Genomic DNA, 60948 nt, shown 5'->3' with positions numbered 1-60948 from the left:
AAGATTACAAGAAGAAGGCCGGAAGGCCGATGTCCGATGTCCGATGCTACACTACTCCGCCCTCTCCTTTCCTTTCTCCGACCGGGCCTTCGTCGGCGCCGGTTCTCCCCCTTCCTCTTCCTCTACCTCCTCGTCTCCTTCTCCATCCTCCTCTACCCTTCCCTGTTCCTCTTCCTCGTCGCTATCCGCTAGTCTTCTTCGTTTTCTCGGTAAAACCGACGGCCCGGCCTCCGGCAATTCTGGTGGTGTCCTCCTCCTCCTTGAAGCCTCCGTGACCAGCCAGTCCAACTTCCGGTTCATGTGGCGATGGTAGGTGTTCGCCTTCACCTGGCCATCTCGAAGTTGTCGGTTATCGGCGAGCAATTGAGCCACCTGGCTCTCCAGAACCGCCAGGCGCTCGTTGGACGGATTCCCTCCTCCCTCTCGCTTCACCGTCGAGGGCCGCCCGGAATACGAGCACCGCACCTTTGCGTCGTGGCAGGGTTTGCAGATGATAGAACTCCTCTTGCCAGCCTGCATCTGACAAGAGATCTTTTTGCTCCTGCATCGTTCGCAGGGAGTCCTGTCATCGTCATCGTCGTCGTCGTCATCCCCGTCGCCGCCGTCATCGGGGTCCTCACCGACAGGCTATAAATGGAAAGGTTAGCAGATAAGCGGTAACCAGAGTTTTGCAGTACTCACCTGGGCCTTGGTCTTGGCCTTCGCCTTGTCCTTCCTCTGCCTAATTTCCACCACGGGACGCCGATTGGAGGCCGAAGTCTCACCTGGGGAGGAACCCCGCTGACTTCGAGCAGTGGCCGCCGCCGCCATTACCCTCCGACGCTCCTCTAACTCCCGCGCTGCCGCCTCCTTCTGCCTCTGCGCCTCCTCAGCAGCTTTCCTAGCTGCCTCTTCCTCGGCCTTCTTTTTCGCCGCCGCCGCCGCTTTTCTCGCCTTCATCCTGCGGACCTTCTCCTCCGCCTGCCGGATGGCCTCATCATTGTCTTCTTCCAACTCTTCCTCGTCGTTGTCTACAGTGTCGGCGGGTGGCGGATTTGTCGTTCGGGACCTCGAAGGCCCAGCGGTAGTAGCAGAAGTAACGGTGGTAGTGGTGGTGCGGCTAGCGGACATCTTTTGACTTAGAAGATTTTGGAAACTTGGGTCTTATCGGCGAAACTCGGGGCCTTTTATACGGCAAAACTGCGCACGGACCAGCGAAAATTTTCCTTCGAATTGTACTTGGTGTACGGTGAACCGAAAATTTTCACTGATGACTAACGCCAATTCCCGGTACCAACGGCTTTCGAAAATTTTCCTGCTGACTGATGGGCCAAATCCCCGATGCTGACGGCCTTTAAAATTTTTCTTTGGTGACTAACCAACTCCCGGTATTAATGGCTTTCGAGGGCTCAAGCCTAAGAGGGGGATACTGTCAAGTCCATGCCGCGGGCCTCCATTCCGCCGCTCGGTATCCCGAAGATCTGCTTTTATTGTAATCTCTTCCTATTGTTCTTTCTCACTACACATATCCTTTCGTCCTAGTCTCTCATTATTGTCTTTACTCTTTCGTTCTAGTCTCTCCTTATTGTCTTTTACTCTACCCTGCAGGTACTACTCGTATAGCTCCTAGTAGTTAGTCTGGCGCTCCGCACCGATGCGCCGCTCCGTAGATATAAATACTGCCTGTACGCTACTGTAGTTCCTCAGTTTAATTATCAACTTAGATCAACCTAGATCTCCCTTCTCAACTTAACTCTTCTCTAAGTCTTCAGGCTCAACGCCTCGAAGTACGTTCTCCTCGACCTTAGGACTTTGACGTTCTCTGGTCCGCTCCTCGTCATCGGCGATACCGCCGCTCCGACCTGGCTGCTACTTAGCTCCTCTCTCTCTACTCTCGCTCTCCGGGGACTAACGGCGTAACGGCGGTGTTGTTAATAACTTCACTACTGTCCCATTCGTCTTCCGCACTTAGACACTCTGTGGCCTTGGCACGGTTACACGGTGTACATGATCTTAACATTGACCAGCAAAATATGGTCATTGAACATATTTGCTATAAGAAGGATGCCTTGCCTGCTCAGGTATTGCAAGAAAATATGAGAGATTGTTTGCTACTAAGTAGTATCCGAACAGTGCATTTTCAGAGCATACAAGAAATTGCAACAACATTGCATAATGGTAACAAAAAATCCCCAACCAAAAAGAGCTGGGGGAAAACAAGATACCTATTAGAGTTTGGGGTGCACAATATTGTCTACACATGATGTAGAGTAGTGAGGTGAATAGTGCCAATCATGAACATTGTTGGTGACAGGTGGTACTCAGATATGGATGAAAATCTGGAGCCAGAACTTGCTTGTTGTAGTTCTCTATAGAGAGGAGTGAAGTTTGAATCAGCGAAAATGTGAGTATCAATTATGATGCATTTACCTGAAATTCCATCATCTATTTCATTCACAGTTTAGATTGGCTTGCTTGTGGTAAAATTGTATAACTTAAGACTGACAAGAAAAGGGCCTTTTTCGATGCCGAGATTTTTGCAAAAACACACATGGCACAATTGGACATTAGAAGTAACAATTGCAGGAGGAAGTAGGGATGAGACACCATTGTCCTAATTTTTAGATGCATACCCACCAATAGAGCCTGTCAAGTCTTTGAAATTGTGTGTGGTTGTCATGATATGTTGCTTGAAAGGAATAGCATGAGAGGGGGCAGATAAGCAAGCAAGGAGGAAGAGGGGAAAGAGAAAGGGAGAAGTAACAGAGGCCATAATAATGTAAAAAGAGTCAGCACTGTCAAGAAAAATGAAGTATTTAGACATAAGATTGCTCCTCAGGTGCCACTAGAATTGGTGGACTGTACTGGCAAACAAAGTTGGTGATCACCTCAGGCTGTTGTTAGTTGAGGGCTCAGGCAAGTGAACAAGCTAAATGAATGTGATCTAGTGAATAGTGGATATTTTCAGTGACCGGAGTGGTTGCTGGTACTCACCATGTGGAAGCAGTGTTTCGGACGGCGTCGTATACTGGGATGGGATCAGCCACACACAAGAGCCGCAGGAAGCATTGAAAAAAGGGATATGCTACTGTGATCTATTAGCTCAAAGACCATACCTGCAACACAAGATAAAAAGAACATCAGAACCCGTAAAGTGTCAAGTGGTTACCGTTTTAATTCCACCCGGAAGTACCCAGTCTTCCATTTCAAATCGATGCTCATCTTAGTTTTGGGCCCAGTGCTCTTGAAAGCTCTTTTGGTGTCTGTCTTCAGCGTTGAGGTAGCTGATAGTGGAAATGAAAGACTCAATAACTCACCTTTGAAATCAACACACTCCTAATGCTACTAAACCATATCTTTGTATTGCAACTCAAATCGGAAACGTCTGGACGTCGTAGGATGTGCTCGTCATTATTGTGGTTCGATCCAGGGATGTCGACGATGCAGACAGAGATTCGGTGTTGGCGTCGAGCCGGTGGGATCATAGCCGGTGGGATCATAGAAGCGAGGGAGGTGGGAGATAATGGAAGAAGCGGTATAGTATGCAATTGGAGGTGAGAGCAGAGTAGTGAGAGTCCACTGGAGAATGTGGAGTGATGATAAATACCGAGAGGTTCGGAGGGCTGATAAGATGAGACAACGGAAAATTAGTGGTAAATACAATGGTTCAAAGCAGAGAATTACTGCAAAGGAAAGCGTACATGTGTATCTGACTTTGATAGACCCTCATCCTGTCCTCTAAACGCACCGTCAAACCTTCATACCCACACCTCATCTGTACGCGGTCATGTCTGCCAAGCCGTGTTGGTAGAGTAGAATCTGGTAGAGCGTCGATAGGTCGCAAGCCTTCGAGCTTGAGGCGTTGAGGAGTGAGCTGGGCCAAGGAGATCGTTGTACTCATGAAGGTTCGGAACTGACGTTGCTGTTTGGAGAGTGCGAAGAAGAACTGATTATGAAAACGAATAGATCAAAACGTGACGACATTGAACACGGACACGTGGTGAGTGCTCAGAATGTTGAATCCTGCTCGAAGCTCTCCGACTTGCTCTTGGAGAACAAGGAACTAGGGGATGAAGATCATGTTTGCAACTCAGAGTTTTGGATGCCAAGGGTAGAGATTTTGTAAATAATACAAGTTGACTTCAACAGCAATAAAAATCTTCACAAACACCCTATAGTGTAGACGCAAACTGCTGCATTGCTGTTTCATATGCACCTTGACATACTTAATTGATTGGAGGAAAATCCTCCGTGGTCCATTACAAAACAAGAATGAGCGGAAAACTACAGCCAATGTAACAAATCAAAGCTGTATGTAGTACCTGTCACATGAATTCACAAAGATTTGCAGTAAATCCATGAAATGTCATGACTCATGGTTACAAGGAAGGAAATATTGCTTAACGACCTTGTTCTTGCTTCGAAGATCTAGGGAGATCCAATAATCTAGGTATTTTCTTCAGAAACTTCAAAAATTGATTGAACACGAACTGGGCAACATGAAATTTCCGGTAACATAGAATTTGTATTCTCGAAGCAGGAAATTCGGTGGGGTAAGGTATTATTGATGCTGAGGATAGTCGAGCAACAGGAGAGCTGAAGAATTTGAAATTAAACTTGGGAAGAAGTGTAGAAATAGTTGAATCATCACAAAAAATGAAAACACGAGCCTCGAGGCTTTCATTGGCCCAAATTTCTAATTCAAAAAAATACAAGGGACTATTCTGACTCTGACAGATCCCGCATTTTTGGGCTGACTCGTTGCGCCTTGTGCAGACAATGCTGTTTTGGGATTCTCGGTCGGTATAAAAATGGAGTTGTGTGGATTTCAGTTCTTTACTTCAGAATAATCATTGAGTTTTCATCAAATGTCGAGCACAAACAGAAACTCATCGAACAACTACCAAACCAACCAAACTACTCAAGGACGAGTGAGATTCGAAGAAGAATCCACCGTCTATTCGCATGAAGCTACGAGAAATCCCCGATCGACTACTAGTAGCAGGGGAGCGCCACATCCTGAAGATACACGTAGTCTCTATGCAAGGCAATACTCAGAATGGAATACGATCAAGCTAGCCAAGTTTACTCACATTGCTAACAGCCCGCAATCCCAACCTGCCCCTAACACGACGGGCAATAGGGGCTACATCGAGGCGCCACAACTTCAACCTCCGGAACAATCCTATGGAAGGTGACCATCCCAATGCCCATCGTGGACCTCAGTGAATTTACCTGGCTGGCGCGTCGAGCAACAGTGCTCACCAAGGAAATCCGGCAGCGTCGTGGCAACGTCCAGTGTGAGACTCTCATTCGCCTCAAATAATGTGTGCATAACACTAACTCGAGGTTTTGGGTAGCTATGCTGGTCAGTTCGTCAAAAACAGCGTCGTACACTTTACCCCATCCACTCCACAAGGAGTCAACACCATCCCTCTTCCAAACATTGGAGAGAACAACAACCAAGAGGCGTGGCGACGTCAAGCGTCACCCTACCAGTACAGCCCAGTGGCAAACTCTAACCAGTAAGTTTAGCAGCTTACAATTTAATCATTACAGCAGCCTACCTCTGGATCGAGACCACCTTTGACTACCGTTTGGATGTCAACGAGTGCCACAGCGTTGCCTCCCGCCCCAGAAGGGGTGAACATTATCGCCCTCCAAAGCATTGGGGGGAATGAAAGTGCAGAGACACGGCGAGGTCGAGGCCGAGTCTCTGCTTACCCGTCAAGCTCGATGCGTTATCCTATGACTGTCAACGAGTAAGTCACAGAGCTTTGAACTATTTGATTACGACTCACCCTTTGCATTCAGACCTGCTCCGCAGCAGAGCTTTCCAATGAATACCTTTCCTGTTAACAACGGGGCGACGCAGGAGGAAGGGGAAGAGGACCGCAGATGCTGCAGGTTCTGTTGAACATCCGAGTCGATGGTTGATTGAGAAGCGATGCGTCGGCCGTTGTATCTTTTCGTCGTTCTTAGCATGATTCCCGTAGCATAGGCTCACAGGGACGTGCCGTTGTACTAGTAGAATTGTCGCCCATGATGGGTTGAGAACCACTTGATTTCGCGTTTAGTGTATGATTGAATTGTTGAGACAGGGTGAGCGCGCTAGATAAACTAAGCGCCAGTGATTATCAGTGATTAGTACTGTTATCGTGCTTAAGTACATACCCGTGGTTATGTATGAGAAGAGGGAATGGTATGGTAGGATGCCAATTCAGCCGTGAGATCTGAAAGGGAGGGGAGAACGAAAACGTTCGCAAGGACGGTTGAGGGGTGAGGGAGAGAGGATATCAAAGTGATTGATCATGAAGGGAGGAAGTAAGTCGAAAGGTCAGACGTTTTGCACGGCAGTGGTATTATATCCTATATGCAAAGAGTCATTTGTTTTTTCCCTAGACAGCGAAAAATACCTTTTAGGAAGGTCTTGATCAACCATACATACTGTGCAATGTATTGTAATGTATGCCGAAGGTATCCTGGGAATGAAAATGAATGTGGGTCGATAGGTCAGCAGGGGATTTCCGATTAGAAAGAACAAATAGTGCTTGGTGTACCCTGATGGTAGCGAGTTGAATGGGAAGAAAACAAAAAGATTCCTCTTGAGGTTGTTACGTGGTTGGACTAGGCCGAGATAGATAACAAAAGCAATGTATACACAGCAAAAAGCAGAGATTAACACGATGGAAAGCAGACATGGATGCGATACCGGAATAAAATGAGAGCCGTGATAAGCTTCGGGGAAATTGTGACATTGCCCGACATTGATTATTTGATGTGTCGTCCCCACAGATACCAAATAGTGGGATGTTGTCAAGCGTCACTTAGATTCAGCGTTCTGAGCACAGTATGTATTCGGTATCCTGTGGACTATGTTTATCACATATAAACTAGAATGGGCTGAAAATTGATGTATAATGACTTGACCAGTGGTAAACCCACTCACGAATACTAAATTCCGTTCCAATTCATATATAGATCCTCGAAACGTCCGTAGCATCTTCTTTGTTCCTCGTCCTGGTGTGCCCACTTTCACCGTTCTCCGAGAACCTCCCGCCCAATCTTTTCCCTTTTGCTTTCTTCGTGTGAGTGTTCTTCACGTTTTCGATAACACTTTGGACGCGATTCCGAGCCATGAACATTGTCATGGTGGTAACCCAGTGCGGGAGGGTATTTTTGTCTGAATCTAGTTGCAGCGGTTTAACAAGACCGAAGTGATGAAGCAGCTCAGAAGTGGGACTAGTCTAAGAGATGGACATCGATGCAGGCTCTAGAGCCAGTACTAGTCATTCCAGGGTGACCGCATTTGTTGTTCAAAACTACGTGATGTATCCAGGTGATGTTGAATCCGAAGGCTTCTTGTGCGAGCTACGAGCGGCTAGTGCAGTAAGAGAGTGAAAGATTGGTGAAAGAACTGAGGCCAACTCACCTGAACCAATCACACTCTAGCTCGTCCAGGCTTCTCGGACACTTATCGTCTGCCTGCTTTCAAGCATCCTCTAACATCAAATTGCCAGGACAGGCCAGGACATTTCGTTGCGGCGCTCAAAACTCAGAACATTTTTGACCGTACGCAGATCAGACAAGAAGGTTTTACTCCTCCGATTATTTTAGTAGTTTTACTGAGGTTGCAGCGACAAAAGGAAAGAGAGACAGGATTTGATGTCGCTCGTATTGAGCTAAGACAGTTATCGAAGATAAGATAAGAGGCCGGGAAACTCTTAACATCACATGATACATAGATGACCGAAAAGGGAAAATTGCCGGATTTCACTTCTTCGCGTACTCCAGCAGACTCCAGCCTCTTTCGTGCCAATGTCCCGCCCTGTTCAGGTTCCGACACCTCAGGAATCTGGTATGTCGCTGTCAAGAAGCCTGTTCAAGATGCTTACGAGGCCAGCCCTTCGGATGTGTTTGGTTGATCCAAATATGGCAGTACCAGACGCTGGTTCTGGTTATTAAGACATTGTTGTTACTGCAGTTATAAAAGTATTGTTAATCATTCTGAAAAAGATGTAGTACATTGTCGAGCTCCATGCATGGAACTTGACAAGTCCTGTGCACACGTCGGTGCACCGGACTGGTTAGTGGTGCCTGGACTCACAGGCCTGGATCCAGCATTATTCCTGCAATATTTAGCTTTTAGGGTTTCCTTTCATTTGTCTTTTATCTAATACTTATCCCAAATTTTCTCTGCATAGTTTCTTTGTTTTGAAGGTGCATACTTGAGTTTCAGATCTTGGGTAGATACATATATTCTCCTAGTTAGAGACCTCACACCTCCCGTCATACTCGAGGCAGTTCTTAGTCCCCGTTTCATACTTGGAGCCCACCGTGAGGGGGGTTTCTAGTGTTAGATTTTGTTTTGAACCATAAACATTTCACAAAAGAAACTTTATAAGTTATAGATCATCACAACAAGTGGTTGTCCCGGTTTGTGCAAACATAAAACACAACGCTCCTTGCCCAGTTTATTGAGGTCAGATGGACTTTGACTTTTTGGAACTTCTGCTCCCAGTCAACAGAGTTGCTTGATCTTCTCCCACTCAAGCTCCCTTTCCTCATTGGAGTCAGTACAGGCCAGTGCTAAAGGAGTTTCCATGAGCCGGGTAGGAGCAGTGGCAGTGGTAGTGGTGGTACAGCAAGTAGACATTTGGAGGATGTACACTCTCTGTTCAGGGGACTTGCGATGTGACATCAGTGTTGTTGATAACTTCACTACTGTCCCTTTCATTCTTGCCTTTAGTACCAACCAGTCCAGTATTTCCACTGTATGTAGATGATGGAGATGTATAGATTCATTCAAATCTATGGTGGAATCAGGCTATCTTGTATCATTACTCTCCAGATTATTTCTAGATCACACATAGGATGACCCTTTTACCAATGTTTGGTGGCTGATATTTGGTTAGGCTGTAATCTAGTTGCTATACTAATCCTGTAACCTAAAAATCATGCAGCATGGGTAGATTTCATTGTTGAACCCACATTAGCACTCAGGATGATACCTGACCTATGCAAACTGCACAGTAATCAGAATGCCCGTATCTCATTTGGTGTTTTGAGAACAGTTTATTAAAATTATGATGATACAGAATCCACATATTACCAAAAATACACAAAAGAGAGAGAATGCATACCAAATTGAACACAAAATTGCAGAAGAGGGTTGGAGGCAAAACCACCTATTTCTGCAACACTCTTGAGAATCAATCATAATATAGTATATACCTGGTTCAGAATCAGGAGCTACAACACCTGCATCTGGATGGTCATTGTTGATAAACATTTGAGCTGACATGAATTGAAAAGACCCTCAAAATATCTCAATAGTCAAAAAGCAATCTTTGAATCTGCTAGCTTTGCCACAAGTACAATAATAATGATCCTCACTCACTCCTCAAATATATATCTAATATCTAAACCATCAATCTCTTAATCTCTTGATTTATCAGTTTCAGGATGAGCTATGACCTTGGGTAACTACGGTGTCAAACTTGGTATCACATTTAAGAGTAGTCAAGTAGGCCCCTCCTATAAAGGTGCAATGAGATTCACTCAAATGTTTAGGCTCACCACAATTCCCTTACACATTTGCACCTCTAATGGAGGTGGATTTTACTTTGGGTGAGTGAATCATCTATGTTCTCCAATGTCATTCATCTATAATATATTTAGGGTTCATAGATATTGGTGTCTTGGTTTCTGGCATTTTATTTGGGATATTCACAATGCAGGTCTACATCTATCACAGAAGTTTTTCTGAGGATCCAGGCTGGATTAAATATGGCTTGGTGAGTAGGTCACTCAAAATTATAACAGATCATTTCCATATTGCTTGTTGTACAGGTTAATGGCATGTGGTGTGTGATTGCATCTGTCTGTTAATGCAACCTCATAACATGAAAGTCATTGTATGCCCCTATAGGTTGTTAGAGCTGGCTCATACTATCTGTGAATTTGATGCACTTTATAATTTCAGTGTATCCCATTATGGGGACCCCACAGTGTTTCTTGTTTATCCCATTCCATTTGTGGCTGTGACATTGTTTGATGCATTGATTGCAACACTTGGTGAGGGATATTTCATCTAGCTAGTGAGCTGTAACACTATTAACCTTCTAACTAACAGCACAAGGAAATTTCACCTACCGGATTGCCAAATTGACGGGTCCCCCTATGTTGTTCCCATCCTCTGTTGCATCCTCATGGTTTGCCATTCCGTGAATGACATTGGAATGACAGTGGAATGCTCAGTCACTGCAACAAAAAACCTTGAATCATACCTTCATCAATTCAAGTGGATGATTATCACTTCAGTAGTGATTCGGGTTGCTACAGACATTGTTATCTCTACAGTTCTTGTATACTATCTGCAAAAAAGCCGGCGCAATGCCCTTAATAGGTGAGAGGGAATTATCATATCATCCAAAGATATCAACAACTCAATCAATTCCTCAACCCACAAGTTCAATAATCATTGTTGACAAATTGATGCAATGGGCAATTGGTAAAGCTCTTCCTTGATTCATGCACATCTATTCTCTACTAAATACTGCTTAAATCATCTTCAGAAACAGGAATTGTGACTAGGTATGTAGTATTTCTTGCAAATCATAGTTGGAAATTGACTATTACAAAAAAGCATGGTCAACATTCTTCTAATGATATGTGTAAGCATTGGGCTGTTTTGATTTTCTCAAAATTCAGCTGTAATTTCAAATATTGATTAGCTCTTGATAAACGTGAACAACTGTAAGCTGGTTTTCATTATCATAGACTCTATGGCTTGCCTAAACTCTGAAAATAGACCTATGGGTTGCATTTTATGTCATTCTCCCCAAAGGTAAACTACTTCACAAATCATATCCCAGTATAAATGAATTAAAATTCTCCATAGTTTTTTCCAATGCAATGTTGGCAAAGTACATTAATCAGAATAATGTCTCATGTTGGAGATCTAATGAGGATTGCATTCAGCTTAAATTCAAGGATGAAGTTCCGTAACATGCAGACAATTGTGGTTGGTGAGATGGTAACAGCTCTAGTGAGTGCTGACCTGTTTTGATCTATATAATTAATCCTACATTTGCTGGGATTCAAGTCTTCCGCCACAATTACACAAGGATCCTCAGAACTACAAATTAATTTGCCCAAGCCTGTTTCTATGCATGGTGAACCAATGACGGAGGAAGGCCATCATTTTACAGTATAAGCATTGAGTCAATCAATGATTACTACTTATGATTATTTTTTGTTGTGGTCGCACTTTCCATTCTTATGGTGGATGATATTAACCACTTTTATATTCTTTCCATCTTCACTTCACTTTTGTTCATTTATGAACATTTATACCCTACATCAACCATAAAGCAGAATGTTTGTTCTCATTCCTCTTCAACTAGTCAGAACAACGTGCCAAGGCATGGTCCTGACAAGCTCTACTTCTCTGTGGCCTCGAACAGAGATGGACAGTGTAGGACAAAAATTCACTCTGGCTCTAGTGATTTGTGGTGGCTTGAGGTCTGTAGGAGGGGGGGTTAATGTATTGATAGTAGTTGCAAGAATGTAAGATTTCAAGTTGTGACTTTAGTTATATGTATGTAAGTACTTGATCCAGAATGTATGGTTTCATTGGTGGCCAAAATGTACATGTACCACAAGTTGCACTTTCCACATCTGTAAAACCTGTATTTTTGGCTAAGAGCTCGAAAGCAGTTGACAGCACTGTCCAGCTGAGAAAGCACTCCCAGCAGTACTTAAAAACTGCTGGGAGTGCTTTCAGCACTGGACAGCGCTCTCCAGCTAGTAACCTTGCTCTCGCAAACATTCAGGTTTTGCAGATGCACAGATGATCATCATCTTGAATACTTGACACATCCTGCTGTGCAACATCTGTAAAACCTGTATTTTCGGGTAAGAGCTCGAAAGCAGCTGACACTGTCCAGTTAGTATCCTTGCTCTCGTGAACATCCAGATTTTGCATATGAACTTTTCTGGCTATCTGGAATGTGTGGGCGAGCTGCAGATGATTCATCACATATACAATGTCAAACAATATCAACCATTTTTGGCAAGCTTATCATGTTTTATTTTGCTATCATTGTGTGAATCGGAGTCATATAATTCTCTGATTTCCTTTGTGTTCCCATCTCTCTTACTTGTCTTGCTAATATTAGTCCAAGTCAGCTCCGATTTCCATGACAGCCTCAAGACTCAAGAGGATACTATCTTGGTATCTTATCATCGTGTCCTGGATTACTGTCAACTGATCAACTCGAATCATGAATCTCTTTGTTCCTGCTAATTGGAGAACCCCATGCTCCACACTGATATATTAATTTCAGCCCTCAGGAAGACTTCGGCTCACATTGTTGATTCATTGAAATACATTGCATGACATGTATGATTAACAAGTTGAAGAAAATCTTCCTGATGTATGGATAGTATTTTTGCCCCGGGACTTTCAAGTCAACGCCCAATTGGTGGTGCGAGTGGGCATTCAAAAAGTTCAGACTTGAGCCTAAAATTGGGATCAACTTATACTAAGACACTCCTCCTGATGCATTGAATATCGTGGAAGACATGGGAATAGAATGACATTATATGCAACTAATTGATTCATCATACATAATTTTACTCAACCAAGTAACTTTATCTCAGGTCAGGACAAAAATTATTTCCGTTATTTCAATTTATATGCTGAATATCTGCAGGGTCTCCGCGAGATCTTGCGTCCTGTGCATGACCTGCTGAGAAGAGACTATGATGAATACTGAAACTCTTCTCTTTACGTTAATTGATTTATTCTTTCATCCGATCACGAACTTAATGATATTCCTAACACACTACCTACAAGTCTACTTCAGTATAGTTTCTCCTTCTCCAGCACAGGTAGTGCATCACACAATATACCGTATATGGAGATTCAGCTTTCGGCTTCTTGATCATGGTGCCCTCATCTATCTCACTGTTCAATGGACAGTTCATCAAGATCATGATGATGATAATACCACCGCATGCACTGCAAAAAACTCGCACCATACCTCAGACAAACAAAAGAGGGAAAGTATGTGAGAAACAGAACAAAACAACTATGAACTGGGTCGTAAGGATGTATCCTCATTTTCTACAACACATTGGGAATCAATCATAATATATTGCAATCCAGAACTATCACTTCTGTAGTAACTGGAACGCTCATTGCCAATTGGTGTTGTTGAATATTGACAGTCAACAAAACAAGAACAGAAATAGAGAAAGTAAGATGGAATTGATAGATGGAAACATGTCAAAATCTAGGGCTTCCAAAGAGCCCCAGAATATTTGAGGGGTGGAATTGGCTGTACAGGGGTCTTTCTTGAAATCTCCGGACAGTTTTGGGAAATTTATTGCTCTGCGAAAACCCAATGTAAGTTTGGTCTCTCCTGATGGTCTCCTGATCTGTCAAATTTGTGATAGGGACAACCCAAAATAAACATTGTATCAATAATTATTATTCTCTGGACTTCCAAACGCAGTAAAAGGGACCTCTCATATAAAGGATACTGGAATCCTCTGTGAGCTGACTACAACCCCTTCTGACTTCACACCCTGTATGATCAAGAAAGTAGATTCCACCTTGGGTATGTAAACTGTTATTGTTGGCTCAAGTGTTATTCAGCTTTGATGCTGGTGTAGGCTTCCCGGAGATTGGTGTCTTACTCTCCGGTGTTTTGTTTGGGATATTCACAATGCAGGTGTATATCTATCACAGAAATTTTCCAAAAGATCCACGCTGGATGAAATTTGGCCTGGTGAGTAATTTCCTGTGAAATGTGGACAAAAATGTTGCCTACCCTAACTCTTACGCAGGTTGATGGCATGTGGTATGTATCATTTCATGCTGAGATCTGTTGTGTCTCATGCCCACCTAGGTTATTGGAATTGGCTCATACCATTTGTGAATTTTATGGGCTTTACTATCTCACTGTATCTCGTTATGGGGATCCCACAGTCTTCCTTGCTTTTACACCCGAAGTTGCCGCATTACCATTCTTTGATGGGTTGATTGCAATGCTTGGTGAGTGTCATTCTACCTGGACAGTTACTCCCTAACCTCCTAGCTGATAGCACAAGGATTTTTTACACACCGAATTGCAAAATTTGCTGGTCCTCCATACATTGTTCCCATTGTCTGCAGTATACTCATGATTTGCCAAATGGTGGCATCCATTGGATTGACAACTGCAGCCACACTTGTTGCAGAAAAAAACACTGAACAATTCTTGCATCAATGGAAATGGTTGATTGTTACTGCAACAGTTCTCCATGTGACTATAGATGTCATTGTATCCACAGCACTTGTATACTATCTAGTCAAAAACAGGAGCAATACCACTTACCGCAGGTAGGAGATCATATCATTACTAAAAGATTTGAAGTTGATCATATCCCTGACAATAAAGTACCCTTGCTATTGCGGACAAATTAATTCAGTGGGCTATTGGTAATGTTCTTGCTTATTTCCTCAAGCTGAATACTGAAATCACTTCAGAGACAGGAGTTGTGACTAGGTTTGTAATTATTTCTCCAATTTGTATTTAACACTAAATTCACCATAACAATATGCAGTTTTGTCAGTATTCTTCTGATGATAAGTGTAGGCATATCCTGTTTCCAATGTCAGTATGTATTTGCCAAGTGTGGTCTGATTACTAAACCTTAGTTTCTACTCAATGTGAACAACTGTGAGTTATTTACCCATGATAATTATCACTTTTTCTAAACCCTAGATATAGATCTATGGCTTGCATTTTATGCAATTCTTCCAAAATGTGAGGATTATGTCTAATAGTCCAAACCGCCATAAGCAAATTCACAATTACTCAATAGTCTTTTCCAATGCAATGCTGGCAAAGTATAGACAAAAATTCAATGTCATTTTGTTGATCTAATAAGATGGGCTGTGTTTAGCTTGAATTCACGTATGAGGTTCCGTGATATGCAGACAACTGTGGTCACAGAAATGGCCACAATTCAGGTGAGTGAACTAAACATTGATGTTCATGTTCTCTGCATTGATTATTTCAATATATCATGGATACAAGTTCCCTGGTACCACTGCACAACCTTCAGAACTACAGATGGATTTGCCTGCAATTACTTCTGCTCCTAGTGAATCCATGATTGAGGAAGGTCCTCAGTTTGAGGTCAAAGCTTTGCCCTTAAGTCTGGCTTGAGCAGGGTTAAGCAGAATCAAGAAGTCTGCCTAGGTGTCACTACTATACGCATTGCTTGTTCGTGTCACCAGTGATATATCATCGCATTTTAACTAGTAATCAGTACGCTGTAGTTTACAGATATGTACGTCCTGCTCTTCCATGGAGCTTATTCGGCGGTAGTTTCTCTTTATTTGATATGCGATAGTGGGCCGTCGCGCTCCGCGTGTGGCATGTATGAGTCTTCAAGTCTGTACTAAGTTTTGTAGAAACAGATTAGTCAGAAAAACATAAATTCTCAAATTAGCTCAAATTCGATAAGATTCGGAGACGATCGGTACAACATGTGTCTCTCACGGTGAAAGATCCCCGGGAGAACAACCCTTTTCATCGACGACCACCACCAAGTCAACGACCAACTACCTCACGGTCACTTTGTGTCTAAGTCCGTCCAGTAGTTGCCCCACCGCCATGTCTCGGGATCTCGCCACACCTTCCAGTGATCTCCAAGATTATTATGACCATATTCCGGTAGTTACTACATGCTCCACTCAACTATGTATCCACCTTCCCACAAGTTCACTATTGTTTGTAGCCCGCACACAGAATATCAGATTACAACACCCTTTCCAGCCAAAATCAACAAAATATCCCTCTCTCAGCCGTCGACCTAACTGATCCCGAGCCATACTCGGATATACCTGGCGCCTCGACTCCTCGGACAAGACCGCATTTCGGGGATAGGAGAGGGGAGTATGCGGGGTATGTGGAGGAGAAGAGTCGAGATGGGAGGAGGAAGTTATGGGTGTGTGTTGTTTCACTCTAATAATAATAACAATATTAAGGGTGGTGGTGGTGTTGTTTGTAGGTCCTCGGCGCACTCTCAGCGCTCGTAATCGCCATCGTACTCGCTATAATTCTCGGTGTCGTTCTTTCCCGCAAATCCTCTTCTTCCTCCTCCTCAAGTTCGTCGTCGTCCGGAAACGACACAATCTCCGGAGACCCGAGTCAGTTCACGAAAGACGCGAGGCTGAAACAGAGTTTTTGGGGGATAGCGTATACACCTGAGGGGACTTTGTATCCGGATTGTGGGGCGAAACTATGTGCGTGTTTAATAGTACTGATACTTGTTTATTAATCTATAGTTTTCTAGCTGATGTGGTCACGGATATGCAGCTGCTCTCCCAACTAACCACCCGAATCCGAGTATACGGAGCTGATTGTAACACCACCGCACTAGTGCTCACCGCTATCGAATTGACCAAAACCAACCTTACCGTGTACATTGCCAACTTCCCCGAGGCAGACGACAACGGCGAAGCTTATGACCGTCAAAAGACTGCGATTCAGAGTGCTATTCAGACTTATGGTACGAGTCATATCGCGGGTGTTACGGTGGGGAATGAGTTTATATTGGAGTGAGTGACGAGTCCCTGTATTATCCTTGGTGATTACATACTGAACGTGTTATACGTGCTTGTATAGTTATCTCGACGACAACGGCGGAACAGACCCCAACAGCGCCATCGGTGACGCCGGTGCGGCGATTCTTCTTGGGTTCATCAACGACACGAAGACTATGCTCTCTGACCTAAACGTCGATCTCAAAATCGGAAACGCAGATGCTGGGTCGTATTTCAATGATCTTGTGTTGGAGAGCGTTGATTATGGGATGGCCAACGTCCACCCATGGTTCGCGAACCAAAGCATCAACGACGCAGCTGGATGGACTTGGAGTTTCTTCGAAACCACAGACGTAGCACTCGCACAGACTTTGGCGAATCAACCGGATATGTCGATTGCGGAAACTGGATGGCCGACGGTGAGTAATATACTATGGGGATTCGATGAGTTGAACGGCTTATGTGTGGCGTAGAACTCGACAAATGTAGGTAATGAATCGGATGGGCCTTCGGTGGCTTCGGAGGCGAATCTTCAGGTGTGTGGGGTTTACTTACATTGTTGTCAACGTCCACCTCATTCTCTATTCCCTTACATCCTCGCTCCTTGCTCTTTCCATATTCGGCCCGTTCATCACTCACCCTTCCTTCCCGCTTCCACCTTGCCACTCCTCCTTCTTTTGACCCCTACCCCTACCTCCCTCTCTAATTCCTCTCCCTTCCCTCCATCCCTTCTTTCCGTCCTTCGTTTTTTGTCTCATCACCAAACCTCCAACACCCTGCCCTCCCTCCCGCGTAGATCTTCCTCGACACCTTCGTCTGCCAAGCAAACGCCAACGGGACCGAGTATTTCTTCTTCGAGGTATGAACGAATCTGCTTTGTAGTCTTGTGGCTCTGATTCAATGATTCATTTAGTACTTTGACGAGACGTGGAAGACGGAGGTGTATGGTGGAGTTGAGGTGAGTTACTGTTGTCATTGGAGTCAGATGGAAGTTTAATTGGTGGATGTTTATAGGGATATTGGGGGTTGTTTTATTCAAAGTGAGTTGTTCACTTAATGATGGGGGTTTCCGTTCTATTTCGTTACTACCCACTCTATACTCTGATATCCTCTCTTCCTGACCCATCTATCTTTTTTCTCTCTCCAGCCGAACGTTGAAAAATGTCGAAATACCCGATTGTTCGTGATCACGGCTGGCTAGGACGACTACTATTACAACTATGACAACTATAACACACTAGCCAACGAATGAATGAAGAATGGAATAAAGATTATATATATCTACCTCCCACAAAACCCTGCACGTCACTGCCCCACAGAACTCAGGAACATTTTTCTCGGACCTGGATAAACGAACGCTTCCCTTCCCTTCCCCACTTATTCTCTTGTACATCCCCCTCATCCTTGATAACTCACATTTTCATCAGATTACACCACGAACTACCCCCTAATTCTCTTATTTTCGCTATTTTACCCCCTCGGTGCGTCGAACTATCTCACTTAACGTCCTCTGTGACTTTTTTGACTCCGCATCATTCCGTTTGTTATGTTTCGTTCTGTTTTGTTGTGTCTCGCGAGCTGTCTAGTGCTTTGCTTTGCTTCTCGAAACGATGGACATTATGTATGGACTATGTACGATAGATGGAACAAATATTCTATTATCCCCTTACTTGCTGGATGGAGTGCCACTTTTCCAGCTTGAATCAGAATGAGCCGCGCGCCACATCAAGTATCTCTTTCCACCTGTTGGTGAAAACATCGTGTTCGTCATTGTCACAGCATCACTGGGTGGGTCAAACAACCCATCCTCAAAATATCCGCATTGTATTTGATTATTGAGGGGTCGAAATGAAGGGAGAATGGCGCGGAAGGAATAGAGCGCGTTAATTGCTTATGTCGGAGGGCCGTCCTGCATTGGCCAGAGTTCATATACATACTGGATGATCTTGGGGTGTATTTTAGCGTGTTGAACCTGCAGAAGATAGTAATACTGCTTGGCATGGATGGAAGCTGAATGAATAAAGCACCTTCCGGCACGAAGATCCTTCATGCGTCGCGGCTTGTGTTGCCTTCTCCATCCCTTTAACCCTCCCTCCCCCCTACAGAGCTTAGTGGAAGAACACCGCGTGATTCTGCGATCATACTACCCTCCGGGGTTCCAGGGTGCGGGAGGCTGTAAAAAGAACACCCGGTAAAATAAGCCAGAGCCCAAGGATAACTTGAGAATATGCTGACCAATTGCTGCTCGCTTCCATGACCCGGTTAGAGAGAGAGAGAGTCAAAAGTAACGGAGTACGAAGGGAGAGACCCTCGCGAAAAGAGAGGCGGTGCAAAAAGAGGGAACGGGTCTGGGGATGGAGAAGCCTCCCTGAATCTCCTCGCTGGTAAGTCCTTCTTCTGTCCTTGTGCTCGCTTCCCTCGTCCACTAAGCTATACCCCAGCTTTAACACGTCGCCTCCATCCTGTCATTGTCGTCCCTATCCAGGGCACGCGTTGAGACCGAGGTTGTCGTATCTGAAGTACTTCGGTAAGAGAAGGGAACCGGAAAAAAGGAGAAGAACTATATATGTAAGTAATATATATTTGACACTTTGCATCACGCGTCTGGCCTCTGGAGTGGCTAGAGCCCTTCAAGAACGAGAACGAGAGGACAGAGGGAGGAGGGGAGTAGAACCAAAACCAAATACAAACACCAGGCAGGCCTGAGATCTACAATGTTTGAGGAGGGGAATGTCGAAAACAACCCCCACTTCCGTCTTCCACATGTCGTTGAACGAAACCCGACACAAATAAAAAAATTCCGCAGCACCGCGTGAGCTCGTCGACCTAGGGTTTTGAGAGAAAAAAACAGTAGAAAGGGTAGGAATGGGGAGAGCCTAAAGAGGAACGGACTTTGAAGAAATATTCGGTCCCGTTGGTGTTTGCTTGATGTACTAAGGTGTTGAGGAATCAGATCTCCACGGGGGGAAGAGACGATGGATGAAGAACGAGAGGAAGGGACGGAGGGAAGTGAGGGGAGAAGGGGGAATAGTGAGAAACAGGGTGGAGGTAAGGGGGTTGAACATTGAAATTTGAAGGTAAGAGGTAATGAGGTGGAAGTAAGAGTAGTGCGGGACGAACAGGACGGGTATGGAAAGAACAAGGAGCGAGGGTATAAGGAAATAGGGAGTGAGAGAAACATCAGCCCACCATCAACAGAGTAACAAATCCCACACACACTCACACCCTCACCTAAAGAGATTCGCCTCCGAAGCCACCGAGGACCCGTCTGATTTGTTACTTGCGTTTGTCGAGTTCTAGATATAGAGGGGGAACACGGGGATTCCGAGGAAGTAGGTTGTAGCTCAAGTAAGTAAGTAAACTCACGGTCACCGTCAGTCACCCCGCTTCCCCAATCGGGCACAGAACTTTTGCCGTAACCCGTGCGGCACCAGTCCCACGAGTTCCGCGCAACTTTATGCAGTTCCGTGCAATCTGTAAATATACAACATTGTGTACAAAATCCTGCTACATAGTCATATTGCTTTCTCAATTAGTTCCAGACAATGATATTGTACAATGGAGCTCTACAGGTCCAATTTAATTTTCCTATCCTGAAATTTTATCTAATACTTGAGTTTGTTCAGTATCACTGGATTACTAACTAAACTATCTATTCTGGTGTCTTACTGACAATGATTCAACAATTGAGAGCAAAGATATGACTGAGCAGATATTCTGAAGCTTATCTGCTTCATAATCTTCAGATGTGAGTGATGTCATGCCTTGGCTACAACCAGACCAGTTCCAGTACCAGCCACATGTTGCCACACTTCCTATCTACATCTGCACCTCCCCAAGTACCACCACACACCTCCACCACCATGCACCTCCCCAAGACAGTACCACCATTTCCCTGATATACCTACCCAAACATCCTCACGATCACCCCGACACGCATACAAAACCCTCCTAACCGCCAACCCCATGAAGTACTAATCTTGATTACCTTCCTCCCTCAATCAGCTGCCTCATGTCCTCCAGATGTTCTCTTGTTCACTTCCCGTACCTATTTAAGTAGCGCCGCAACATCCCAAGCCCCAGCTTGGTATATTTTGAACACACACCCTTTTGCATAGGTCCAGTCCCTGTCCCTTTGTACCTGCTAACCATATGGTGACACGCCTAAATTTTGGCTAGACGTCTATGCTGTGAATTGTGACATTTTCACGTATAGATTTGTATCAAGAGGACTGTAATTGAGACCCAGATTGACAGTCAAAGTCAATACTGAATCAGTCTAATAAGTTGAAGGGACCATATACCCATACTACCACAAGTTGGTTAGTTTACCCATCCCCGATACTACCTTCGGATGACAGTCTACCTGTTTGTCAAGCAGGATTATACCAGACTCGGACTACATCCGAAGGATGACCATTCACGTATGACATACCAAGGGTATTCTTATTGGACCTTACACTGGCAGGAGTTTGGAAGAACTTACTCAAGTGACCATGAACCGAGGATTGACTCGAAATGACTTTCTAGAACTCAGGAATTATCAAATACTCCTTCTAGAACGAGATCATGCATTAACCTAAAAGACTGCGATTTAGTCTAATAGACCAATCAAGTTGCATGGTTGAGGAAAATGACTAGAAGAACGATCGAAAGACTGCGAGGCTCCGAAGACATATCAAATGAATGTCAAAGAGTCCTGACGTAGAAAATATTGAAGAACGCAATTAAATGAATACTATGCGTAACTCCCTTGATAGAGTATAGGCACAATGGGTGTCTATTGAAAGAGAGAAGCAATTAGTTTAATCCAGATGAATCAGATTGATAGGATTAGAATCGAGGAGAGCTGATTTGCCTCCGGACGAGGTGACAAATGATCGAAGTAAGTGTTGAACAGCAATGACAGTTGAACACTATTCGAGTCATTCTCTAAAAAACAATTAAATTAAATGAATAGTGAAGTACCTACCTATGTTTGGAGGTATACTAGAATCTTGGAACCAATATGGACCAAATAAGGACATGTAGATTCAAATTAAATGGTATCTGACTGAGTGTAGAAGTTTCCTTGCGGTTCCGAACGTTTATTGTATTAAATTAATTGTACTGTGCGACTCTATATCCTGTATGTATAAATAGCGATCCGATGTATCTGGAATACAAGTGATTTTGGGATGACGTTGCAGTGCTAATCCGTAAAAAGGAAAGACACACTCCCGCCAGACTGAAACCTCTTCGCTAGCAGCCATTCGGGCCCGGCACTTGTGAGTATAGGAACATTGTGTTTTGCTCCTTGTGACTGCGAGAAGTATATCCAGTTGTTGGATATTCTTTGAACTTAGGATCAGTCGTTGGTCTTAAGGGCAAATCACGCTGTGTGGTTGTGCCAGCACATAGTTCTAGCCCTCCATAGGGGTCTGTGTGTTTCGGTTTTAATTTACTTTGATTCAAACCCCCAATTCTTGATATACCCAAATCAATACAAACCAAAGCACAAACCGTGCTGAATCTACCTTGATCAAAGGAATATATCGAATCCTTAGAACGATTCAAATTGATTGATCAAAGCTTCTTACTTAGCTCTCAAAGCTTTGCGGAACCTTTGCCAACGCTACCCCTTGCTATTAAATAAATTTGATAGCAGTGAACTTGCATATTGTGTATTAGATTGGTTGGTTGGAGTGCCCATTAGATTCCTTCCTTTCTCTTTCACACAAAAACGAGGCAAGCTCGTTAACGGATTTCTCTTTACTCTCTGTTTCTCTATCTCAGTCTCTCTACTCTCGTCTGTTTGTCTCTATGATTGTCTATACGGCCCAATATACGCTTCTACTTCACGTCTAAGCAATCTGAGTGAGTCCCCGAGCTCCCTCGAACAATACTAAAGCTCCCCAACGCCTACTGCCTTAGTGAGCTAACCTTCCCAAAACCTCCTCGAGCTCCCCAATTGCTCCTCAAGCTCTGGGACCTCAATCTAGGTAATGTCGAAGCTACCCCTTACGTCGAACTACATACCGCTTCTCCGTTACTACCTCCAACACTCGAGAACATTCACCTCTAAGCCCCAGTTCCCGGGACCTCCCTCCCAGGCGTATATCTTCTCAGGAGCTTACACGCTCGAGACCAACCTCAACTACGACCTATCTGATCTTACGTTGACGTCCTAGCGAGTACAACTCCTACTATGCAACGCTACTAGGTTCCCGTTACTTCTACCTCCCTGCCCTACGCCTTAGGGACCTCCCTGGACCTTATAGAAACCCCATCAAGGGTCATATCTCTCAATCCCAGCCAGTACTAGGTCATTCCTGTCCTCGGTCGCGGTTCCCGTAGCTCCCTTCGAGCTCCAGCCTGCTCCTAACACGCTACAACATAAACTCATTACACCAAAACCTACCCTAAGACCAATTCTGACCCAGGTCTTACAAGTGATTGGTATTTGTGAGATATTCTATGTACCTGAATAGCAACAATCACATTAATAGTTTGAGGGAGATTGTCTGTTTAATGAGACTCTTATTTCTCTGATTGTTAGTAAAAGCTGGGTGCAGAAGTTACATGTAGGATCTGCACAAGTTATATGCAGATCCGTGCAAGTTACATGCATGATACATGCAAGTCACCTTGCTTGCAAGGTCTATTGCGCTCCGGAAGTTAAGTTGTTTTGTGCAGGCACGTTTTGGTTGTGCTTGGCCTCATGCTTTTGCCAAATGTTTACAAACATCCTGAGCTCTGTGTTTATTTTGCGGCACACATAAGGTGCACTGCATTCTTTCCTCAATACTCAGATTAATCAAACAAATTTCCACAAGGCTTTTGAAGTGTGTATATCCTGTAGTGCACCTTATGTGCCTTGTTTTTTTCACTTGATACTTGAACTAAAATCACCTTGACAAAGACACTCAGATGATACTTAGACCACCCTACACTTTTTGCATACATAAATCCTGCATCATTCCCTAGTTCCTGCCATACCAGTTCTAGTATCAATTTAACTGGAATTTATCCTTTCCCAAGCAAGGTGCAGTCCACAACAGTGGAGCCTAGTTATATGCAGGTCCGCGCAAGTTAAGTACAGATCCGCACAAGTTAGGTGCAGATCCGCGCATGTCAGGTGCGGATCCGCCCAAGTTACATGCAAATCCATGCAGATTGAAGCACAGAACTTTCGCAGTAACAGTTTCTACAAAGTAACTACCACTCTTCACTGCAGTTCTGTCTACATTAAATGTATCTCAGTTGCCTGTCTGACTGTTCTAAGCTTAATTTTTGCTCAATTGTTTTATGCTCTCTTCCTGTGTGTCAAGTTCAGATATTAGTCCTTAGTTATGTACACAAGTAAGAAACTAAGTCCCCTTATCAATATACATGTAATACCCCCACCATGGAATGAATTTCATGTCTATAACACCTGCATGAAAATGGCATACTATACACTGAATGTACTTGATGATATTCTTAGAGGCTCATCCATTCACCATTGCTCAGCACATGTTTGCATGTATACATTGTAGCTGCATGCTTCTGCATTGTAAATGTATACATATAGTGACTGCATGTGTTGTTATCCTTACTTAAATTGTTCCTGCATTGTTACTACACTTATCTCTATACTTTGTACACTTGCCAGAGATGTTAATTTAATCTGCATAGTTGATCATGAGACCATTAAGAAGCCATTGAACTAGTGATCTAGTTCAAAACAATTGCAAGGAACTACAAGCTTACTTCTCAACAGTGTTGTAAAGCCCTTTTGAGTAGAGAAATCAAGATGTGCTCCCACCAGACTAAAAGGCTGGTATAATCTTCATCATATGAGCCAATCAATGTCATGCTACCCTCAGATACCATTGAAATTTCCAACAAGAGATTGAATAACAGTAATGTAGTGCCATTGCAGGTAAAGTAAACTTTGCCAGTGTCATAAAGTACGCAGCCCCTATCATTTTCCTTTTCTCACCGTCTCGACGCCTTTACTTGTACGATACATCATCCCATCACTGTCAAACCCCCATCGATTACTGATCCACCTGACCCATCTTCTCCTTCTACTGGCTTCCGCCACCTTCCTTGTTCCTAAACTGTACAGTATTACATCGTTGTTTCTCGCAGACCGGATTATGTATATATAGCCAACCCTCCACAGCCTGGTCCCTTATCTTGACCTCTCTGTCATTATCTGGGACCAGGTATGTGCTTACTTATTATTACCTATGACTACGATACTCAATATATCTCTGTCATTATCTGGGACCAGCTTGCCGCCGTTCTGCTTAGTCGCTCCGCCTTGTTGCCTTGTCCAGTTGCTCCGCCTCACCGTTCTGCTTAGTCACTCCGCTTTCCTGCTCCGTTAGTCACTCCGCCTCTGCCGCTTCGTGACATTAGGTCAAGATCCATTACTGCACTGACAGCCTACCGATAAGGTTGTCCTTGCAGGGTCTATAGACACCACGTCTTCCCCAGTTCCGCCCGACTCTGAAACACCTGTTGCCAGTATAGACTGCTCCGCACTCCCGCACGCACTTGACCCCAGAGACCAAGCTCACGCCCACAACAACAACGATACTTGGCGCGATTGCCAGTCTCAACCTTGCCCCAACGCCCTTTCGAACTCAATCCGAGAGCCACTCACTGTGAGCAATATAACCTTCCTGCCGATTCCCCAGCCCCGATTGCCTACTCCCATCATGTCGACTCCTATCCCGCCTGCCCCAAACACCTCTGCGGAGGATCTCATGGCTCAGCTCATCAGACAAGTAGCTAACCTTGCTACAGCTATGGAGGAACGCTCATCCTCTAAGTCAAGCATGAACAAACCCGAGGTTTTCAAGGGTAAAGATGGCGCTGAAGCCCGTCGCTTCATGGCTCAGTTCCAGAATTGGGCATCAGAACAACCGGATCTCGCCAAAAGCCAAGTAAAACTCATCAAGTCCGCCTTGGGCTTCTTCACAGAAAGTGCCGGAGATTGGGCAACTCCCCATCTGCTACATTTCAATGCGGAAAATCCCCCTTTCGGAGGAAATTGGGAGGCGTTTCTGAAGGAATTTAGCCAACGGTTTGAACCAATGGACCCAGGTATGGAAGCCCGTAGCGAGATCAAGAATCTCAGGCAAAGTAAAGGACAGACAGTTGCGGAATTCGCTCAGAAGTTCAAGGATATCGGAGATCGGACTGAAATGTCTGATATTGACTTGCGGGAACATTTCTTCACTGCATTACTCCCAGAGATCCGACAACACCTCATCACCGTAAACATTGCCCAAGGAATTGGTCCGACTCTGAAGGAGGCAATCAAACGGGCCATATCGGTGGATGTCTACCTGCACGATCCCACCATGACTGGCCGGAACTCTGGATACCCTCCCACGCATACCGCTCATACTACCCCTGCTGACCCCCACGCTATGGACATTGATGCAACCCACACCAGTAATGGGAATACTAGGGAGGCATTCCTAGCTCGCATGCGAGGACGATGCTTTGGCTGCGGTGCCCAAGGTCATGTCAAGCAAAACTGCCCACACCGAGAAACCACCTGCCACTACTGTGGACGCCGAGGACATCTGGAAGCAGTCTGCCAAGACAAATTCATGGGACTCGGACGAGACCGAGGCCGACGCCAGCAACCTCGACGCCAACAGATATCCGCTACGGGACCCGCGCCATTCTCCCTATTCCCAAACGAATCCGTCCAAATCGCGTCCTCGACCCCAACATCTGCTCCTGCACCCGTAGCTGCTACTCCGAGCCCCCCTAACCAGGACTTTTCCAATCAGATTGGTCAAATAAGGGAATTACTTGATAACAGGGTTTTTAAAGAGGGTACCCGCTTCGGCTGCACCGAGAGTACCCCGTAATCAGTTTGTTATGTTCGCTACTTCCTCGTATGACTCGCACCCATCATGTACAATATCGTCGATCCGGGAATTAAACTCTACTTCCCCACATTTCCGAATTCATGCGAGACTAAGAGGAAGGAATCACAGTATAACAACTGCAGCCATGGTAGACTGTGGAGCTACCGCCCTGTTTTTAAACCAAGATTTTGTCACCCGGAACCATGTAAGATGTGCACCCCTCCATAAACCAATCGACGTTTTTAATATCGATGGAACACCTAACCGAGCTGGACGGATAACCCATTTTGCACGTCTAGCACTCACAGTGGATAATCAAGAGCGATGGATGGACTTTCTGATCACCAACCTAGGAGGTGAAGACATCATCCTTGGACTCCCCTGGCTACGGAAGGTAAATCCGGAGATTGATTGGGAGAAAGGACGACTTTCAGTAAAGCCTCCTCGAGTAACGATAGAAGAAGTCCCAGACGAGGAGATCTTGTACTCTCATCTAGCCGCCACTCACACAGAAACCCCGATCCTCGAACTCCCGGAACTGGAACCTCCCGCAGAAAACCCCCACATTGAGGTGCCACTAGAAGCGACCCTTGAACCGAGTGAATCAGCAGCGGTGGAAGAACCACCAATACACCAAATTCGAGCCAATCATAAAACTCGCCGGGCATGGGTAAAAGCAGGAATTCTAGAGGAACAGACGGAGGAAGTCTGGTGCGCCGCAGGATTCACTTACTCCCAGCAGCTAGCAGAGGAAGCCAACCGAGACAAACCCGTTAAAACCTTCGAAGAAATGGTCCCTGAGCAGTATCATGATTTCAAGAAGGTTTTCTCAGAATCCGCCTCCGAACGATTACCTGCCCACCAACCTTGGGACCATGCGATTGATCTCGTACCTGGAGCACCGGCAACCATGCGTACCAAGATTTATCCCATGTCCCTAAATGAGCAGGAGGAGTTGGATCGTTTCCTAGAAGAAAACCTACGGAAAGGCTATATCGTCCCCTCAAAATCACCAATCTCATCACCGGTCTTCTTCGTAAAGAAGAAGGATGGGAAACTCCGTTTCATACAAGACTACCGGAAACTGAACGAGTACACTGTGAAGAACCGATACCCGCTCCCATTAGTTGCTGACATCATTAGCCGACTTCAGGGAGCCAGATACTTCACGAAGTTTGATGTCCGCTGGGGTTACAATAACATACGGATTAAGAAGGGGCATGAATGGAAAGGCGCGTTCGCAACAACCCGAGGCTTGTTCGAGCCTAAGGTCATGTTCTTTGGTCTCACAAATTCCCCTGCCACGTTCCAAGCACTTATGAATGCTATATTTGCTGATCTCATTGCAGCCGGCAAGGTGGCAGTCTACCTAGATGACATCCTTATCTTCAGTAACGATCTCGAGGAACACCGACGAATGGTACGGGAAGTATTAACTCGGTTAGAAAAGCACGACCTCTACCTACGACCCGAAAAATGCGAATTTGAACAACAACAGATTGAATACCTCGGACTCATCATCTCAGAAGGGGAGGTGAGAATGGATCCGGTAAAAGTAGCGGCTGTTCGTGACTGGCCAGTCCCTACTAACCTTCGGGAACTACGAGGGTTCTTGGGATTTGCAAACTTCTACCGACGCTTTATCCGGAATTTTGCCAAAATAGCACGGCCTCTGAACGACCTGACGAAGAAAGACACCAGCTTTACCTGGACCGACACTCGACAGAAAGCATTTGATACCCTTCGAGAAGCCTTCATCTCCGCACCGATCCTTGCTCTATGGACACCAGATAGGCCTACTCGAATCGAGGTAGACGCATCAGGCTTTGCCACGGGAGGCGCCCTTATGCAGAAGCAAGACGATGGCCAATGGCATCCGGTAGCCTTCAGATCGGCATCCATGCAGCCAGCGGAACGGAACTACGAAATCTACGATCGAGAAATGCTTGCTATCATTGAAGCACTGAAGGATTGGAGGAACTTTCTAGAAGGACTCCCTCAACCATTCGACATCATTACGGACCATTCGAACCTCGAATTCTGGCGCACTGCACAAGACCTCACCCGCCGACAAGCCCGATGGGCCCTCTATCTGTCACGGTTTGACTTTCATATGATCCACCGCCCTGGCAGAGTAAACACCCAAGCTGATGCTCTCTCCCGCATGGCAGTTCATCATGTATCGGACAGCGATGATAACCGACAACAGACAGTCCTTAAACCTGGCCACTTCGTAAAAATTGCAGCTTCGATCCTACAGAACCCCTTAGAGGATCGTATCCGGAAAGCCTCAGAACGGGAGGCACAGGTATTGGAGGGTCTCAAAACAGTCAAAGAGCACGGACTACAGCGCTTGGCCAATGGGATAGCCGAATGGGAAGAAGACAATGGGTTGGTCTACTACCGAGGTCGAGTATACGTACCAGCAAACGACGACCTACGCACTGAGGTACTCCGTCAATGCCACGACCATCCAACTGCAGGACACCCCGGACTACACGGGACACTTGACTTGGTCAGTACCCATTTCTGGTGGCCTACGTTGCGCTCTTTTGTGGAAAAATACGTTGAGGGATGCGAGGTTTGTGCCCGTAAGAAGATCCAGCGACACCCACGGGCCGTAACTCAACCATTAGATGTACCATCCGGTCTATGGGAAGAGGTAGGGGTTGACCTGATAACACAGCTACCTAACTCCCAAGGCTACGATGCTGTCTTGGTTTGCACAGACTTGTATGGAAAACAAATTCACGCCATTCCTTGCACCAGCTCCATCACAGCCGAAGGCGTTGCCGATATTTACTACCGAGAGATCTTCCGTCTCCATGGTCTTCCTCTTCATTTTAAATCCGACCGCGGACCCCAGTTTGCAGCTAAACTCATGCGATCCCTTCTCGCTAGGCTAGGAATTAAATCAGATCTAACCTCCGGATACCGTCCTCAGTCCAATGGCCAAACCGAACGAGCAAATCAGGAAGTAGAGAAATACATCCGCCTCTATGTAGGACGACGACAAGACGACTGGGCAGAGCACCTTCCCATGGCGGAGTTTGTGATTAACTCACGGACTCATTCTGCGCTAGGCATGTCCCCGTTCGAGCTAACCTACGGCTATCTTCCCCTGTTCAATATCCCAGTGGGCCAACGCAGCGGTATTCCAGCTGTGGATGACCGTATACGGATTCTCCGAGAAGCGCGACAAGATGCCGGAGCTGCCTTACACCTAGGAAAGAAACAACAGAAGGAGGGATACGAACGCGGAAAGCGGAAAGCTCATCAATTTAAAGTTGGAGACCTAGTCTGGCTCAGTGCAGAGGACATTAACCTTCAGCTTTCCAGTGAAAAGTTAGGAGATCGACAGCTTGGCCCTTATCACATTCTGGAGAAAATTGGCCCTTTAGACTACCGCCTTGACCTTCCCCTATCCCTAGATCGCCTCCATCCCGTCTTCCATGTTGATAAACTATACCCCTGGAAAGGTAACTCCATTAATGGCGAAATACCAACACCACCAGAGCCGGTATACTTAGAGGATGAAGACGAACCGGAATACAAAGTAGAGGAGATCTTAGACAGCCGGGTTCGATGGAAGAAGTTGGAATATTTGGTTAAGTGGAAAGGTTACGACGCAGGGCACAACTCTTGGGAACCCGCAGCCAACCTCAATCAAGCACCAAAAATTGTTCGGGCCTTTCATAAAAAACACCCAACAGCGGCAAAGCCTTGACCATCGAGGGCAATGGTCATAAGGAGGGGGGTAATGTCATAAAGTACGCAGCCCCTAGCATTTTCCTTTTCTCACCGTCTCGACGCCTTTACTTGTACAATACATCATCCCATCACTGTCAAACCCCCATCGATTACTGATCCACCTGACCCATCTTCTCCTTCTACTGGCTTCCGCCACCTTCCTTGTTCCTAAACTGTACAGTATTACATCGTTGTTTCTCGCAGACCGGATTATGTATATATAGCCAACCCTCCACAGCCTGGTCCCTTATCTTGACCTCTCTGTCATTATCTGGGACCAGGTATGTGCTTACTTATTATTACCTATGACTACGATACTCAATATATCTCTGTCATTATCTGGGACCAGCCTGCCGCCGTTCTGCTTAGTCGCTCCGCCTTGTTGCCTTGTCCAGTTGCTCCGCCTCACCGTTCTGCTTAGTCACTCCGCTTTCCCGCTCCGTTAGTCACTCCGCCTCTGCCGCTTCGTGACAGCCAGTCTATTGTTTGACCCAACAGTCTCAATGAAGAGACCTCTTTCACCTCCCAATATCACACAGTGTTGTCAAGGCCTGTAGTCATTGCCCATTATGTCTAATAACTGAGGATCAAGCATTTGTTGTCATTTATAGATAATTGAAAGGTTGGAAGGATTCATTCAACATACCTAAACAATCAGTGTGCTCCCATTGCTGAGACTAGGTAAAATGGCCTGCTCATCAAAAGTATAAGATGGTAAGAGTAAAGTAGATAAAAGTGCAATGCTTCTAGAGTTGGTTTTGCATACAATTTATGATATTGACTAGGATTCAATGATTTGTTCAAATGGAATCAGTATCAGTAAACTCTTCAAAAAGTATTTATTGAAGTTATACTTTGCTGGGTAAGTGATCCGTGCAAGTTCCGCGCGAAGGTCCGTGCATAGTTACGGCAAATGCTAATGGCCCTTTACAAGCGAGATGAATGAAGAATAAAGCAATCAGTATTCATATCAGTGTCTACGCCATTGATAAATGATCCACGAAGATCAGAGGTCCAGTATGACCTGATGATGCACGCGTCGACATTGGATCCGGATCCGAGATCGTTGAAGATACCGGCAGATATCGCGTCTTTGACGAGCTGAAGAGCATCAGCACGCTAACGAACATATAAAGTGGATAAGCTGAACCAGATCTAGGAAACATCTGCAAAACCTGTTTTTTCGGCTAATTCTCCGAAAGCAGCTGAGAGCGCTTCCCAGCAGCCAAAGCACCCAGAGCAAGGTTGAAATTTTGCTCTCGGTGCTTTGGGTGCTGGAGAGCGCTCTCCAGCCAGTACCCTTGCTCTGGCGAACATACAGGTTTTGCAGATGAAGGAAGCAAGTCTACGCACAGACATGTTCGCCCGCCAATTACTCTCGAAGACAGCCATCGCAGCCAGACTACCAGAGCCCATAGTCACGTAGGGAAGCTTGTCCGTTGATCCATGAGGGGCAATAGTGAATAAATTTGGGCCTGTAGAGTCTACGCCTCCAAGTACGAGAGCAGCACCGACTTGACCTTGGTATCTAGACATCATCATAAGCTGGAAGCAGGCGATATAGGAGTATGAGATCGGCACTCACCGGAAAAGATACTGCTTGAGCATTGTCATAGCAGTGACTACTCGAGGCTTGCGTCCGTGAGTGAGAGCGTGCATTTCCATGTTTGAGGATATCAAGTTAGTGACGAATTCTGTGTCGGCGGCAGTTCCTGCCCCACAGCAGCGGATAGATTCGGTCAGGTAATGGATCTAAGAGCGGCAAAGGCATAACAGTTGCTTCAAGAATGGAAGGGAAGTATTGAAACAAATCTCAAGAGCCCCTGATTGCTTACTTTACCCAAGTTAGCGCGCATGTTTGCAGGACCTTAGTTCACTATGTTGGTAGGTTTGAAGGGTATGTAATGGTAGAGGAAGGTGGAGGAAAGACTTGCGGGTACATAAATAATAGAAACTAAAAATGTGTGTTGAACACATAACCAGTTGAAGAGGAATGAGAACAAACATTCTGCTTTATGTTTGATGTAGGGTATAAATGTTCATAAATAAAGAAAATTGAGGTGGAGATGGAAAGAATATGAAAGTGGTTAATATTATCCACCGTAAGAACGGAAAGTGCGACCACAATGAAAAATGATCATGAGTATTAATCATTGATTGACTCAATGCTTATACGGCAAACTGATGGCCTTCCTCAGTCATTGATTCACCATGGATAGTAGCAATCTTGGATAAATTTGTTTGTAATTCTGAGGTTCCTTGTGTGCTTGTGCCGGAGGACTTAAATCCCAGCAAATGTAGAATTCACTGTATAGACCAGAAGAAATAGTGGACAGCACTCACGGGAACTGTTACCATCTCACCAACCACAATTGTCTGCATGTTGCGGAACTTCATCCTTGAATTTAAGCTAAATGCAATGCTCATTAGATCTGCAACATGAGACATTATTCTGATGAATGTACTTTGCCAACATTGCATTGGAAAAGACTATGGAGAATTTTAATTCATTTATACTGGGATATGATTTGTGAAGTAGTTTACCTTTGGGGAGAATGACATAAAATGCAACCCATAGGTCTATTTTCAGAGTTCAGGCAAGCCATAGAGTCTATGATAATGAAAAACAACTTACAGTTGTTCACATTTATCAAGAGCTAATTAATATTTGAGATTACAGCTGAATTTTGAGAAAATCAAAATCCAACGCTTACACATATCATTAGAAGAATGTTGACCATGCTTTTTTATTGTGATAATCAATTTCCAAATCTAATTTGGAAGAAATGTTGCATACCTAGTCACAATTCCTGTTTCTGAAGATGATTTGAGCAGAATTTAGTAGTCAATAGATGTAAATGAAACAAGGAAGAGCCTCACCAATAGCCCATTGCATCAATTTGTCAACAATGACCATTGAACTTGTGGGTTGAGTAATTAATTGAGTGGCCAATATTTATGGGTAATAAGATAATTTCCTCTGACCTATGAAGGGCATTGCTCCGACTTTTGTGCAGATAGTATACAAGAGCTGTAGAGATAACAATGTCTGTTGCAACCCGAATCACAACTGAAGTGATTATCATCCATTTAAATTGATGAAGGTACAATTCAAGGCTTTTTGTTGCAGTGACTGAGCATTCCACTGTCAATCCAATGTCATTCACGGAATGGCAAACCATGAGAATGCAACAGAGGATGGGAACAACATAAGGGGGACCCGTCAATTTGGTGATTCGGTATGTAAAATATCCTTGAGCTGTTAGTTAGAGAGGGTTAAAAGTGTTACAACTCAGTGGCTGTATAAAATAATGCTCACCAAGTGTTGCAATCAATGCATCAAAAACTGTCACAGCAACAAAGGGAGTGGGATAAATAAGAAATGCTGTGGGATCCCCATAATGGGATACACTGAAATAGTAAAGTGCTTCAAATTCACAGATGGTATGAGCCAGCTCTAACAGCCTATGTGGGCACACAACCAGCTTCATGTGATGAGGTTGCATTAATGAATCAATACAATTACATACCACATGCCTGTGCAAAAATAAAAAATTAGAACAGAAATAATTATCCATAATTTTAAGTGACCCACCAAGCCATATTTAGTCCAGCCCGGATCCTTTGAAAAATTTTTGTGATAGATGTACACCTGCATTGTAAATATCCCAAACAAGATGCCAGAAACCAAGACACCAATTTCAAGGAAGCCTACATACGTTATAGCTGAATAGAATTTAAGAACACAGATGATTCACTCACCCAAAGTTGAATCCATCTCCATATCAGACACAAATGTGTGAGGGAATTAGTGAGCCCAGATAGTTGAGAGAATTTCGATGTCCTTTATACATGAGGCCTACTTGATGACTCTTGAAAATATGATACTAGTATTGACACCGTAGTTACTCAGGGTTATAACTCATCATGAAACAAATAAATCAAAAGATTAAAAGATTCAAAGATTGATGTTCAGATATTAGATATATATTTTAGGAGTGAGTAAGGGTGATCAGTATTATGCTTGTTGCAAAGCTAGCGGATTCAAAGATTGATTTTTGACTTGATAAAATCCATACAGTTTCCCCCCTTTTGATTGCTAGGCACGTCGATCTCTATGGCAAGGATATCTTTGACAACATTTTCTTTCTCCTTTTCATCTTTGAAGCTCGCCTTGCCAAGTTGGACCACTTCCGGCGCAGGGTTGTAATCTGCAAACTTTTGACGGTTTGACTTACGAGCAATCAAGTATTCCACAGGCAGTGTGTTGCCGTGTTTGTCAAATTTGACTACTGCAGACAGCAGTTCACTCCCAGCTTGATCATTGCCTATAGCCAAGAGCCAGTGTTCATATTTCTGGCCTGCGGAGATGATGCCGAGCGCGAGGTTTGCTTCAATAGGTTTGCCAACTACATGAGCAGTTAGTAACAATCTGTTAAGATCATGTACACCGTGTAACCGTGCCAAAGCCACAAGGTGTCTAAGTGCGGAAGACGAGTGGGACAGTAGTGAAGTTATTAACAACACCGCCGTTACGCCGTTAGTCCCCGGAGATCGAGAGTGAGAAGGGAGGAACTGAGAAGCAGCCAAGTCGGAGCGGCGGTATCGCCGGTAACGAGGAGCGAGCCAGAGGACGTCTAGTCCTAAGGTAGCGTAGAGAGTACTTCAAGGCGTTGAGCCTAAAGACTTAGAGAGCACAGAGTGTAAGAGGGAATCTAAGTCGATAATTAAACTGAGGAACTACAGTAGCGTACAGGCAGTATTTATATCTACGGAACGGCGCATCGGTGCGGAGCGCTAGACTAACTACTAGGAGCTATACGAGTAGTACCTGCAGGGTAGAGTAAAAGACAATAAGGAGAGACTAGAACGAAAGAGTAAAAGACAATAATGAGAGACTAGAATGAAAGGATATGTGTAGCGAGAAAGAACAATAGGAGAGAGATTACAATAAAGAGCAGATCTTCGGAGTACCGAGCGGCGGAATGGAGGCCCGCGGCATGGACTTGACAGTATCCCCCTCTTAGGCTTGAGCCCTCGAAAGCCATCAATACCGGGAGTTGGTTAGTCACCAAAGAAAATTTTTTAAAGGCCGTCAGCATCGGGAATTTGACCCATCAGTCAGCAGGAAAATTTTGAAAGCCGTTAGTACCGGGAATTGGCGCGGTTCACCGTACACCCAGTACAATTCGAAGAAAAATTTTCGCTGGTCCGTGCGCAGTTTTGCCGTATAAAGAGTCCAGAGTTTCGCCGATAAGACCCAAGTTCCCAAAAAACTTCTAAGTCAACCATGTCCACTAGTCGCACCACCACCATTACTACCAACCCTTCGACCGCCGGTCCTTCGAGGTCGCGCCCTGTCCCGCCCCCGCCCATTGACCTTACCGCCCACGAGGAGGAGGATCTGGAGGATGAGGATGAGGATGAGATTATCCGGAGGGCGCAGGCACGCGTGGAGAGAGTGAGGGCGCGGAAAGCGGCGGAGGCGGCGAAGAAGGCCGCGGAAGAAAAGGCCGCAAGAGCAGCAGCGGCTCAAGAGAAAGCTGCGAAGGAGGCGCGGGAGCGAGCCCGACGGGCGCAACAACAGGAGGAGGAGGCTGTTGGCCGCGGCGGCGACAGCTCGAAGTCAGAGGGGGACCTCCCCAAGTGAGGTGTCGGTTTCGCCGCGGAGGCCCGTGGTGGAAATTTCGAAGAAGAGCAAGGGAAAAGGCAAGGCCAAGGCCCAGGTGCGTACTTCTTTTTCTACAACCAGGTAATTGTCTGACCTGCTCCTGCTAGCCCGTAGACGAAGACCCGGACGACGGCGACGACGACGACGACGAGAAGGAACCCTGCGAACGGTGCAGGACCAAGAAGATCTCTTGCCAGATGCAGGCTGGCAAGAGAAGTTCCATCATTTGTAAACCCTGCCACGATGCGAAAGTACGGTGTTCGTACTCCGGACGGCCGTCGACTGTGAAGCGAGAGGGTGGTTCCAACCCGACCGGCGAGCGCCTGGCTGTCTTGGAGAGCCAGGTGGCTCAACTACTAGCGGACAACCGACAACTTCGGGATGGGCAGGTGAAAGCCAACACCTACCATCGACACATGAACCGGAAGCTGGATTGGCTAGTAACAGATGCCGCGAGGAGGAGGAGAACACCCCCGGAAATGCCGCAGGCCGGACCGTCGGAATTGCCGAAGAAGCGGAGAAGGGTAATGGACAGCGATGAAGAAGAAGATCGCGAGAGAGAGAAAGAGGTGGAGGAAATGGGAATGGAGGAAGATGGGGAAGGAGATGAAGAAGAGATGGTGGAGGAGGAACCGGCGCCGGCTAAGGCGCAGTCGGAGAAGGGGAAGGAAAGGGCGGAGTAGAGTATCTACGGACATCGGACATCGGCCCTTCGGCCCTCTTCTTGTAATCTTCTTGTAACCCTGCCCTCGTTGTATCGTTTTGTTTCTTGGACTTGTATATAAAAAAATATCGACGCAATTTTTTGAGATTGAGAAGCGAACGGGCCGCGAAGCGGCGTAAGAAGTAAATTAGTTTAGTATAAGTAGTGTAAGTGTAAATGGAAGCTAAATGAAAACTGTGATTAAAGGAACTATAATAAGCAAATAAGAGAGAGAGGTAAACACTCAATTTACTATCATCGTGTTTACCCTCTAAACACACGAAGTAAACTTCGGCGGAGCACGGCGGAAGCGGGGGAAAGGAATAAAATGTTTTTGTGTGATCAAGGTCCAGGTTTCAAAGGGTATCGAGCGTGGAATGCGGGTACCAGTTCATCAGCATGTAATTCATCAGCAGCTACCCAGGAGAATTCATCGTCGGTACCTTCATAACCGGCCCACCGAATGTAATAACGTAGAGGACAACGTTTGTACCTTCTGTCCAGCTTGGAGTCGAGGATTTCGGCAACGTTGTACTCCTCTTCACCATCAACTTCAATTGGAGGTGGAGGAGATTGAGTACGATTTGGGAATGGATTCGGCGTAACCGGCTCCAGCTGTGAGACGTGGAAAACCGGATGAATTCGGCGAAGGTAGTCTGGGAGCTTGAGCTCGTAAGACAAAGTACCAGGTCGACTGATGACCTTGAAAGGACCAAGATATTTTTCTGAGAATTTTTCAGTAGGACGAGTAGAACGAATGTGCTTAGCAAGAACAAAAACTTCGGAGCCGATCGGGAACTCCGGGTGCGAGATTCTTTTCCTGTCAGCTTGTTCCTTGTAACGAGATTGAGCTAGAAGGATTTCCTCTCGAAGGAAGACGTGGAGTTCATTGAGATTGACGACGAAGTCTCTGGCTAGATCAGACTTCATGTCGACCTCGGGCCGAACGGTGATGTTTGGGTGGTATCCTTTGTTAGCGAAGAATGGAGTAATACCAGTGGAAGCATTGGGAGTGTTGTTATAGGCGAACTCGGCGATCGGAAGTAAAGGCGACCAGTCATCTTGTTGGTAGGAACAATAGATCCTGATGTACTGTTCGAGAGTCTGATTGACACGCTCAGTTTGCCCATCGGCTTCCGGATGGTATCCAGAGGTATAGTGAAGTTCCATGGAGAGCGCTTTACCGAGAGCCCGGAAGAACGCTGAAACAAATTCGGAACCACGATCGGAAGTAACATGATTAGGAACACCATGCTTAGAGAAGACGTGAATAACAAAAAGCTCAGCTAGTTGTTCGGAAGTAATGGTGTCGTGAGTTGGAATAAATATAGCTTGTTTGGAAGATCGATCCACAATGACTAGGATAGCGGTGTAACCATTCGACATTGGCAGTTGCTCAATGAAGTCCATGGAGATGGAATCCCATGGTCGGACCGGAACCGGCAGAGGTTTCAACAAGCCGTAAGGCCGGTGACGACGAGGCTTATTGCGACCACAGATAGTGCAAGAGGTAACGTAGTCACGAACAAAGTCTCTGACCTTGGGCCAGGTGTATTGACGACGTACAGCTTCGAGAGTGCGGTTCTGGCCGAAATGGCCGGAAAGTGGGTGATCATGGAAATAGCGAAGGACTTGAAGGCGAAGGTCGCCGTGATTAGGAACATAAATACGGTCGTCAAGGCGTAGTAGCTTGTCACTACCTAAGCTCCAACATTCCTTGGAAGGATCTTTTGCAAGTTCCAAACCAACAACGGAGCTCGGATCGGCGGGAAGGGCGAGGATGATTGCTTGGTGTAGGGCTTCGATATCCATGATAATCGAGGCTCGTAAAGCCAGACCTTCCAAGAAGGTAGCTCGAAGAGACGCAGTGAGTTGTTCGTTAGTAAAGATAGGACGAAAGTTATGAGGGTTCACTTGGGCGTAGCCGATATCCCCCTCTTTAGGGTAGACGTCCCAGCGTCTAGTTATCGAGTTGGGTTTCTCGCCGAGTTTCCCCGGCCGGAAGCGAATGACCATATTAAATTGGTGTAAAAATTCTGACCATCGGACCTGTCGGCGTGTAAGAACCTTGGTAGTAGAGAAATACTCAAGATTCTTGTGATCGGTGACGACGTCCACCGGATCACCCGAGCCTTCCAGATAGTGACGCCAAGCTTTAAAGGCCTCAAAGATGGCCAGTAGCTCTTTGTCGTGGGTATCGTAGTTGAGTTCCGCCGCATGAAGCGTTCTTGAAAGGAAGGCTAGAGGATGAATTTCACCGTCAGCATATTGGATGGAAAGAATAGCCGCAATGGCATAATCGGAAGCGTCGGTTTCCACGATAAGTGGGCGATCCGGCTCCCAATGGGCCAGTATCGGCGCAGAAGTGAAAGCAGTCTTGAGATTTTCGAAGGCCTCTTGACAGCTGCTGTCCCAGATCCAGGAAGCGCCTTTTCGGGTAAGCCGAGTCATCGGCACAACGATATCGCTATAATTATAGATAAAACGACGATAGAAATTTGCAAAACCCAAGAAGGACTGAATGTCCTTAACCTTCCTCGGGACCGGCCACTCTAGAACTGTCTGTACTTTCTCCTTGGACATAGTCAATCCGTCGGGAGAAAGAATATAACCCAAATACTCAACAGTATCCATATTGAATTCGCACTTGTCGGGGTTGGCGTAAAGCCGATGTTTCCGTAACCGCCGAAGAACTTCCTTAACGTGTTCTCGGTGTTCTTCTGGCGTATCAGAGTAGATTAGAATATCGTCAAGATAGACGATGACACAAACATCGAGCATGTCAGAGAAGATGTCATTAACAAACCGCTGGAAAGCCGCAGGGGCGTTCGTAAGGCCGAACGGCATAACCTTCCATTCGTAGGAGCCGTAGCGGGTCCGAAAGGTGGTTTTCCATTCATCACCTTCAGCGATTCTGACCAGATGATAAGCGTGAGCGAGATCCAATTTGGTGTATATTTTAGCTCTTTTCGGAGCGTCGAGAAGATCTGAAATGAGTGGGAGTGGGTAACGATCCTTTTTGGTGATACGATTGAGTCCACGGAAATCGACGCAAAGGCGAAGTTTGCCGTCTTTCTTCGGGACAAAAAGGACCGGAGCGCCGTGAGGAGAGGATGATGGGGTGATGGCACCAGTAGCCAGCTGTTTATCAATAAAGTCTTTAAGGGCGACTAGCTCCTTTTCAGACAAAGGGTAAATATGGCCGAGAGGCGGTGAAGCGCCCTCTTCCAAGTCAATCTTCAGGTCGTAAGGTCTGTGTTCAGGAAGTGAATCTGCAGCAATCTCGTCGAAGACATCTGCAAACTCTGCGTACTCTTCTGGGATAGAAGGATGGAGTGGTGGAAGAGCGATCGGCGGCGCGGGCCGCGACCTCTGAGTGGATAGCACGAAGTAGAATGGGTTCCATACCAGCGTCCTTGCAAGCCCTGTTAAAGACTGCAGCACTGACAAGTGCAATGTCGACCTCGGGAGTTTCCAGTTGAGCAGCGAATTGAGAGACCGTAGGATAAGAATAGATGGGTTCAAAGGGGAATTTGGACGAAAGGGGCTTGGCCCGTGGAGTCCGAGAGCGGGAGCGAGAGCGAGGTGAGTCCCCAGGAGGGGTCTCCAGAATTGTCGGTGAAACCGACGGCGAAGGTTCCGGTAGCGGAACAGCGACCTTTGCAACAACGGGGTTGATAGCAGAAGGTACAGACGTCTGTGGAGAATCAAGGTGTGAAGTGTTACGGAACGTAATGTTTCGAGATGCCCAGTCAATCAACGGATTGTAGCGGGATAAGAAACTGTAACCTAATACTGCTTTACAGGATGAATCTAAATGTGTAACATAAAAGGGTAATAGAAGCAGCTTGCCGGAAGGGAACCGAATGGCGATATTCGCCATATCGGTAATGGGTTTAGAAGATAATGAACCATCAAAAAGACGAAGATTAACCGGAGAGATTTTGGTCGTAGGAATGGAATTTTGTGAAACATAACGAGTATCGATGAAAGAGTCAGTAGAACCAGAATCAACAAGAGTAGGAAATTTAAGAAGAGCAGAGATGGGTTCGGCCGGCGCGGCCGAATCGGATAAAGGAAATTCAGTAGTCAATGATATTACAAGAGATCGTTCAATAGAGGAAAGAGCGGACGCGTTGAGATATAACTCCCCAGGTGAGGTACGAACCTGATCAACGCAGCTCCCGTTTCGTACCGGGGAACAAGAGCTGCGGACTAGTTTTCCGAATCCTCTTCAACAACCTCAATGGTTGCTTCGGGGGTTTCTTCAACCTCGGCAGCACGGCCCTTTGATTCTCGGGCCTTTCGCTTATTGCAGTCAGCAATCTGATGCTTACCACCGCAGAAGAGACAAAGGTTGTTCTTCATCCTTCTTTCCTTCTCGGAGGGAAGGACTTTCCCATCTGCACCAAGATGGTTGAACGCGGGGCGCTGACCGCCGGATTGGCCGGAATTCGAAGAATTCTGGGGCTTACCATTGTTGTTAGGCTTACCACCAGAGAAGGGTTTAGGCTTCGGCGTGAACGGCGCCGAAGAGCCAGAAGGCTGAGAATTGTTATGCTGGTTAGAAGAACCAGTCTTGAAGTCCGAGGAACCCTTCTTCGGGTTCCGAGCAACAAAAGGCTTACCAGCCTCACGCTTTCTAGTTTCCTCGCGTTTCCAATAACGATTGTCAATACGAAGAACTTCTTGACGATAATCGGCGAGCGTCGCCGGCTCGGGCAAACGCGCCATTTTGTCCTTGATGCATTCAGCTAGGCCTCGTCCATAAGCCCATTTCAGGGCAGCAGAATCCCAGTTGGTACTAGCAGCCAGGGTGTTGAACCGGATGTTGTATTTCCGGATGTTCTCGGTTTCCTTCATCTTCAGATTACCGAGAGAATCTTCGGCCTCGCCTTGGGCGTCGTAAACGCCGAAATTATCCTGAAGCTCCTTTACAAGGGCTTTGAAGGAGGATGTCCAGGCCGGCAGCGAGTCGAGATCCGGGTCGAGAATATCAGGGACAAACCATTCTTTGGCTGACCCACTGAGATAGGAAAGGGTATAGTTCACCTTCCGTTGGTCGGTGAAGTACTTTGGACGGTCATTGAAGACCAGGGCGAGATTGACGAAGAACGTCTTGAGTTTTCGGGGATCCGAACCGTCGAATACCTCTGGCTCCTTGACCTTGCTCTTGGATTCAGAGCTGTCAGAGGGGCGGCCGAGAGCGGCGAGGACGGTACCAAGGGTCTCAATGGAGCCCTTGAACCCCGAGAGGAGTTCCAACATAGCACGTTGCTCGTTGGGGATGTCAGGAGATATGGAAGTACGAGGTCCACCAGGTCCACCAGGACCGCCGGGACCGCCGGGACCACCAGAACCACCAGGTCCACTGGGGTCACCAGGTTCACCACGCGGTAAACCGCCGGAGTCGTCATCCAGATCGTCATGATTGTTGTCGGCGCCCGGATCGTCGGGGTCGACAGGAGGGTCTTGATCATCGTGATCACCGGTGTCCAAATCGAAGTGAGGAGGTGGGTCACGAGGAGATTCAGAAGCAGCACGACGTTGGGGTTGTTTCCCCGTTGACACGCCTAAATTTTGGCTAGACGTCTATGCTGTGAAATTGTGACATTTTCACGTATAGATTTGTATCAAGAGGACTGTAATTGAGACCCAGATTGACAGTCAAAGTCAATACTGAATCAGTCTAACAAGTTGAAGGGACCATATACCCATACTACCACAAGTTGGTCAGTTTACCCATCCCCGATACTACCTACGGATAGCAGTCTACCTGTTTGTCAAGCAGGATTATACCAGACTCGGACTACATCCGAAGGATGACCATTCACGTATGACATACCAAGGGTATTCTTATTGGACCTTACACTGGCAGGAGTTTGGAAGAACTTACTCAAGTGACCATGAACCGAGGATTGACTCGAAATGACTTTCTAGAACTCAGGAATTACCAAATACTCCTTCTAGAACAAGATCATGCATTAATCTAAAGGACTGCGATTTAGTCTAATAGACCAATCAAGTTGCATGGTTGAGGAAAATGACTAGAAGAACGATCGAAAGACTGCGAGGCTCCGAAGACATATCAAATGAATGTCAAAGAGTCCTGACGTAGAAAACATTGAAGAATGCAATTAAATGAATACTATGCGTAACTCCCTTGATAGAGTATAGGCACAATGGGTGTCTGTTGAAAGAGAGAAGCAATTAGTTTAATCCAGATGAATCAGATTGATAGGATTAGAATCGAGGAGAGCTGATTTGCCTCCAGACGAAATGACAAACGATCGAAGTAAGTGTTGAACCGCAATGACAGTTGAACACCATTCGAGTCATTCTCTAAAAACAATTAAATTAAATGAATATTGAAGTACCTACCTATGTTTGGAGGTATACTAGAATCTTGGAACCAATATGGACCAAATAAGGACATGTAGATTCAAATTAAATGGTATCTGACTGAGTGTAGAAGTTTCCTTGCGGTTCCGAACGTTTATTGTATTAAATTAATTGTACTATGCGACTCTATATTCTGTATGTATAAATAGCGATCCGATGTATCTGGAATACAAGTGATTTTGGGACGACGTTGCAGTGCTAATCCGTAAAAAGGAAAGACACACTCCCGCCAGACTGAAACCTCTTCGCTAGCAGCCATTCGGGCCCGGCACTTGTGAGTATAGGAACGTCGTGTTCTGCTCCTTGTGACTGCGAGAAGTATATCCAGTTGTTGGGTATTCTTCGAACTTAGGATCAGTCGTTGGTCTTAAGGGCAAATCACGCTGTGTGGTTGTGCCAGCACATAGTTCTAGCCCTCCGTAGGGGTCTGTGTGTTTCGGTTTTAATTTACTTTGATTCAAACCCCCAATTCTTGATATACCCAAATCAATACAAACCAAAGCACAAATCGTGCTGAATCTACCTTGATCAAAGGAATATATCGAACCCTTAGAACAATTCAAATTGATTGATCAAAGCTTCGTGCTTAGCTCTCAAAGCTTTGCGGAACCTTTGCCAACGCTACCCCTTGCTATTAAATAAATTTGATAGCAGTGAACTCGCATATTGTGTATTAGATTGGTTGGTTGGAGTGCCCATTAGATTCCTTCCTTTCTCTTTCACACAAAAACGAGGCAAGCTCGTTATCTGGAGCCCACCGCGAGGGGTGGTTTTGAAGCTACATTTAGCTTGATAAATTAAATTGAACGTTTGTTTGGATTATATTCGATTATTTGGTAGAAGTGTGTTGATCTTTGTGATACCATTTCTGTGAACTGTCAACATTAGTTCATCAGGAAAACCGCGTACTTCGAAGAATTCGGAGAAAGCAGGAGTTTTGACACCGGAAGAATATCGTAAAGCAGGAGTTGTATTCGGGAGATCTACGTTCGGCACATCAGCTCGAACATCCCTATTAAATCCTACGAACGAATCCAGTCGTCCATCCTCTTCTCAAATACCGACAGAAGAATCACGTGGAAGTTCTGTTTCTAGAGGAACAGGATCATCTATATCTCGAGGAAGACTTACATCTTTGCCGAGGAATCTGAAGAAATCTAATCTCGATCCGAAAAGAAAGAGAAAAGAAATTAATCCGATTGATATTGAAGAAGATATAATTGAATTGATTGCTCCAGAGTCAATTTCAACATCTTCTACGGCGATTGAATCAACTAGATTGATAGATACGTTACATCAGACTATCTCTCAAACAAGTAATACGATTGAACCAGTCAAAATGAGTACCAATAATTATGGAATGCCTGCGTTGTCAGCTGAAGCTAAGGCTGAGATTGATAAAGCCAGTGCGAAACTTCCAAGAAAGTATAAGACAGCACCATTATTCGATATAACTGATCCAAGTCAAATGATACCATGGTTCGAAGCTACTGAAAGCATATTTGAACATGGAGGAATTACATCTGACGAGGCTAAAGTGAGATTAGCTTTAGAATGGACGTCTTATAAAACGAGACAAGCATTAAGAGTCTTTGATTCGGTGAAGAAACCGAATTGGGATCAATTTAAAAAGGATCTAAAGAATATGTTTCCGCAATCGGTAGGAGACGAAAGAGGATCTAGATTATTGCTTGAACAATTGGTCCATCAATTTAATCCAATTGATGCAGGTGAACAGGAGAAGATGAGAATCTTCAGACTCCTCTTCGATGCTGAAATGAAAAAGCTGATGGATGAACCGAAAATGATCACAAACAGTGATGCAGTAAGATTGTTCTTGGCACCTATGACTCCCGAAGTAAGGAGAGGCGTGCTAGAAACAGTTGTGAAAGATGTATCAGTTACTTCTATGTCAGATAGACGAAAGGAAGACCCTTTTAAGATTGACGAAGTAATGAATGCGGCCGAGAAGTATATGATTGGGAGTTCATTTGATAACTACTATCAAACACTTTCCATTGCTTCTTCGAGCCCACCAATTAATAACCCTAATTCATTTAGTAGGGGACACATTAATTTACCGTTTGCTGCAGATGTTCCCAAGACAGATAGGAACTATCTTCAAGCATTGAAACCCAAAGTAGAAGACGAATTTAAGGATCTTCTGGGAATTAAATTAGAAAGTTTGATCCCAAGTGTCACGAAGCGGCAGAGGCGGAGTGACTAACGGAGCGGGAAAGCGGAGCGACTAAGCAGAACGGTGAGGCGGAGCAACTGGACAAGGCAACAAGGCGGAGCGACTAAGCAGAACGGCGGCAGGCTGGTCCCAGATAATGACAGAGATATATTGAGTATCGTAGTCATAGGTAATAATAAGTAAGCACATACCTGGTCCCAGATAATGACAGAGAGGTCAAGATAAGGGACCAGGCTGTGGAGGGTTGGCTATATATACATAATCCGGTCTGCGAGAAACAACGATGTAATACTGTACAGTTTAGGAACAAGGAAGGTGGCGGAAGCCAATAGAAGGAGAAGATGGGTCAGGTGGATCAGTAATCGATGGGGGTTTGACAGTGATGGGATGATGTATCGTACAAGTAAAGGCGTCGAGACGGTGAGAAAAGGAAAATGATAGGGGCTGCGTACTTTATGACATTACCCCCCTCCTTATGACCATTGCCCTCGATGGTCAAGGCTTTGCCGCTGTTGGGTGTTTTTTATGAAAGGCCCGAACAATTTTTGGTGCTCGACTGAGGTTGGCTGCGGGTTCCCAAGAGTTGTGCCCTGCGTCGTAACCTTTCCACTTAACCAAATATTCCAACTTCTTCCATCGAACCCGGCTGTCTAAGATCTCCTCTACTTTGTATTCCGGTTCGTCTTCATCCTCTAAGTATACCGGCTCTGGTGGTGTTGGTATTTCGCCATTAATGGAGTTACCTTTCCAGGGGTATAGTTTATCAACATGGAAGACGGGATGGAGGCGATCTAGGGATAGGGGAAGGTCAAGGCGGTAGTCTAAAGGGCCAATTTTCTCCAGAATGTGATAAGGGCCAAGCTGTCGATCTCCTAACTTTTCACTGGAAAGCTGAAGGTTAATGTCCTCTGCACTGAGCCAGACTAGGTCTCCAACTTTAAATTGATGAGCTTTCCGCTTTCCGCGTTCGTATCCCTCCTTCTGTTGTTTCTTTCCTAGGTGTAAGGCAGCTCCGGCATCTTGTCGCGCTTCTCGGAGAATCCGTATACGGTCATCCACAGCTGGAATACCGCTGCGTTGGCCCACTGGGATATTGAACAGGGGAAGATAGCCGTAGGTTAGCTCGAACGGGGACATGCCTAGCGCAGAATGAGTCCGTGAGTTAATCACAAACTCCGCCATGGGAAGGTGCTCTGCCCAGTCGTCTTGTCGTCGTCCTACATAGAGGCGGATGTATTTCTCTACTTCCTGATTTGCTCGTTCGGTTTGGCCATTGGACTGAGGACGGTATCTGGAGGTTAGATCTGATTTAATTCCTAGCCTAGCGAGAAGGGATCGCATGAGTTTAGCTGCAAACTGGGGTCCGCGGTCGGATTTAAAATGAAGAGGAAGACCATGGAGACGGAAGATCTCTCGGTAGTAAATATCGGCAACGCCTTCGGCTGTGATGGAGCTGGTGCAAGGAATGGCGTGAATTTGTTTTCCATACAAGTCTGTGCAAACCAAGACAGCATCGTAGCCTTGGGAGTTAGGTAGCTGTGTTATCAGGTCAACCCCTACCTCTTCCCATAGACCGGATGGTACATCTAATGGTTGAGTTACGGCCCGTGGGTGTCGCTGGATCTTCTTACGGGCACAAACCTCGCATCCCTCAACGTATTTTTCCACAAAAGAGCGCAACGTAGGCCACCAGAAATGGGTACTGACCAAGTCAAGTGTCCCGTGTAGTCCGGGGTGTCCTGCAGTTGGATGGTCGTGGCATTGACGGAGTACCTCAGTGCGTAGGTCGTCGTTTGCTGGTACGTATACTCGACCTCGGTAGTAGACCAACCCATTGTCTTCTTCCCATTCGGCTATCCCATTGGCCAAGCGCTGTAGTCCGTGCTCTTTGACTGTTTTGAGACCCTCCAATACCTGTGCCTCCCGTTCTGAGGCTTTCCGGATACGATCCTCTAAGGGGTTCTGTAGGATCGAAGCTGCAATTTTTACGAAGTGGCCAGGTTTAAGGACTGTCTGTTGTCGGTTATCATCGCTGTCCGATACATGATGAACTGCCATGCGGGAGAGAGCATCAGCTTGGGTGTTTACTCTGCCAGGGCGGTGGATCATATGAAAGTCAAACCGTGACAGATAGAGGGCCCATCGGGCTTGTCGGCGGGTGAGGTCTTGTGCAGTGCGCCAGAATTCGAGGTTCGAATGGTCCGTAATGATGTCGAATGGTTGAGGGAGTCCTTCTAGAAAGTTCCTCCAATCCTTCAGTGCTTCAATGATAGCAAGCATTTCTCGATCGTAGATTTCGTAGTTCCGTTCCGCTGGCTGCATGGATGCCGATCTGAAGGCTACCGGATGCCATTGGCCATCGTCTTGCTTCTGCATAAGGGCGCCTCCCGTGGCAAAGCCTGATGCGTCTACCTCGATTCGAGTAGGCCTATCTGGTGTCCATAGAGCAAGGATCGGTGCGGAGATGAAGGCTTCTCGAAGGGTATCAAATGCTTTCTGTCGAGTGTCGGTCCAGGTAAAGCTGGTGTCTTTCTTCGTCAGGTCGTTCAGAGGCCGTGCTATTTTGGCAAAATTCCGGATAAAGCGTCGGTAGAAGTTTGCAAATCCCAAGAACCCTCGTAGTTCCCGAAGGTTAGTAGGGACTGGCCAGTCACGAACAGCCGCTACTTTTACCGGATCCATTCTCACCTCCCCTTCTGAGATGATGAGTCCGAGGTATTCAATCTGTTGTTGTTCAAATTCGCATTTTTCGGGTCGTAGGTAGAGGTCGTGCTTTTCTAACCGAGTTAATACTTCCCGTACCATTCGTCGGTGTTCCTCGAGATCGTTACTGAAGATAAGGATGTCATCTAGGTAGACTGCCACCTTGCCGGCTGCAATGAGATCAGCAAATATAGCATTCATAAGTGCTTGGAACGTGGCGGGGGAATTTGTGAGACCAAAGAACATGACCTTAGGCTCAAACAAGCCTCGGGTTGTTGCGAACGCGCCTTTCCATTCATGCCCCTTCTTAATCCGTATGTTATTGTAACCCCAGCGGACATCAAACTTCGTGAAGTATCTGGCTCCCTGAAGTCGGCTAATGATGTCAGCAACTAATGGGAGCGGGTATCGGTTCTTCACAGTGTACTCGTTCAGTTTCCGGTAGTCTTGTATGAAACGGAGTTTCCCATCCTTCTTCTTTACGAAGAAGACCGGTGATGAGATTGGTGATTTTGAGGGGACGATATAGCCTTTCCGTAGGTTTTCTTCTAGGAAACGATCCAACTCCTCCTGCTCATTTAGGGACATGGGATAAATCTTGGTACGCATGGTTGCCGGTGCTCCAGGTACGAGATCAATCGCATGGTCCCAAGGTTGGTGGGCAGGTAATCGTTCGGAGGCGGATTCTGAGAAAACCTTCTTGAAATCATGATACTGCTCAGGGACCATTTCTTCGAAGGTTTTAACGGGTTTGTCTCGGTTGGCTTCCTCTGCTAGCTGCTGGGAGTAAGTGAATCCTGCGGCGCACCAGACTTCCTCCGTCTGTTCCTCTAGAATTCCTGCTTTTACCCATGCCCGGCGAGTTTTATGATTGGCTCGAATTTGGTGTATTGGTGGTTCTTCCACCGCTGCTGATTCACTCGGTTCAAGGGTCGCTTCTAGTGGCACCTCAATGTGGGGGTTTTCTGCGGGAGGTTCCAGTTCCGGGAGTTCGAGGATCGGGGTTTCTGTGTGAGTGGCGGCTAGATGAGAGTACAAGATCTCCTCGTCTGGGACTTCTTCTATCGTTACTCGAGGAGGCTTTACTGAAAGTCGTCCTTTCTCCCAATCAATCTCCGGATTTACCTTCCGTAGCCAGGGGAGTCCAAGGATGATGTCTTCACCTCCTAGGTTGGTGATCAGAAAGTCCATCCATCGCTCTTGATTATCCACTGTGAGTGCTAGACGTGCAAAATGGGTTATCCGTCCAGCTCGGTTAGGTGTTCCATCGATATTAAAAACGTCGATTGGTTTATGGAGGGGTGCACATCTTACATGGTTCCGGGTGACAAAGTCTTGGTTTAAAAACAGGGCGGTAGCTCCACAGTCTACCATGGCTGCAGTTGTTATACTGTGATTCCTTCCTCTTAGTCTCGCATGAATTCGGAAATGTGGGGAAGTAGAGTTTAATTCCCGGATCGACGATATTGTACATGATGGGTGCGAGTCATACGAGGAAGTAGCGAACATAACAAACTGATTACGGGGTACTCTCGGTGCAGCCGAAGCGGGTACCCTCTTTAAAAACCCTGTTGAAAGCCAGAGGACGAGGAGGACATAGCGTTAGCACGATCAAGTAATTCCCTTATTTGACCAATCTGATTGGAAAAGTCCTGGTTAGGGGGGCTCGGAGTAGCAGCTATGGGTGCAGGAGCAGATGTTGGGGTCGAGGACGCGATTTGGACGGATTCGTTTGGGAATAGGGAGAATGGCGCGGGTCCCGTAGCGGATATCTGTTGGCGTCGAGGTTGCTGGCGTCGGCCTCGGTCTCGTCCGAGTCCCATGAATTTGTCTTGGCAGACTGCTTCCAGATGTCCTCGACGTCCACAGTAGCGGCAGGTGGTTTCTCGGTGTGGGCAGTTTTGCTTGACATGACCTTGGGCACCGCAGCCGAAGCATCGTCCTCGCATGCGAGCTAGGAATGCTTCCCTAGTATTCCCATTACTGGTGTGGGTTGCATCAATGTCCATAGCGTGGGGGTCAGCAGGGGTAGTATGAGCGGTATGCGTGGGAGGGTATCCAGAGTTCCGGCCAGTCATGGTGGGATCGTGCAGGTAGACATCCACCGATATGGCCCGTTTGATTGCCTCCTTCAGAGTCGGAGCAATTCCTTGGGCAATGTTTACGGTGATGAGGTGTTGTCGGATCTCTGGGAGTAATGCAGTGAAGAAACGTTCCCGCAAGTCGATATCAGACATTTCAGTCCGATCTCCGATATCCTTGAACTTCTGAGCGAATTCCGCAACTGTCTGTCCTTTACTTTGCCTAAGATTCTTGATCTCGCTACGGGCTTCCATACCTGGGTCCATTGGTTCAAACCGTTGGCTAAATTCCTTCAGAAACGCCTCCCAATTTCCTCCGAAAGGGGGATTTTCCGCATTGAAATGTAGCAGATGGGGAGTTGCCCAATCTCCGGCACTTTCTGTGAAGAAGCCCAAGGCGGACTTGATGAGTTTTACTTGGCTTTTGGCGAGATCTGGTTGTTCTGACGCCCAATTCTGGAACTGAGCCATGAAGCGACGGGCTTCAGCGCCATCTTTACCCTTGAAAACCTCGGGTTTGTTCATGCTTGACTTAGAGGATGAGCGTTCCTCCATAGCTGTAGCAAGGTTAGCTACTTGTCTGATGAGCTGAGCCATGAGATCCTCCGCAGAGGTGTTTGGGGCAGGCGGGATAGGAGTCGACATGATGGGAGTAGGCAATCGGGGCTGGGGAATTGGCAGGAAGGTTATATTGCTCACAGTGAGTGGCTCTCGGATTGAGTTCGAAAGGGCGTTGGGGCAAGGTTGAGACTGGCAATCGCGCCAAGTATTGTCGTTGTTATGGGCGTGAGCTTGGTCTCTGGGGTCAAGTGCGTGCGGGAGTGCGGAGCAGTCTATACTGGCAGCAGGTGTTTCAGAGTCGGGCGGAACTGGGGAAGACGTGGTGTCTATAGACCCTGCAAGGACAACCTTATCAGTAGGCTGTCAGTGCAGTAATGGATCTTGACCTAATGTCACGAAGCGGCAGAGGCGGAGTGACTAACGGAGCGGGAAAGCGGAGCGACTAAGCAGAACGGTGAGGCGGAGCAACTGGACAAGGCAACAAGGCGGAGCGACTAAGCAGAACGGCGGCAGGCTGGTCCCAGATAATGACAGAGATATATTGAGTATCGTAGTCATAGGTAATAATAAGTAAGCACATACCTGGTCCCAGATAATGACAGAGAGGTCAAGATAAGGGACCAGGCTGTGGAGGGTTGGCTATATATACATAATCCGGTCTGCGAGAAACAACGATGTAATACTGTACAGTTTAGGAACAAGGAAGGTGGCGGAAGCCAATAGAAGGAGAAGATGGGTCAGGTGGATCAGTAATCGATGGGGGTTTGACAGTGATGGGATGATGTATCGTACAAGTAAAGGCGTCGAGACGGTGAGAAAAGGAAAATGATAGGGGCTGCGTACTTTATGACACCAAGGGAATTAACGGAGGAACAACAGCAGATGGTTGCGTTGAATAAAGACCTCATGGAGGCAAACATGAAAGAAATTAGAGCTGTGAAGTCATTACAGTCGCACTTCAAAGAAGGAGCAGACATTATGACGCAGTTAACAGCAGTAATGGCACAGATGGCCAAAGAAAATGCTAAAGGAATGATTAATTCGATACCACCGAGTGGTCCCTCGAATCAATCTAATAGATTTGAAAGAAATACGACACCGAGAAGTTCGAATGGAACTCAGTGGGCATGTTTCTTGTGCAAGTCGACAGATCATTTTATGAATGAATGTCCACACTTGCTGGAATTTACGAAAAGAGGTTGGATGATGCCTGAAGGAGGTGACTCGAAGCGTTACAAACTAAGAGACAACGCTAGAATGCCTTGAGACGATCCAAATGTACCTCGTTACAAGAAAATTGAACAAATGGCGAAAGACTTGGGATGGGATCGTGCTGAATCCTATTTTGCAAACATGGAAGATGACGAAGATGATAAAGTCATGGACCAGCAGATGAATCCTAACGTCAATCTAGCTGTTTGGATGACAAGAATAGAGGAACTATCAGATAGACTTGGGAATTTGGAAGCACACCGAGAAGATGATGTCCGTGTGTTCAACCAAGATAGTTCAAATGGAAAAAAATAAGTACTCCAATGAAGGAGCAGGATCGGTCCATGAGAACTTTAAGATCCAATGCTGTAGCTCCGGAGGAAAGTGAGAAAGCAAAACGAAATCAATTTAATGAAAATACGAAAAGATTAGTATTTGATGGGGTGCATATACCCAAGAAACCAGGTTTAATACCAGGGAAATTGGTTGAAACGACCAATGGAAATCAGAAAACAGTAAGATTTGAGGCTCCAAAGTCCATAGATCGGCCTTTGAAGAAGCCCTCAGTCACGATCGAAGATGTTGATGAATCTGATGACGAGGATACTATTAAATTAATTCCTTCGTCAAGACCAACGAATCAAATTAATAGCGAACATAGACCATATGATCATGTTCAACCTAGGACGTATCGTCCTATTCAAATTAATACACCTACGAAGGTACCAAGAGACCAGACGAATCAAATTGATAGTCATGGATATACTCCAGCCTATAAAATTAGGAATGAAGTCTCGAGACCAGGTGTAGAAGAAGATATAGCAAAGAAGATATTCGATGCTAAAGTTGATTTGAGTACAGAAGAATTAGCAGCTTTATCACCTGCTATCAGAAAGATTATTATGCGCAAGATACGCAATAGGAGAGTCCGTCCAAGGACTAAAACGAATAACTACGTATCAACTTTATCCGAAGATGGAGAAACTGAAATTTTGGATGATCCATCTAGGGTACAGATGATTGATACATGCATTAGAATTGAGGATCTTTGGCAGGATCAGACGGATATGTTTGAAGTCCTGACTGAAAGTCGTAATGACATTCCTGTGGGATCTATAGTGCAGAAAGACATTGTGGAAAGTTTTCTACGAGACCTTTCCATTGATGATGAACGAAGGAACATTGCCATAGTTGCTAATCAGAGCGTGGCATATGAAGACCATAGTGATCATCCAGTGGTAGTAGCGAATCAATCAAATGGACTACGTGCTGTTACTCCTGAAATCAATAATAAAGATGAAGAGATTGAAAGTGTATTGGACCAAGGTTCACAGATTGTTGTGATAGACCGATTGATAGCTATAGGTCTAGGAATTACTTGGGATCCAGAATTCACGATCAGAATGCAAGATGCAAGTGGAAAATTAAACCAAACTCTTGGTTTAGCAAGAAATATTCCATTTAAATTTGGTGAAGTTACGGTGTACTTACAACTACACGTACAGAATAAAGCGCCATTTCAAGTGTTATTAGGGAGACCTTTTGACGTCTTGGTGGAAAGTGAAATTAAGACCTTTGGAAACGGAGATTCCGAGATAACAATCAGCGATCCGAACTCACACAAGAGGGTTACTGTAGGAACCTATCCTCGTGGCCAGAAAGGTCGAAACATTCAAATTAATACTTCACGATATAATGAACCAAAGAATGTAACACCTGATAGTGAAAAATCGACAGGTGAACATGATTCAAAGGGAAATTTTCATTCCTCGATGAGTTGAGTAGCGACCAAGGAGAGGATGAATACGCTATAAGCTTCCACTTTGATGAAAAGCAAAACATCGTATTAGATGGATACAAACGATGTGAACAAGAAACGTTCTCTAAGAAGGAGCTTTCTGAAGCATATGTTCTTGCATCTAGGGAACATTTGAAATCTCAAGATGAGCAAGCTGAAGAAATAATTGATTGTTACCTTAATCAAAAGACGATTGGGGATAAACAAGTATTCTGTGTATGGAGAGATGGAGTTTTAGGCGAATTTGACGATCAATTGAATAATGACCAATTCAATTTAAATCCTATAAAGTCGTTCTTCCTTCAAAATGGGAGGATCAAGCCTAAACCCATACGAAAGAAAGTTCAGAAGAGGCGATTTGTCGAACCTATACTACAAAATTTTAGTTTGGGGGAGAATTGCGATAAATCTGAATCCACAGAGACCACACAGAATCAATGTAATAACGAAAATACCTCTGAAACGATCAGAGATGATAATTGGAATAAACCTAAAAACTCTCAAAGAACTAGGAAGAGAATGGTTCGATATGAAATACTCAAAAGAGGAACTGAATCGTTCCAAAGATCTCAACCGAGTTTTGAGAAAGTAAGATATGAGTCAAGGCAACGAAAGAAAGGAAAGGCCCAGGACTCGAAGGACAAGAAGGAGAATGTTCAGGCAGATGTAGTGACTGAACCTCCAACAAACAAACTTGAAGAACGTATTAAATTGAATCAGCAGGATAGATCTCCTATCAATTTAATAGATGAAACGAATAAACAAGTAGATAATGAAGCCATAGGAGTCGAGAAACCAATCAACTTGAATACAGAAGAAGTGTTTACGAAGTATAAACCAGTTGATAAAAAGGTTAACCCTATAAAGGCAACGTTACCAGATGAATTTCGAATTGAAAGACACATTCATGGTGATCCGTTATTGGAATTACCTGAATTGTCGAAACATCCTAAACCGTTTGCTCCTACGGGAAGATATACGGAAGAAAGGAAAGAGATTATAGATAAGAATCATCCTGAAGGATTTTTATGGGAACAAGAAAGAGATCTTATGCACGAAATGATGTGTAAACAGGAAGCAGGTTTTGCTTGGGAACCAAGTGAAGCTGGGACCTTTAAAAATGAATTCTTTCCACCTGTGAAAGTACCTGTAATTCCACATGAACCGTGGGTTGAAAGGAATATACCTATTCCGCCAGGTATCTTCGAGGATGTGTGCAAAATAATTAAAAGTAAAATTGACTCAGGAATATACGAACCATCGAATGCTAGTTATCGTTCGAAATGGTTCTGTGTCATTAAGAAAGATGGCAAGAGTCTACGATTAGTACATAGTTTGGAACCTTTGAATAAGGTTACCATCCAACACTCGGGTGTACCTCCTGCAACTGCAGATCTAGCAAGATCCTTCAGTGGAAGATCTTGTGGAGGAACCTTAGATCTATATGTTGGATATGATGAACGAGAATTAGATCAATTGTCTAGAGACATGACGACGTTTCAAACGCCGTATGGACCACATAGGTTAGTAAAACTACCTATGGGGTGGACGAATTCTGTACCTATATTTCACGATGATGTGACATATATTCTACGAGATGAAATACCACACGTAACAATTCCTTACATTGATGATGTACCTGTAAAGGGACCATCAACTCGATATGAATTACCAGAAGGAGGTTACGAAACTATTCCAGAAAATCCTGGAATTAGACAATTTGTTTGGGAACATTTCCAAAACATGAATAGAGTAATACAACGAATGAAATATGCAGGTGGAACCTTCAGTGGAACCAAAGCGTTTCTTTGTTGTGAGGAAACAATTGTCGTAGGACATAGATGTACCTATGAAGGCAGTATGCCCGAAGAACATATTGCTCAAGTAGTCCTAGAATGGCCTTCATGTCGTGATAAGACTGAGGTTCGAGCATTCTTAGGGACTGCAAGTCAATTGAGAATGTTCATTGCGAACTTTGCTAAGAAAGCAGCTCCTTTGACTAAGTTGACAAGTAACGTTCCATTTGAATGGAATGAAAAATGTGACAAAGCAATGGACGAATTAAAGGATGGAATCCGAGACTGTCCAGCTTTGAGACCAATTAATTTTGATTGGGATGTTTACTTAGCAGTGGATACCTCTTACAAAGCTGTGGGATGGTATATCTATCAAATTGATCCGACTGAAAAGAAGAAGTTTTTCAATTACTTTGGATCAATGACTTTGAATGAACGTGAAGCACGATTCTCGCAATCTAAGAGAGAATTGTATGGCTTGAAATTAGCATTGGAAGCTAGTTATTATCATGTCTATGGATGTAGACGTTTAACAGTTGAAACCGATGCAAGTTATATTAAAGGCATGTTAGACAATCCTAGTTGTGGTCCTAATGCAACCATAAACCGTTGGATTGAGCATGTACGAAACTATCACTTTACATTAATCCATGTAAAAGGTGCAACCCATGGTCCTGATGGATTATCACGAATCACACCTGGTGGATGGCAAACAAAGCGTCCAGAAGTAAATCCAGACGATTACGTTGATGAGGATGGTGGGGAACCAATTAATTTTATTATGGGAGATGGGGAAACGGAAGAGCCGTATCAATTTGATGACTTCAAAGATCAAATTGACCCTAGAAGTGGTTACTTATACGAAACAGCTCAAGAAGCTGATGATATTGAATTAGATGTACAAGAAGCTCTAGATGAAGAGCGTAGCTACGAGATTCGTAGGAACCACATGTTGGAATCCAAAGACGCAACAGGTGAAGTCTTCAGTAGGAATTTGTTCCCTACTTTTGACGAGGAATTTGTACAAAATAATCCGTACCCAGAAGCACATAGATCTTCTGAGGGTAATAGATTAGACGAATTAATTCCTTTGATTGGGAAGTACTTGTCGAACCCATCAGATGAATCCCTGGGTGAAATGCCACAAGATGAACGGATTAAATTTATTAGATTGATTAAAAAGTTTCAGGTGGACGACCAAGGAAGGTTGTACCATAGGAATACTGATCAACCTGATCAACCACAATTAGTGGTGGAAAAAGAAAAGCGTATGCACATGTTGAATAGTGCACATGATTGTTTAGGACATAAAGGTGTCTTTGCAACGAATGATTTCTTGCAGAAACGATTCTGGTGGCCTGACATATATAAAGACGTGGAATGGTATGTGAGATCATGTAAGGAGTGTCAAAATAGACAGATGAAGCTGTTGAAAGCACCTCCTACTTTGATGCATACACCTTCATTGTTTCAGAAGGTACATGTCGATACAATGATAATGTCGATTCCGTCTAATGGATGTAAATACATCATTCATGGAAGGGATTCACTGTCTTCGTGGTCGGAGGCCCGGGCAGTAAAACATGAAAATGCTAGAACTTTAGGAGAATGGTTCTTTGACGATATAATTTGTCGTTGGGGATGTCCTGAAGAAGTGGTGACCGATAATGCAGGTCAAATGAAAAACATGCTAGCTTGGTTAGAAGAGAAGTATGGAATTAAAGGATTAAGAATTTCCGCTTACAACTCTCAAGCTAATGGAAAGATTGAGAGAGCGCATTTGGACATACGCCAGGCTTTAATTAAAGCAACTGGTGGAGATGTATCTAAATGGTTCTACTTTTTGAAAATGATACTATGGGCGGATAGAGTAACACCGAGACGTGGTCTAGGTTGTTCTCCGTATTTCCTGGTAACAGGAGCTGAACCGTTGCTTCCCTTTGATATAGTGGAATCAACTTGGTTGGTGAATCCACCTAATAGAATCTTAACTAGAGATGAATTAATTGGATATCGTGCTCAAGCTCTGTCGAAACATAACTCATTCATTGAGAAAGTACGACGTAGAGTAGATGCAAATAAAGTTGCAGAGCTACGAAGATTCGAACGAAAATATAGACATACAATTAAAAATTGGGATTTCAAACCAGGTCAATTGGTCCAGGTTAGGAATTCTGGAATTGAAAAGAGTTTGGACAGAAAGATGTATCCAAGATATAGAGGACCTATGGTCGTAATCAGACGGACTAAGGGTGGCTCTTATATCATTGCTGAAATGGATGGGACAGTACTCAAAGAAAAGGTCGGAGCCTTCAGAGTATTGCCGCATTTCACGCGAAATGAACCAATTGAATTGCCAAACAATATCCACGAACTTATCGACTTAACTGCCGAACAATTAGATTTAATGGTAGAAGACGAAGATGAATATTGGATGACACCAGAAAATGATTACATATTCGATGCCATACCGCATCTGAGACTATCAGATACTGACTCTGACGAGGAACTCAGTGAGGGAGAGGATCAATAATTAGATTGAAACTCTAGGTGATATACTGTTACAAACGAACATCATAAAATGAATGGCGATGGTAAGATGATGCATCTACTATACAGCTGTGATGGCGTAAAGACAGTAGGCATGGAATGAACGAATACGAATGGAAGAAACCATGTAAAGACAGTGGGTCAACACGAACAACTGTTTTTATAATATATATGGGTTTTAAACGAATGCATCTAAATGATGATGTATTAATTTAAATGAAAATCAATCAGATGGATTGCAGACCTAGGCAGAGACGTGTCCTTTGTCTTCCATCATAGGAGTAACACCACGAGTGAATGGAGTAGTGGCTCGTTCGACGGCCTTAGGGACTGGAACAGCCATCTCTGTAGGAGTGACGACGGTGTCCTCAGAACCAGTGGTGGGAATACTCTGAGCAGTAGCGAAACTTGCGTCAGAAACAGAAGAGTCTGAGCCAGAGTCTTGGCGACTTTTCAAAATGCTGCAAGCTTCGTCCGCAATTACCTTGGCGATACGTGCACGAGTTGCATAGGTCTTGACCAGGTTTGCGTTAAATTCGAATTCAGCTGCCTGAAAGTTGAGTGTAGCAGCAATGAATTTGGTACTTTGCGACTCAAGAGGAGCTGGTGGAGTATCGAGATTAGAAGATACGACTTGAGCAAGAGCATGATTGATATGCTTGCTATGGGTCACTAAATCACGAAATAAGAATCCATTTGAAACGGATTTGAATTAAATTGATTCACCTTTATCTTCAGCGAGGCACGACATACAGTTAGAAGAAACATGACTGTCAGCGTGGCAATGAACCTTGCTGAGACGAGGAGAAACATCGTTCACAGCAGACTTTTCTTCCTTATTGGAACCTTTGTTGGAACCAGTGGTGGGATAAGGAGTGCTGCGACGATTCTACGACATAGAATGAGTCGTGGTTACAGAACATGATAACATTTTAACTCACCTTGATAAAAGAGAGAGTAGGCTTCTGTTTGAAACTGCGTTCAGTTCCAGACACCAACTCATCTTCGGAGGCTGAGTTCATCTAAACGAAATTGATAAATCAAATTAATTAAGATTGGATCTGAAGATGTACCTCGACATCAGAGTCGAAACGAACAGATCTAGGTTCACGTTTGACGTCACGAGAGGAAGCAAACCTAGTAGCTTTCTTCTTGGACTTCCTGATAAAACGAGAATTATCGGAACGAGTAGACGCCTCGTGATCCGAATGAACTGAACGAGCACGATCGAGGAGGCGATTCCTGACGAAAGTGTTCTGAAAAGACTATTAATGTAAACAGTCACGAATGAAATTGATACATACACGAGCATCATTGGCAAAAGCCATGAACTTAAGATGTTGCTCGAAGTGAGAATCACTGACGATGTCAGGAAACAGTTTGTGCCCGTGACACAAAGTATCGATAATGCTCTGACGAGCAGTCAAGTTAGAAATCTGTCTAACATGACTACGAAGTGTAACAGGTTTTTCCTGGTAATAAACGATTTAAATTAATACGTATCAATTAAATTGAATGAAGAATACATACCAAGAGATCATGAAGATACTCGGTAGACCGACGAAGGACAGAAATTGTTGCCTTGTCGGGATTGTTCGTCTTCTTGCCTTTGTACGAAGCAAGTAGCTGCTGCAAAGCACCCAAGTGGGGCTCAGCAACTCGAGCAATGTCAAGATCCTTCTTGTGATGGATAGGCATGCTAGGATGAACGATAATGGATGTTGCTGGAACTTTGTATGGAATGAGAGCTCGACTGAGTTCGACTAATGCAAGTCGACTTGGAACGAATGGCATATTGATAAGTCAATTGGCCTGAGCTTTTATACCGAAACAGTGAAATCAAGCTCCTGACCAAATTAGGACAACTGAGGACAGTTGGATTCTTTAGTTTGGGGGAGGAGGATATCGATTTGATTGAAAATTTACAAAATTTCAATTAGACTAATAGTTTTGCAATCAGATTGAATGGTATTGCGAACGCAGTGACCCAGAATTGATCAAAGTGATCATACAGAAGGTCAAAATAAGCGGAATGAGTAAAGAAACTGCGCTTTGAACCTGAAAGTGGAGTTGAGAATACCTCCTGAAGTTGTTATGATCAACGGCGAACGAAGATCGACTTGAGCACTCAGGACAATGAAGACAGTAAAGTCTTGCGGTCCTGATCTCGCATGAAAATTCATGCCAGGATCCGGAATGGAGTCTTACTTTGAACCCCTATCCAAAAGTGGAACTCAGAACTGGCTCGATAATTCGCAAGCACTCATTCAGATTAAAACATGAATTGAGTAAACAAAGTATTGAGAGAAGAGAAAATGTATCTACTCATTCAAATTAATAGGAATGAGCAAGGGCAGCTCCTCAATCAAAGTAAATGGGATAAATCAAGTATTTGTCTAAATCTTAGTTTCACTCATTCAAATTAATATGAAAGTGAGCATAAAAGCTCGTAAATTGATATGTACAAGATAGCAAATGGCTATCCACAACAAAAATAACAGGTAAATGTACCTACAAGAAACACAAGAAAATACAAAAAGATATTAGACTAATTAATCTAATAAAGTAAAATGGTCTCGAGCGACCAGTGGTCCTGAAAAGGTCCATAGATGAGATTTGGGTCTGAAGACCCGTAAAAACGACATGACCGCGAGTGGTCAGCTATGATGAGATATTGGGCATGAGAGCCCGTCTGTCCGTGTATGACTAAATGTAAAAATAAAAAATTAAAAAAAAAACAAAAAAAAATGAACGCCCCGAAGACCCCAAGATCCAAGCTTGAAAGCCTGAGCAGACTCAGATCCCCTTTTCAGGAGAGAGAGTCGACTCAGTCAAACTTTCAATCTGGGGAAGGTCCAATTCAGTTTGAATCGGACTTCCCTCAGATAGGCTTGCAAGGTTTTCGACCCCTGAAGTCTGCTCAATTACAGTACTTGGAGGGGACCCTTGAGGGTCAAGGGCCTCAGAAACCTCGACCGCAGCTGCTGGGGGCTGAGAGGCGTCTACCAGATGTCCGTCTGCGGTTACTGTTGCCGAAGAAGCGCCAGAATGGAGGCTACGGAGTAGATCGATCCATTCT

The 60948-nt window shown here is 45.1% G+C and overlaps 8 protein-coding genes across 8 annotated transcripts; 4 read left to right on the top strand and 4 right to left on the bottom strand.

Annotated features, from left to right (window-relative positions):
• Positions 1-1858: 1858 nt before the first annotated feature.
• On the bottom strand, positions 1859-2562 carry C8R40DRAFT_1109846 (uncharacterized protein). Its single transcript, XM_046228312.1, has 3 exons — positions 2440-2562; positions 2113-2383; positions 1859-2060 (listed from the first exon to the last, which is right to left on the bottom strand). Exons 1-2 carry the CDS (start codon positions 2545-2547, stop codon positions 2234-2236), a joined length of 258 nt encoding a protein of 85 aa, XP_046085310.1. The 5' UTR covers positions 2548-2562; the 3' UTR covers positions 1859-2060; positions 2113-2233.
• An 828-nt stretch (positions 2563-3390) lies between these two features.
• Positions 3391-3880, bottom strand: C8R40DRAFT_1171750 (uncharacterized protein; the record flags this gene model as incomplete). Its single annotated transcript, XM_046231757.1, has 2 exons — positions 3391-3558; positions 3728-3880. The coding sequence occupies 2 exons, from the start codon at positions 3878-3880 to the stop codon at positions 3391-3393; spliced, it is 321 nt and encodes a 106-aa protein (XP_046085309.1).
• A 967-nt stretch (positions 3881-4847) lies between these two features.
• C8R40DRAFT_1171749 (uncharacterized protein) lies at positions 4848-5896 on the top strand (the record flags this gene model as incomplete). Its single annotated transcript, XM_046231756.1, has 5 exons — positions 4848-5173; positions 5206-5277; positions 5340-5504; positions 5559-5741; positions 5794-5896. 5 exons carry the CDS (start codon positions 4848-4850, stop codon positions 5894-5896), a joined length of 849 nt encoding a protein of 282 aa, XP_046085308.1.
• A 3555-nt stretch (positions 5897-9451) lies between these two features.
• Positions 9452-10209, top strand: C8R40DRAFT_1171748 (uncharacterized protein; the record flags this gene model as incomplete). Its single annotated transcript, XM_046231755.1, has 6 exons — positions 9452-9500; positions 9553-9609; positions 9661-9776; positions 9832-9845; positions 9911-10056; positions 10115-10209. The coding sequence occupies 6 exons, from the start codon at positions 9452-9454 to the stop codon at positions 10207-10209; spliced, it is 477 nt and encodes a 158-aa protein (XP_046085307.1).
• Positions 10210-13564: 3355 nt separating this feature from the next.
• Positions 13565-15413, top strand: C8R40DRAFT_1237981 (uncharacterized protein). Its single transcript, XM_046233452.1, has 12 exons — positions 13565-13607; positions 13663-13778; positions 13837-13850; positions 13899-14044; positions 14095-14371; positions 14430-14537; positions 14596-14623; positions 14690-14711; positions 14763-14798; positions 14857-14881; positions 14938-15004; positions 15072-15413. Exons 1-12 carry the CDS (start codon positions 13580-13582, stop codon positions 15201-15203), a joined length of 999 nt encoding a protein of 332 aa, XP_046085306.1. The 5' UTR covers positions 13565-13579; the 3' UTR covers positions 15204-15413.
• Positions 15414-16088: 675 nt separating this feature from the next.
• C8R40DRAFT_1109817 (glycoside hydrolase family 17 protein) lies at positions 16089-18207 on the top strand. Its single transcript, XM_046228311.1, has 8 exons — positions 16089-16285; positions 16336-16600; positions 16668-17004; positions 17059-17121; positions 17382-17444; positions 17499-17543; positions 17600-17625; positions 17733-18207. Exons 2-8 carry the CDS (start codon positions 16353-16355, stop codon positions 17770-17772), a joined length of 822 nt encoding a protein of 273 aa, XP_046085305.1. The 5' UTR covers positions 16089-16285; positions 16336-16352; the 3' UTR covers positions 17773-18207.
• A 12915-nt stretch (positions 18208-31122) lies between these two features.
• Positions 31123-31947, bottom strand: C8R40DRAFT_1048129 (nucleophile aminohydrolase; the record flags this gene model as incomplete). Its single annotated transcript, XM_046224481.1, has 3 exons — positions 31123-31314; positions 31549-31723; positions 31781-31947. Coding segments are annotated over 3 exons (534 nt in total), but the record flags the coding sequence as incomplete, so codon positions are not given.
• Positions 31948-32364: 417 nt separating this feature from the next.
• On the bottom strand, positions 32365-33979 carry C8R40DRAFT_1070357 (uncharacterized protein; the record flags this gene model as incomplete). Its single annotated transcript, XM_046226221.1, has 13 exons — positions 32365-32475; positions 32539-32605; positions 32661-32685; positions 32740-32775; positions 32831-32852; positions 32910-32937; positions 32993-33011; positions 33076-33116; positions 33181-33265; positions 33515-33541; positions 33726-33732; positions 33791-33906; positions 33958-33979. 13 exons carry the CDS (start codon positions 33977-33979, stop codon positions 32365-32367), a joined length of 606 nt encoding a protein of 201 aa, XP_046085303.1.
• Between the last annotated feature and the right edge of the window lie 26969 nt (positions 33980-60948).

Source organism: Lentinula edodes (genome assembly GCF_021015755.1).
Source record: "Lentinula edodes strain Le(Bin) 0899 ss11 chromosome Unknown C8R40scaffold_22, whole genome shotgun sequence".
Taxonomy (NCBI): Eukaryota; Fungi; Basidiomycota; class Agaricomycetes; order Agaricales; family Omphalotaceae; genus Lentinula; species Lentinula edodes.
This window is presented reverse-complemented; position numbering and strand designations above follow the sequence as displayed.

Coding starts and splice junctions, on each gene's coding strand:
- C8R40DRAFT_1109846 (XM_046228312.1), bottom strand. CDS start 2,547: ATGTCCAATTGTGCCATGTGTGTTTTTGCAAAAATCTCGGCATCGAAA. Junction 2,384..2,439: donor CACAAGCAAGCCAATCTAAA/CTGTGAATGAAA, acceptor ATTGATACTCAC/ATTTTCGCTGATTCAAACTT.
- C8R40DRAFT_1237981 (XM_046233452.1), top strand. CDS start 13,580: ATGATCAAGAAAGTAGATTCCACCTTGG. Junction 14,372..14,429: donor AGCAATACCACTTACCGCAG/GTAGGAGATCAT, acceptor CTGACAATAAAG/TACCCTTGCTATTGCGGACA. Junction 14,799..14,856: donor TTATGCAATTCTTCCAAAAT/GTGAGGATTATG, acceptor ATTACTCAATAG/TCTTTTCCAATGCAATGCTG.
- C8R40DRAFT_1109817 (XM_046228311.1), top strand. CDS start 16,353: ATGCAGCTGCTCTCCCAACTAACCACCCGAATCCGAGTATACGGAGCT. Junction 17,005..17,058: donor CGGAAACTGGATGGCCGACG/GTGAGTAATATA, acceptor TGTGTGGCGTAG/AACTCGACAAATGTAGGTAA. Junction 17,445..17,498: donor CCGAGTATTTCTTCTTCGAG/GTATGAACGAAT, acceptor TGATTCATTTAG/TACTTTGACGAGACGTGGAA.